We start from the raw sequence: 71466 nt of genomic DNA, 5'->3' as shown, positions 1-71466 counted from the left end.
ATTGAATTATGCATTTTAAATTATTTCCCTGTGGTCTACATAAATTGTAAATGCTGTGGGTCTGAATTCTTCATTAATTCAACTCCACAGGTCCATCTTCAACCCTATTTCTGAGTAATGACAGAGGAAAGGTCGTTTTGAGCGCTGGCCCTTTAAATGCACATGAGCCACTTCACGTCCCACCCCCTCCAGGTTGTTGGCTGTGCTGCTCTGTCCCGGTCACCCAACTAAAGAACATTTTAGGTAACTGGCTCAAAGTTTGGACATATTTTCATTACGGACTACAACCACTGCGGCTGACAAACAATTATGGCGTACTCAGAGAAATGTCCGTTGGAAGTCTTGACCTTATGTGTGCAAATGTTGTGACGTAACTAGGTATAAAACATAACAAATTAAGCAGGAATTGAAACAGGTTGTAGAAATCCACTCGACTTTTTCCAAAATGAATATAAAGATAGATTTACAGCACCTGGAGGGTTCAAATTCCAACTTTTTGAACAATTAGGGTCCAAATACACAAATAAATGTACCAAAGATGAATAAAAGTGGGTTTAGCAAAATATGACCCCTTTAACAGTTTAATCAATTTCAATTAAAATTAGCTTTATTGGCATGAATCAGAAAGAGTATTGCCAAAGCTATATTAGGTTTGCTCTTACCATCCCATCAGAGGAAAGATAAATGCTGATGACACTGGGGTCCAGCTAGCTGGCCCTGTGTGGTGAAATTGAAATCTGATTGGTTAAAGAAAACATCCCGATTCTATACAATTTAATTTACATGAGCCTTCACTCCTCCTTCTGAAGACCCAGGGCAGATTATATTAACCCTGGTGACACACAGAGACTGAAATCTGATTGGACAAAATATCTTACATCCACATATGCGTACTGGAGGCAGTGCAGCCAAGAGAAACACTAAGAAATACAGAGAATCGTCTATTGGGAATAAATCATTACAATTTCATGGAACAAATATTAGAATTTAGGTTGCAAATTCTTGGTCAGTCTTTCTGATGATGTTTACACCTGCAGAGAAGGCCTTGCTGGCCCTTGATGGCCCACCACTGTCTTGCCATGAAGAAAATTACTGTCAAAGTAATTTCTAGTTTCACTAGAAATGTGCTGGGAACAGATGAAGTCCTTTATCTACCAGTCAGCTGCATAAGTCCATTATTATGCAATGAAGACAAATGAACAGTGGGTCACCAAAAAGCCTCCAAATCTATACCTTGCTGACAAAGAAGATATCAATCAATCAAACTCACCTGGTCCAGGCAGTCTGTTTAAAAATATAAAAAAAGGTATTTTGTGTAATCTAAAGGGAAAGCACAGAGCAATCCAGAATAGGTGGTAGATCGACCCACTAGCAGAGATCAAGCTCCGTATTAACACCAAAATTTACAGAGGCTTCTAGAGTGCTCTGAAGACCATCTTTAGACCAACATTTCAGGTCTGGAGATCATGGTCTCCATCTTGAGCTGATCTACATACTTCCAGAACCTCTTCAGGACCAGTAGATAAAACTGCTCAATACACTCCTCATTCCTGATACAGTCTTAAATGGATAAGACCCCAGACAACTGCAGCAATTACCCTGGACAATCAAACAACTGAAAATGCAGAGAAGGCCCACAACTGCACAATAAATTACACAAACTGCCCTGCTGATTCCTCAAGGTCTGAGAAAAATTCATACCCCATACTGCTTCACCATCTTCCATACTATAGAATAGGCTGCAAATACAGACACTAACATCAGTATGCATAAAGCTGCTGCTCCTACTACACTCATGTCATAGGTCAAGTACCACGACTCATGGACCACTTAACACTCTTGCGCTGCCTCCATTTTATCTTCTCTTTGGCTGAAGCAATGTCATCACCAACACTGAGGTCCTAGTGCAAGCAAATATCACTAGCATCAAGACCAAGCTGTTAAAGGCCTGATAACATTGGACAGGATATGTGTCTAGTAGGGATGGGAAGATTATCCGATACACATCGATATGCCAACACGCGCGTGCACGATCCGAGTGCACCGGTAGAGAAGCTGGAATGATATCGCGATGCATTGGTTATTGAATGTTTGTATTGATAAAATTCAATCCGTTCAAAGAATATATTTTACTTGCATTTAAAAGTGTTACTATTGGGTAAAGTTTTTCTTTCCTTCAGACCCACGTTAACGTGCACTGTGGATTTGCGGATGTGTACACTGCACACTCACAGTCTGAGCTCTGTGGATGAACTGTGGCACAAGCGCCACAGATGAATACTGTGATGACTGTATCTGATTCTAACAGACTTAGAAGGAAGGTGACAACATTTGGTTTTCTAACATGTACTTCTCACTATATCAGCTGTACCGAATACTGCCGTACATACTGGAAATACATCCTTAAACAGTGACGTATGGGTCTGTCCGTGCTATCTGCATTACATTTTGGTCTCCCCGTTACGCGGTAACATGTATTTTGTCACATGTTACCGCGTAACGGGGACACCAAAATGTAATGCAGATAGACCCATACATACCCAACAGTGCATCCCAGAATACCTTGCACAGGTGTCTCTTAAAGTGACAGAACCTTTTTCTGTTTTACCTACATTACAAATACATTTCATTACAAATTGATTCAGTGAGGGAGCAAGAAGTTGAGTGTTAGACACAGAGAAACAGCTTTGGAAAGAAAGTCCTTACTTTTTCACCTGACTGAATGTGAGGCACGTGTTCGGAAATTGAACTAAAGCCACTTTGTAAAAAGTCATGGCCTTATTTGATAAATATACAGGGTGGGGAAGCAAAATTTACAATGAACATTTAGTTGTTTTTTCTCAGCAGGCACTACGTCAATTGTTTTGAAACCAAACATATATTGATGTCATAATCATACCTAACACTATTATCCATACCTTTTCAGAAACTTTTGCCCATATGAGTAATCAGGAAAGCAAACGTCAAAGAGTGTGTGATTTGCTGAATGCACTCGTCACACCAAAGGAGATTTCAAAAATAGTTGGAGTGTCCATAAAGACTGTTTATAATGTAAAGAAGAGAAGGACTATGAGCAAAACTATTACGAGAAAGTCTGGAAGATACTATTAAAGAAGAATGGGAGAAGTTGTCACCCGAATGTTTGACGAACACTTGCACAAGTTTCAGGAAGCGTGTGAAGGCAGTTACTGAGAAAGAAGGAGGACACATAGAATAAAAACATTTTCTATTATGTAAATTTTCTTGTGGCAAATAAATTCTCATGACTTTCAATAAACTAATTGGTCATACACTGTCTTTCAATCCCTGCCTCAAAATATTGTAAATTTTGCTTCCCCACCCTGTATAATCAAGCTCACTGAATTGCACTGCATTTTTTTTTTTTTTACCAGGATGAATGTGTTCAATCAGAATGTGCTTAATTGCTCTGTATCGTGATTTGGGTGTGAATCGTATTGCATCGCATCGTGAAATGCCATACACGTATCATTAATATATTGGGTCAGAGATGCTGTATCGAGATGCGCATCGTATCGGCCTTACAACTAAGATTCCCAACCCTAGTGTCTAGGTTGGAAGATCACTGCCTGCTTAACAGAGTTGTGAATAGTGAATAGTGTCTAACAGGATTCTCAAAGACTACCTTAAGACCCTCACACAGCTAAACTCCAAGACATATTGCAAGCTGTAAAAAGTCCCACCATCTCAGATCAGATTTTCTTCTCCAGCTGCTATGGCCAGACGTATTGGTCCAATGTTGGACTTACTCTGCAGCCATTAGAGAGCATGCGGCAGACATATGCTGTGTTTCCACTATGTGGTACCGGCTCGACTTGACTCGACTCGGCCTTTTTGCGTTTCGATTATGTAGAAGTACCTGGAACTGGTAACTGGTACTATTGTTTTAGTATCTGCTCGGCTGAGGTTCCAAAACAAGTGAAGAGATACTAAAATGTGTCACGTAAACACTGCAGACCAGTGATTGGTCAGAGTTGTCACTGTGTCAATGCATCATCAATGCACGGGCCACCATTTTTAACAAACCAGATTTGGAAGTTGACAGTTAAAATACCGGTAGGCTAGATACATCCATGATGACAGCCTGGCAAAACAACACCATGGTCAGTTGAGGAGGTTCAGACATTTCTGTCCTTGGTGGCTGATGAAAAGATTCAGTGTGAGCTTGACAGAGCAACAAGCAAACAAGTGAGTTTATCAGCAACTCTCAGAGCAGATGACAGCACACGGTTACCAAAGGACCTTCATGCAATGCCGAGAGAAGCTGAAGAAATTAATCAACAATGTCACGAAAGTTACGTGCAGCGTCGCTATGACGACCTGGTACTCTGAAGGTGGTACTATCCTGTAATGGAAACGGCCTCCAGGAATAGTACCTGGTACCTGAGTCGAGTCGAGTCGAGCCGGTACCACGTAGTGGAAACGCTGCTATAGACAACCCCCTTTTCATTACTTCTTTCATTAGGCCAAGCCTATTGAGCAAGTGCTAAATGTTACTACAGAGGCAACATGGTAACTTGATGCAGTGTCACACAATATATAATATCATCACAAAAAATGTCAGGTGATAGTTCTAATACTACGCTTAAAAAAATAATAAATAATATACAACGCGATATCCATAATGATGTTCACAGGTGCTTAACACTAATATCTTATGTTACACAGCATGAGCAACAAACAGCTGCATCTATTGACAGTCACCATCTGAATCTCATTCAGGTAACAGTCGATGTAATCTCTTGGGTCTGAGGGATCCAAGTTCTGTTTATGGTCTTCAACTTTTGTATGTATGAAGTTCTTTGAATTTTTCCAGATGTTCAGGGCTGTCTGATGTGGTCCTGGCAAACATCTCATCAGTTTAGGGAATGAGTCATAAAGCTGCAAAAAGAAACAGGTTCAAATAACTTAATGTCACATTTAGGCCACAATTAATAAGTTTAACTTTGTAAAATGCATGAATCGTGAACTGATCTACCATTAGGGTTTTAAATTTTAATGTGTTTTTCTACAATAGGGTACAACATTATAATCACACAAATTAGTGTTTGAGTTCTTTTCAGTACCTGTGTCCAAATGGAACCTTCAAGTTGAAGTCCTTTTTCAAACAACTTTGTGATTTTCTTGAACTTCTCATCATCATACTCAAAACGATGACCGAAGACCAACAAGCAGATGATATTTGAGACAATATTGTTCAAGAAAATGTGAGGATTGAATGGTTTACCTGCACAATTAAACAGGTAAATAGATGAAAAATGTACTTGTTCAGCACAAATATAACTCTATACATCTCCTATTTACCTTTGTAGCCCCTAATGACTTTTGTGATATGTGTGAATTCCTCCAAAATTACAGGTTCCAGCGACCTCTTGCCAAATCCAAAATATTTGAGGGTAGAAAGTGTAAAACGTCTCTGCTGTTTCCATAAGTTCCCATTGCTGAAAGCTACACCTAATGGATGATATAAAGTGTTCAACGGTTAATGAATACTCTTTTTCATATAAAATTGTTCTAGTTTCCAACAAAATATCATGTGTTCTACATTTTAAAGGGAAATGTGTAGAATGCACATTGGAATGTGATTTTTTTTTTTTTTTTTAACCTTGCTTAGTGAGTATTTAGTTAGAGACAACAGTTAGTTTGACAACAACTAGTTTGATTTCCATAATTAAATATACAATGTTCAAAAAAGATTGTGTTAAATTTTATTAGCATTTAAAATCTCTGAGAAGTGAAAAATAGATCTTCTAAACTAAAAATAGAAGTAGTTTCACACAAATTGTACATTATTTGCACACATATTTTTGTCATGGTTTACATATCACGTTTTCTTTAAAAATTAAAGGTAATAATAATAATAATAATGGATTAGATTTATATAGCGCTTTTCTATGAACGCATACTCAAAGCGCACACAGAGGATCCCTTATTCATTCGCTCACACATTCTCACTCTGGTGGTGGTAAACTACATCTGTAGCCACAGCTGCCCTGGGGCAGACTGACGGAGGCATGGCTGCCAATCTGCGCCTACGGCCTCTCCGACCACCACCATACATTCATACACCAGTGTGAGTAGCAGCACTGGAGGCAAGGACACAACAGCACATGGACAGAGTGGGATTCGAACCGCCAACCCTTCGATTATTGGACGACCCGCTCTACCATCTGAGCTAGTGCTAGATGCTAGATCTTAGAAAAATGGTTTGAGCAAGCAACATTTTGAAAATACTCAATTCAAAAGTCCAACCCCTTTCTTCAGACATCCCTCTGAAGCCACACCTCCAGAGTGCTGCACGCGCAATGCTTGTTCCCGAGGGTTCACAAGCGCTGCACAGTAACATTTTGCCGGCTGAGGCTCTGTCCCTGGCTTCAGCCCCTTATGGCCACAGCTTCGGCTACAGCCCTGGCCCCAGCTCTGGCTCCTATCCCGGCTGAGGCTCCGTCCCCGGCTACGGCCACGGCCCTGGCTCCAGCTCCAACCCCGGCAGAGGCTCCGGCTTGCGGATCCATGCATACCTCATTCAGTCTCCTCCAACCCCCCTGCTCTTACAGAACAGCCCCAGTTCATACCTATCTGACTAACGTTACATTTCCTGGTGATTTATATTCGTGACAAAACAGTTCGCTGGTGAACTTTCTATCCTAATATAGCTAATATAGCCAGGCTCTGGCTCTGGCTTCACTTCCTGTACAAGCGCTTCAAGCCTCTGAGAATGCACGAATCATGCTCGAAGAGGGGTACGTGCAGAGTGGGGAGGGGGCGAGGGACAAATGGCAGTTGAATTTGATAGACATATCACCGTTCAATCATTTCGACTGGGCGCTCAAAATGATTGGATGGTGTTTTTTCAGTCCTGTCCATTCCACAGGTGACTAAATTTTTTTATTTTTGTGTTAGAGCATTTAATTAATTAGTTTTAATCGGGGTGTGAAGGGGATTTTAAGCAATATAGTAAAAAGTGCTCCAGGGAAACATCTTGGACCCCACCTTTAACACCATAAATGTTAAATAATTAGTGCACATAGGAACCATGATGTTAGCTATTGGTTTTTGATCTGTTATTTTGAAACCAGTAATTTGTGGTTTGGGTGTCACCATATTGGCCTTTGGGAGTGAGATTTGAATTTATTTGGACAAAAGGGGACGAACTATGGAAGTCTGAGGGGTCAGAGGTGAGTTAATGCTCAACATAAGTTTACTGACTTAGTAAAATGGTAGAATTCATCAAGCATTGTGTAATAAAGTCATTTTACAGTCTTCTTATTGGAACCTTGACCATAGCCTGTGTCAGGAAAAAAAACCTGCCTGTCAGTCAAAGCCCTCTGTTTACTTTCAGATCTAACAGAGAAAAACTTTAAAGATGGAGCACCAGAACAGAAAGACATATAAACTTATTAGAGGTTCCAAATAAAATGGACGAGACTGGAATGTGTCCTGTAAAGAAATGACTTTCCACTTTTAGAGAAAAGCCCCCCCCCCCCCCCCCCCCCCCCACCAATTTGCATTATAATATTAAGAGACTTCCATTTTAGATTCATTTTGGAACCAAGCTCCTTACCCTTGGTTAACACATCCACTACAACAGTGTTGAACTGACCCATGACCACATGATGGAGGCCTTTACCTCTGTATGTACATATGAGGTCCTCTCACCTAGCTGTTGGAACATGTCCACCTGCAGAGGAAGGTCTGGACGGTCCGCAAAACTGTCTCCCTGTGTTATTAGAGCTTCTTTCAGGACCTCAAATCCATTTATTACCACCATCCACCTCTGACCAATTCGCAGGCTGTATACATCTCCATACGTCTGTGCTAGCTGGAAAGGTGTTTAGGAGAGAATGAATCTATTACATATAAAGTTGACAGTAATGAGGGTGAGACATAATGGATACATACATACATACATACATACATACATACATACATACATACATACATACAGAAATGTGTTGGTAAAAATCTCAAAAAAGACAGTCTTATCAGTTGACATGCTGTATTTTTACCAGTGTACCTCAGTAATACTTTCATGCATTTTTTTGCGATCCACAGAAAATATGTTGCCCACAATCGGAAACATCCTGGGTCCTGGGGGAAAGTTGACCGGCCGCTTGTTCTTAACATAATCTGCAGTGAGAATAAAAACTACAAAAAAGACCAGTAAACTTTTGATGTCCCAGTAGACATAGGATCTAATCAATGAGAAGATCAAATCCATTCTCCAACAAAGATGTGTCCCCTCTGTGACAGTGACAACTGGTGTTTTATTTGAGGTTGGTGGTTTTGTACTCTTTCTGAGCTGTGAACTTTGTTGAAGTTGGCACAGACAACAGGACAAAGTTCCCCTGTTTTGTACCACAGATATAAAATGTTAATTTTTAAACAAAGTACATTGAAGATTGGACATGTATACAGATAAAAGTAGATTAAGCAATAAGCAATACTGTTCTCCACACTACATAGACATACCCATAAAGTCTAATCTTTTAGGAGAAAACATAACTCAGTAGTTGTGCATTTATGGGCACCATGAAGTTTTTGACTCCCCTCTCATGTATTCACTCGTTTTTTTCTTTTTTTTATTCCTGACATTTAAGCCACAAAACTTTAAGAAATATGCAATGCAAGCGGACACTACTCTGTGTTCACAGTGCTCTAAGGAAATATCAAGTAATTAATGTGTGGCTGTTTAACTACACAATCTTTATTACTCTTGTTACGCTCGGTCTAGGGGTTGCCGAGACGCAACATGAAGTGAGACTCCTCTCCCTCCATGTCCCTTAACAAACAGGGCAAAATATCAAAAATGACCAGCAACCGTGGAAATGCAGTATGAGTTATTTATTTACAAAAAAAGAAAAAGTAAATCAGGTAAGGGAATCATATTCTACAAACACAAAAATGAAGGAAACCCAAATACAACAATCTCACCCAAACAAAAATTAAAGAAAAGGATTCCCTCCTTGATCACAAGGTTTACAAAAGTTCTAACAAAAAATGTACAAAAGGCTGGTCTGCACACAGAATGGGAGATGGAATGAGAGGAGTCCGGGGAGGAATGAAGCTCTGTCCTTTAAATTTCCCGGCTCATCTCCTGAAGCACCAATCAGAAACAGCCAGCACACCAATACCACTCCTGCAGCTCATCCTCAATCAACTGCTATCTGTTGGAGGGAAAAACAGAACACACCCACACAAGGAAGAGAACAAAAAACTACAAAAATACAATAATCACAAATGGCACAGCCCATTACAGAATCAACAAAAAAACACTAAGCCTTAACACTCTTATACCACAAATTGTGCTCAGTACTGTCTATAACAGCTTTTTAAATGTAAGTTTGTCACTGGCATCAGTTTTTTCACTGCCAGTTATATGAATATGGTGTATATAAAGTGTTGAGTCTGAATAGTTTTAGTTCCTACGTTCCATGACGACAACATGAGTGTGGAAGGTCCTAGCCTTTTTGTTATGCTTTCACTCATGATTCCATGCCCCTCTAAGTTGAGGCCACAACCCCCACGCCACATCAGGGCCGGAAGTTTTTTTTTTTTAGTTAAAAAAAAAAAAGATTTGAAACTGAAAAAAAAAAGATCTGAAACTGTAAAAAAAAAAAAAAAGATCTGAATCTGAAAAAATAAAACATGCAACTGAAAAAAATAAAACTTCAAATATCAAAATATATCTGAAAGTGAAAAATAAAAATAATTTATTCAAAAGAATTACCAAAGTGAATCAAAATTATGTTTAACCTGAAAAAAAATTTCATACACTTATTTTTTAATTTGAATACATTGTTGTATTCTCCAAAAATCAAGATCAAAACTTGAAATTTCACTTTCAAATGTTATTTTGTCATGTACAAAACTTTTGGCCCCAGTATAGTTCCACATATAAAGCCTATGTGGTTTCTGGTCACTTCTGTCAGCAAAACATTTACTTAATTTAGTTTATTCTTACATGATTTGAGATAAAATCAGAGCAAACTGGTGATGTATTGTACCTTGTTCTTATATACAGGGTGGGGAAGCAAAATTTACAATATGTTGAGGCAGGGATTGAAAGACAGTGTATGACCAATTAGTTTATTAAAAGTCATGAGAATTTATTTGCCACAAGAAAATTTACATAATAGAAAAAGTTTTTATTCTATGTGTCCTCCTTCTTTCTCAATAACTGCCTTCACACGCTTCCTGAAACTTGTGCAAGTGTTCCTCAAATATTCGGGTGACAACTTCTCCCATTCTTCTTTAATAGTATCTTCCAGACTTTCTCGTAATAGTTTTGCTCATAGTCCTTCTCTTCTTGACATTATAAACAGTCTTTATGGATGCTCCAAATATTTTTGAAATCTCCTTTGGTGTGACGAGTGCATTCAGCAAATCACACAGTCTTTGACGTTTACTTTCCTGATTACTCATATGGGCAAAAGTTTCTGAAAAGGTATGGATAATAGTGTTAGGTATGATTATGACATCAATATATGTTTCATTTCAAAACAATTGACGTAGTGCCTGCTGAGAAAAAACAACTAAATGTTCATTGTAAATTTTGCTTCCCCACCCTGTATACAGTGAAGTTCTTCCATTGTTATGTTCACTTACAGTGTAAATATACAACATGCTGCTGGTGATATTAAGTGTGGTTAATGTGGAAATGTGAAACTGCCAGGTTCTACAACCACTGGGTCAGAGCAAGGTTTTTTTGGAGACTATAAAATTGTATGTCTCAGTGACCACCATATCATCCAAAACAAACAAACTATATTTATCATGTTGATATTTCTTAACAGTTTTATTCAATTAAAACTGTGCTTAAAACAAAAGAAACAGATAGGTGTGCATTATGCTTAAATGGTAAAAACCTTACTTTAATTATATGTCTACCAGGTTTTCCATTCGTAACAGTCACTAATTATGAAAAATGGTGTCAGTTTTTTTATCCAGAAATTCTGAGCATTGAATGAGATTGGACTCATTCCAAAATAAATGGAAAAACTACATAGTGTTTGAATGAATAAATTATTGAATGATAAAGCTGATGAACTTGCAAATTTCACTTTCAATGAAAATCTAAATACTGGTTTGTTTTCATGTCTGTAGAACAGGACATGATATTATGATAGAAGTCTTTGCTCCCAAAAATTATTTGTGGAGAATATAAGAAGTATCCTATTCCTTCTGTCTCGAATATGAATCAACAATTCCTTTTTTATGTCAGTCACTTTCCCCTAAGAAGTGTAATTATAGTTCCTGGGATGTGAAAGAACTAATTCAACAAAGGTCCAGCCAAGTTTCACAACTGCCACCTGATCACTGCAGTGAATGTGTGTCAAGTGATTGCAAAATGAACACACCTATGTCTGGATGGTCCAGTAACTTGTAATTCAGTATTCCTGGTAACAGTTACACCAAGAAGAAAGAATAATACTCCTGGCAACTCAGAGAAAAGTATAAGTCAGTCAGTCAGTCAGTCACTAAACTCCCCTGGAGTTGAGTTAAATCCATCAATAATAGATGGATGAAGTATGGAAATATGGCACTGTAGAGGACCAAACATAAGGACCAGGACAAAGGTGGTAAAATTAGGAAAAATGATTATTTAATAATAATAATAATAATAATAATAATAATAATAATAATAATAATAAGTTACTTTCAAAAAGTAACTTTTGCTCATTACTCATTACTTCTTTAAAAAAGTAATGCATTACTTTACTTAGTTTCCCTCTATGGAAAGTAACTTTTTATGTTACTTGTTACTTTTACATTAGTTTTCATGTTGCTCGACTTTGGGCAGAACCACATATCTGTTCCTAAATGTGTAGGGCTACATAAAGTACTACTATGGAGGACGTAACAGCTATTTCTTTTGTGCTCTTTGTTTTAAAAAAAATGCGACAAACAGAGCACTTGACAAGAAAACATTGGACTACTATAGGCTTCCACACCACCACAAAGCCCTAACAAACAATATGAAATAACATAGTTTTGATCCATCTTATGGGTATATAGGTGAACATAAAATACATGAGGGCTTATCATTATTTGGCCAATTCTTGTTTCGTTGCCTAATGAAATGAGATGAAATGAGAGCCTGTGACTATTGCACAGGTGCAGCTGTTTCACTACTGGATGTTTACATTGAAAATAATGAGTTTGTGCATGCCCGACGGTTTGGAGCATGAACATAATTCTTAGGGCGTAAAAAAATTTTGGGGAAAAAATTGTACGTGACACTTGTCAAATCATGTCCCTAAGCAAAGTAATGTTGTGCCAAACTGAAAAAGGAACTATGTTTCGTTACCAAATTTTCAGTAGTAATGCGTTACACTACTTTTTACTTGAAAAAAGTAGTTACGTAGCTGTAATGAATTACTTTGTAACTTGTTACTCACAACACTAGTATTGCGTTACATAACTCTATTTAAAGAAGTACAAATCCCACATTACTACATGCACAAAATAAGAGCACTGTTCAATTGGTAAAGGGATTATTATTTATTCATATTATTATACATATTGCAGTTGCAAACATTATATTATTTCCACAGATCCCTCCTGTAATATTTTGATATTCAATGGCTGTATTTAGGGTTAACTTTGCCAAGATTTCATTGTATTGGAATATCTTGAAAAGTCACATTTAACCTTTCTTTTCTTTGAGGTTAGAAGAAAGAAGATTACTTTTGCTACCTTCTTTTGACAATCATGATGTGAAAATCTGAGAGAGAAAAAAAAGCAAAGTTTTGAAATTCCCAGCATGCTTCAAGAAATGTAATGAATTACAGGCCAGTATCAGTTTACTTTATTGGCCTGACCCTTTAATAATGCTCAACAGCAATATCTGAAGTGTATAAATCTATTATGGAGGAATTTTCGGAACTACTTTTGACGTAGCGTTGCGCAGATTTCATAGTGTGCAGGTGTTAAAGTGAATCCAAAGCGGTAGTTCAACACTGGCTTTACCCCCGCAGGCATGGAGAAGGTGTAGCGCTGCATGAAGGAGGTGAAGAAGAGGAAAAGCTCCATTTTGGCTAGACTCTCACCAGGACACTGCCGCTTACCTAAGACAGAAAAACAATCTGTCACATAGATTACAGTTCTACTGGCAAGTAAGTCAAACTTACTGAGGAAAATACAATGTAATAATAAGACATTATTTAGTGGTATTTGAGGTACAAATGCTGGACAGTCAAAAACACACTATTATTATGAGGGACAGCTGCAATAGTGGGATTAAAAGAACACTTTCCATGCATTATCTTGTAGATCTTTTTCCTATTACACAGTAGACATAATTTTGAATCCAAATGTATACATTTCTGACAAGTTGTACCAGCTACACTCAGAACATTACACACACCTTCAGTTAGAAAAGCAGAAATTGCTGATACTTCAATACTTAACATTATTGAATCAGTAATGAGTATTGACTGTACAGCTAATTCCTTTCTTCAATGGCAAGCCTGATAAGAGCTGATAACCATACCAGCAGAGAAAGGGATGAAAGCAGCTGGCTTCACAAACTTGCCCTCCTCATTTAGAAAGTGTCCTGGGTTAAATGTGTGGGGTGTCTCCCACTCATTCTTGTCCAACAGCACAGCGGTCAAACTGGGTATCACTGTAACACCCTGATGATTGGAATCAGAATGGAAATTATTATAAATATGATAAGTGGCCATTTTAACTCCATTTGTCTGTCAGTGGATTAGAACTACATCAGACATTACCTTTGGGATTGTGTATCCTCCCAGCTGGACCTCCCTAGTGGTAGAATGGGGCAGGTTTAGTGGAACTATGTTCCCAATCCTCTGGATCTCATGGATGACAGCGTCAGTGTAGGGCATGTTTACTCGATCCTCCATAGATGGTTGTCTGAACTGACCAATCACAGTGTCTATCTCAGCCTGAACCTTTTCTGTGAGACAGGAGGCAGAAGTTAAAGCACATTTGCAACAGAATGCAGCACGGTCATCTTAGTAAACAGCTTTGTGACCCAACTACGTATAACATTGAAATATATATATATATATATATATATATATATATATATATATATATATATATATATATATATATATATATATATATGTGTGTGTGTGTGTGTGTGTGTGTGTGTGTGTGAAATGACAATAAAAAATCTTCGAATCTTACAAAACTGTTGTATTTCAGCAACCATATCCTGTAGTCATGGAAAAAACATAACGCTGTTTGAAATGGGTCAGTTTGTTAAAGGACAAAGTGTTACAGGTTAACTGACACTCAGTTAAATTCACTCAGTGTATTTTAGCCATCCTAATACACACAGTACTCAACATTAGCTTTAACACATAGCACACATTAAGAGCAATGAGCTTCTGTTGAAGATGCTCGGGGACCAACTCCAGATCACCATCAGCGCCGTGGTCAGGGGGACTGATGGGACAATTAATCTATATGTTAACCCTTTCATGCATAGTGGTCACTCCAGTGGACAGTTATTCTACAGCTCAGCATATACTCTTGTATATTCATGGGTTTAGTTGTTTTAGTTCCATATAGCCAACACAGTGGACACTTTTGCACCATCCCATAATAATACACTGACATTCATACCATTACTGTAACTTTGCTTTTCTTGATAAACCTGATCTGCACTAACATATTTGAGTGTAAATCAGTTGCTAATAATAACTGGGAATATGATAAAATGTGAGAAAACATCACATTAGCTGTAATAAAAATGTTTTGATTTTATAGTTTCCACACAGTATATCACTTTCTGATATTGCATTCTTTGCTTCAAAAATTAAACACACAGTGTCCAGCGGAATGGACATTTTTGGAACTCCATGAAAAATTATGAAGGTAGATTTGTTTCTTTATTGCTTTAACAAAAAAAAAAACAAAAAAAAAGGAAAAAAACAAAAAAAAAAAAACAAAAAAAGAAAAAAAAAACAAAAACAAACAAACAAAACAAAAACAAAACAAACAAACAAAAAAGATATATTTATATTTATTTATTTATTTATTTATTTATTTTTTCAATTAAAAAAAATTTCAATTTAAAAAAAAATCACTTCAAGAAAAAAAAAAACCTTACTCAATCAAAGAAAAAAAGTGTTCAAATGCAATTTTTTGGATCTTAAATATTTTTTGCATTCATCTTATTGTTACTTTTAATTATATTTCTGATTATTGTATTGAATATTTTACCAGTTAAGTCACCCAAACTTGTTTTGTTTGACTTTGTTTTCTAGTAGTGGAATGAATCACAGTACATTTACTATGCTACAAGTACAAACCAAAAACAAATATTTTCAATCAAAAAACAAAAAATTTACTTCACTCAAAAAAAACAAAACAAAAACTTGTCGATCAAAGAACACAGTGTTCAAATGCAATTTTTTTGGATCTTAAATATTTTTTTTTTCATGCAACACTTTTTTTTCTTTGCTTGAAAATATTTTTTTTATAGTTAGAGTAATTAAGAAACAAATCTACCTTCATAAAAAATAGGTTCAATAAAAAAATTCAATCACACTGTTTTTTCGTGCCTAAAGAGGAATAAAAACACTCTAGACTAGAAAAAATCTAGACTAAGGTTCTCATAATTTATGCATGAAAGGGTAAATATAGAAGTTTTAATGATACCTTTGTCCTGTGAGGTTCAGGTGCCAACCCCTACATCACCACACTGCCCATATTGGCCTGCGTTAAGTAAGGACAGCAACTAAGGACATCGCTGACACTACTAAAACTGGATTAAAAAGTATCTATTGCATTATTAAAATCTAGAAGGAAGGAACAATTATGGCTGGAAAACAAATTTTGATTAGAACTCATGGCTATGGCTATGTTTAATAGTGAAAGTAAGAGCATTTCCACACACATTATGCTAAAGGAACTCAAGGGATTGGGACTAAACAACTGTGGAGCCTTAAGACAACCTCTTTTCAGTGAGGCTAGACAGAAAAAAATCTGAAAAAGCAGACTGATGCGTCCAGATTGACTCTGTTCCAGAGTGATGAATGCACCAGGGGGAGAAGAGAAGCAGGTGACGAGATAACCCACTCTTTCATGTCCATAAAATGAGGTCAGCTGATGACCTGAATATGATGAGTGACCAGGTTTGAACATCGGTGGATTTGTTCTTTCCTGATAACAAGCATTTTACAGGAGGACGATGCCAGGATTCATTTGCTCAAATTGTGAAAGACTCTTACACATGGAATGGCCACCACAGAGCCCAGTGTGCTTCCACTACCAGTTGGCTTAGATGACATGAAACACCACCATTTGTTTATTGTATTGTTCCTGAGACTTAAAAGTGCCCTTACCCTGGATCTCGGGGTACTTTGCCATGTAGAGAAATCCCCATCGCAGGGTGGTTGATGTGGTCTCAGTCCCAGCCAGAAACAACTCCAAGATACACACAACCATGTTTTCTTCATCAAAAGTAGAATCAACCTGTCCCGTAGTCTGAGAACATGCAAATACATGTTGTGTTCAAAATAGCACTGACAGTTTAATATTTTTAATATAAAGAAGAGTCCCTAAAATCATGCATTATGGTGTTAAAAATAGTGGCACTGTGACATCACTTCAAGTGAAAGTGGAGTTTCATGTCATTACAATATTTTAATATAACAAAGTTCTGAGAAATTTATAGAAATATATACACATTTAACCAATGTACAACATGTGATAGAGTGTCTTTACATTCACAGAGACCAAACACTACAAACCTAAATAAGCAACAAAGCATGAGAAACAAACGACTACTTCACCGTCTGAATCTCATTCAGGTAACAGTCGATGTAGTCTCTCAGGTCTGAAGGATCCCAGTTCTGTTTATGGTCTTTAAGCTCTTCTCTTATGAATTTCTTTACATCTTTCCAGATGTTCTGGATTGTCTGGTGAGGCCCCGGCAAACGTCTCATAAGGTGAGGGAATGCGTTGTAAAGCTGCAGAAAAGAAGGTTCTTATGCAAACACTTCAGTTCAGGTGGGATCAAGGAGATTGAGTTTCACACTGTATGATGGTTGTTTTAGAAACAGTTCTGGTGCAGTACCTGTGCCCAAATACTGGTTAGAATCCAAAAAGCTTTTTCAAACATTTTTAGCAGTTTCTTGAAGTTCTCATCATCGTACTCAAAACGATGACCAAAAACCATTGAACAGATGATGTTAGAGACAGCGTTGTTGATGATGAGGTGAGGGTTAAACGGTTTACCTGCACAATTAAATAGGCAAGTTGATGGAAAGTATTTGCTGATTCTAAATGTGTCTCTGTGCATTTACTGTTTACCTTTGTATCCAGTGATTTCTTGTGCACAGTGTGCAAATTCATCTAAGATGACAGGTTCCAGTGACTTCTTTCCTAATCCAAAATTTCTGAGGGTAAAAAGTGCAAAACGTCGCTGCTGCTTCCATAAATCCCCACTGCTGAACAATATACCTGATGGACAATACACAGGGTGAAACAAAGTCAGAATAAAGACCATAAATGCCCTGCAAAAAATTAAACTTTCATATATTCATTCATTTTCTGAACCTGCTATTAAACTTCTCACAAATTTAATCATTCAGGATTCCTACAAGTTAAATTTAAGGCTTTTTAAGACCTTTTTAAGACTACTTACAACAGAATTTAATACCCATTTCACAGCCTATTTCATGAAAATCAGCTTCCTCAGGAGACGTGCATGTGACTAACAACCGCAAGTGTGCTGGGCTGAATGTTCTGCAAAGTTAGTGATAATTGGTTCCTAATTTCAATATAAATTGTCTTGAACGGGTGGAACTAAATAGACTAATATTACTTTCATTGCAGCTTGGACATTTCCCGGATACGTTGAAACACAATACAAGAACAAGTTTGTGTCAACATAACTTAAGACCTACCATATCAAATTTAATACCTTTTAAATACTTTTTTAAGGTGTTAAATGCAAATTTATAAATTCAAGACTTTTAAGCCTTTTTAAGATCCCATAGGGACCCTGACTGTGACAGTGTCATAAAAATACATTTATGGCTTTTACACAGTTAACTATGTGTTTAGCCATTTAGTTTTACTAACGGCATTGTACCCGTGGTGCCAAAACACCCTCCTGTGGTGTAACACTGGCAGTGTACCCAAACGCCTTCCCATGCTGCAACATCGATCACACATCGAGCGGACATTGGACGGACACAGAACACACATTATGTAGTAGGATATAGTAGTACTATATAGTACTGTATTTGCCTTTTGTCATGACACTTTGAATAAATTAAATGAATTGGAATAAAGAGGGCAGGGATAACGTAACATGATGCTGTCACATCAATACAAAAATAAAGGAGTGAGATAAAACAACATCATGTATGAGAATATAAACCAACAATCAAACAGGATAAGATTCAAACTTAAAAAATTTAAAATTAAAAATTAAAAGGGACAAACATCACATAAAAGCAAGTCTATAAAAATGTGTTTTAAGAAGTGATTTAAAAGATGTCACTGATTCTGCAAGCCTTATCTCCTCGGGCATATGATATAAATAAAAATATCTGTACTTTTCAGAAGTGATTTTTTTTCATGCAAAACAAAACATTACAAAATATGTGAAGTTAATGCTGTATTTTTCAGTTCCAGATACCTGTTTACAAATGTGTTGTATATTTGTAGATCCTCTGTGTTCTGTAAGTTATAATGTACATGTGTAAATGATAAACTAAGAGATAATATTATTAAAATTGCATGAGATTGTTCATGGATTTTCAGGTTATTCACATTTTTTGGGAAAGCATCGTTGAAAGTGAAAACATTTTTATTATGTAATTTAACTTTTTTTGCACTAAAGCAAAGATAAATATTTGGAGTTGTCATTATTTATAGGTTATTGTGTTAGTATTTTACAGGTCCGGCCTTCTTGAGTTAATATTGGTGTGTATGTGGAACCTGAACTAAAAGCTTGGGCTCTGTTTGTTTGGATAATAAGAATTAAAATAGTTCGTGTTACAGTCGGGACACTGAAAATAATGTGGCATCAAAAAAAACGATCTTAATGCCTGAGACCGGAAAATGTGTTTTGTTTTTTTTTACCTTTATTTCCTGTTGTTGCAAATATGCATCATACCCAAAACTCTATTTTTTTATGTGCTATAGTCAAATTAACAATCTCCACTTAATTTAGCATCTACTTGCAAGCAAAAAAACAATGTTTTAACATACTTGCATACTTTAATTTAAATGCAATATTCACCCGAAAATGTTTTCCTGTGTAAGTTATCACAGAAGAATCACAGTGTGAGTGGGCCTGTGAGCACAAAACCGAATGTCATGTTTTCTCACCTAGTGTACTGAACACGTCCAACTGTAGAGGCAGGAGTGGACGGTCTGCAAAGCTGTCTGCCTGTTTTACCAGAGCTTCTTTTACAACCTTAAACCCGTTTAACACCACCAAAAAATTTGGGCCCATTCGTAGGCTGTACACATCTCCATAGGTCCCTGCTAACTGTGGAGGAATTTAAGAAAAAAGGAATACTTTACTTCAGACAGTCTGTGTGTGTGTGTGAAAGGAAACCGTTGGGAACAGGTTGTAACATAAGGAGTACATACAGTACATATAAGCCAGACATGTTTAATAACAGATACATGAGTCCTGTTGTACCTCTTTCATACTCTCATGTGTCTTCGTGTGGTCCACAGTGAACAAATTGCCCACAATTGGAAACATCCTGGGTCCTGGGGGGAAGTTGGCCGGCCGCCTGTTCTTGAAATAATCTGCAGTGAGAATAAAAACTACAATGAACAGCAGCAGACTTTTGGTGTCCAGGCTGAGAAAGAATCCAATGACTGAAGAGACTGAATCCATTCTGTAATAAAAACAGATGCCTTTTCGGATGTAGTTGTCCCGTCTGAGATAGTGAATGTTGACGTTTCATTGAAAACAGTCGATTATATACACATTATTGTTTACTTTGTCATAGTTGACTCTGGAAGGCTGGTTCTCACCTGATCTGACCGTGGGACCTGCATGTTCTCCTGGTCATTAAGTTGTGACAAACTTGTGGTAAATTCACATCAAAAAAGCACAGTTTAAACCAGGTTCATAAATACACGATTCATGTCACAGTTCACTATATTCATGAATCTGATAGTAGCAAGAGTAAACTACACACCTGTCTACACTAAAAATACTGTATGTAAGACTTACAAAGCTGACTGTATTGAAAACAATCTGTGCTTTAATTCTAAATGACATTTTCCATTTGGATATTTTAGATCCAACACATCACACACTTGAGTTTTAGTCCCTTTTTATTGCCATTATTTCCATGTGTTATATACTCATTGTCATATTTATCCTACAACTTGCCAAAAACATCTTTCAGTCAAAGGGTTATTGTATAACTCTGACTCATACACTACAATAAAATTCCAACATTAAATTACATTCAAACCAATAAAAAGCTGTTTAAAAGCTTTTTTCAATTAAAAAGTTAACTAGTGACCTATTTGTGGTCAATACCCACCAGTTGGCCCCAGATAAAAGGACAAAGTTGTGCTTTTAAAGTTTATATAAGGTGTTAATTTTTAATCAGTCAAAAGAATTAAAGTGTGCACTTTGCGGTGACGTTGCTTACGTGACCCTTTTGCAGTTTGCTCACATTGGATAAAAAACATTGCCTGACATTCCCATAAAGTCTAATCTTACTCTGAAAAAAGTCAAAGTACTGGCCTTTAGATGAGTTCTTTAATGCATCATAAACTTTGTCATTTACTGATCTCTCTTTATGCCTGATTCATCTGTACCATCAAATAAAAGCCCCAAAATGCTCAGAAACACATTTAATAAAAAACAAATAAATGATACCTATGACAAATACAAGTAGATGCCAACATTTCAAATGCAGTGATCCACCAATAGTGGTGTCTCTTGTTTTTTTTGTTTTTTTTGTTTTTTTTTATGAAATACACTTTTGTTTTTAATACTATTTAATTATTTGTTGTATAGTCCTGTTGTGCAGACAGCATGCTACAAAGACAGAAATGCATAAGTCTGGTTGTGCATTTCAGAAAAACATCTGAATATTGTAGAAGCTATATGGGATCATCTGAACAGAGAAAAGGATGGAAGAACATGACAACCTCTGGGACATTCTGAACATGTGTAATATAACACAAGAGCATTTAAAGTGCATCCACAAAATATTCACAGCGTTACACTTTTGGGGTTATTTTTATTCTCTACCTTTTCTTGTATTACAGCCTTATTCCAAAAAAGATTATACTCATTTTTACCTCAAAATTCAACACACAATACCTCATATTGACAGAGTGAAAAAAGTTAGTTATTGTTTGTTTGTCTTGAAGTGGAATTATCTTTGTATAAAAGTTTTGGCTTTTTTCGCATTAAATAATTATTGTGATTGGAAGCAGCACAATGCAACAGTTTTTTCAGATGCATTTTATATTTATGTATTTTTTATGGAATGCCATTTGCAGTGGACTGCATGTTTGTTTGTTTGTTTGTTTTTTTTGTTTTTTTTTCAGGTAAAGCTGTGAAACTCTTATCCCATGTAGAGGACAAAAATGCATCACTGGGTGTCAAGAGGTTAAGATGTCACCATTATCAAAATGTCACCCTGTACACTAAATGTCACCCTGTGTGTAAACTGTTATTATTACCATGCGTCTAAAGCATGCTGTAAGCACCTGACATTGCAGCTTTTGGGTATAAAGGTGTCTTCCTTTTGGATGGTCAACAGAGGATGTCTCCTCACACCCCAGCTGTATTTGGTTGCTGTGCGAGCTCTTATTTGTGCACAAATAAGGCCTTGAAATAAAAGAATCCCACAGAAACTTTTGCAAATTTTCATTCATTCATTATCTTAACCCGCTTTATCCTCACTAGGGTCACTGTAGCCTATCCCAGCTACTTACGGGTGAAGGCGGCGTACACCCTGGACATGTCACCAGTTCAGGCTGACATATAGAGACAAACAGCCAATCACTTTCATATTGACACCAATGGGCAGTTTAGATTAACCAATGAACCGATCAGTGCATGTCTTTGGACGGTGGGAGGAAGCCAGAGTACCTGGAGAGAACCCATGCAAACACGGGAGAACTTTTGCAAATTTTATTTTAAAAAAAAATTTAAAAATGCTGTATAATATATACAATGGTATTCACAATGTTTGCTCAATACTTTGTTGATACACCTTTGGGAGCGATTACCGCCTCAAGTCTGTTTGAGCATGATTCTACAAGTTTCGCGCACCTATTTGTGGGTAGTTTCTTCAATTCTTCTTTTCAGAATGTCTCAACCTCCATCAGGTTGGATGAGGGGCATCAGTGCAGCCATTTCAGATCTCTCCAGAGATGTTCAAACAGGTTCAACCCAGGGCTCTGGCTGGGCCACACAAGGACATTCACAGAGTTGTCCTAAACTGACTGCTTTGTTATCTTGGCTGTGTGCTTAGGGTTGTTGTCCCGTGGAGAGATGAATCTTCACTCCAGAGCACTCTGGAGAAGGTTATCATCAAGGTTGTGTCTGTATATTGCTGCATTCATCTTTCCCTGGACCCTGACTCGTCTCCCAGTTCCTGCTGTTAAAAACATCCCCACAGTGTAATGCTGCCCCCACCATGCTTCACTGTAGGGGTGGTATTGGGCAGGTCATGAACAGTGGGTGGTTTCCTCCAGACATGGCGCTTGGCATTCAGGCCATAGAGTTCAATCTTTGTTTCATCAGACCAGAGATTTTAGTTTCTCATGGTCTGAGAGTCCTTCAGGTGCCTTTTGTCAAACTGCAGGTGAGCTTCATGTGCCTTTTACTGAGGAGTGACTTCCATCTGGACACTCTACTGGACAGGCCTGATTTGTGGAGTGCTGCAGAAATGATTGTCCTTCTGGTAGGTTTTCCTCTCTCCACCTTATTAACTGTTGATATTTATTGAAGTATTCTAGACATTTTTGTCCTTGACATTTTTTTTCAATTATTATGAGTAGGTCATAAACTTAATTTCCTTACGATAAGCTCAGAATATTCAAGAATTTCAAAGAACAGCTAAACATGGCTTTTCAAGATATTTTAATTCTTGGCAAATTTAACCCTAAATACAGAAACTGAATATCAAGTTCTTATAGAAGACATTTCAGAACCATAATACTTGCAACTGCATTATGTAAATGAATGATAAGCCCAATGTTCCTGTCACATTCAAAGTACTGTAGTCATATTTTATCAAGCGTTAAATATATTTTGTGTTGGAGTCAGTGCTTGCAATACTGTGGGGTTAATAGACCATTGTCACTGAACTCTATACTGCCCTTATATGTTGAAATATTAGAATATTAGACCATCTGGAAAACATTTGTTTCAAACCTGGCTCAGTGAATGGAACAAAAGAAAATACAACTAATTCTCTCAATAAAGAAAAGTACTTTAACTAAATACAATTCAAAATGCAGCGTGCAGACTGCAGACGTCAGTAAGATAATGCATGTTTGGGTGGGTGAAGTCAGTGTGTGCATGAATCAAACAAAACCAAGGAACAAACCAAATAATACCAATGCGCTGGCTGTGACATCAGCAGGCTTCTCAATCACAGAGCACACACCTGTTGAACTAATATAATCTTAAAACCACACCCATAAGAGGTGTGGCCAAATAACAGATGGCCCACGGTCATGCACACCAGGAACACTGGAGAGAAAACAGAACATTACACACATTAAAAAATTAAAGATACACATCGTGATAGAAGTACAAAGATCTCTAACTCTTAAACATTGTCTAACCAAGGTTCCCTTTTACCTCAGAATATGTTAAAGATTAATTCAGAAATACATTTTGACAGCTATTTTTTATGTTTAACCTTTTGATGGCATTTGGGATGTGAGAAATCTGTGCAGCCAGGATCCACATTTTCATGACAATCCTTGGCCAGATAGCCAGAGTTTTGCATTTAATGGTGATGAACATTCCTACATCAGGGTTCTGGAGTACACATACAGTGCTGTGCAAAAGTCTCAGGCAGCCTTTGCTCAGCTTTGTTGTTTTTGCAGCACTGCAATTGGTGAGGTTATCAGAGGAAAATTTTTAACAAGTTACAGGAAAATTTTTAACAAGATACAGGAAAAAATGCAGAGGACAAAAATTTACATGATACTTCAATACATTTCAGCCATGAACCCGAGCTATTAATAACAGGGTAGTGTCAGTTTAAGTTATTGATCCAGTCCTTAAATAATATTAAGTCTCATTAGCAGTATCTCAAGCATAAAAATGTCATATTTTATGTCTAACTAGTTTTAGCGTGACATTGCACAAAGCTCATAGTGTAGAGGGGCCCGAGTAGCTCCCAAGTGGTAGTCAAACACCGGCTTCACCCCCACAGGCATGGAGAAGGTGTAGCGCTGCATGAAGGAGGTGAAGAAGAGGAAAAGCTCCATTTTGGCTAGACTCTCACCAAGACACTGCCGCTTACCTAAGACAGAAAAATTACATGAATACTTCTGTGATATTGCCAACAATTTTAGGAGATAATACATTTTCTTGTGACATTTGATGTACAAATACTGGACAGTCAAAAATACTGTATTATTATGAGGCACAATCGTGCAATAGTGGGATTACAAGAACACTTTCCATGCATTATCTTTTTGATCTTTTTCCTATTACAAAGGAGAAATAATTTTGAATAGAAACATGTACATTTCTATCAAATTCACAACTGCATGAATAACATAACACACACCTTCAGTTAGAAAAGCAGAAATTGCTGATACTTCAGTACTTAACATTATTGCATCAGTAATGAGTATTGACTGTATAGTTAATTCCCTTCAGTCACAAGCCTGATAAGTGCTGATAACCATACCAGCAGAGAAAGGGATGAAAGCAGCTGGCTTCACAAACTTGCCCTCCTCATTTAGAAAGTGTCCTGGGTTAAATGTGTGGGGTGTCTCCCAGTCATTCTTGTTGAACAGTACAGAGGTCAAGTTGGGTACAACTGTAACACCCTGATGATTGGAATCAGAATTAAAGGCACAGTACACATGAAATATTTCAGTATTTAATTTCAGCTCCATTTGTCTGTCAGTGGATTAGAACTACATCAGACATTACCTTTGGGATTGTGTATCCTCCCAGCTGGACCTCCCTAGTGGTAGAATGGGGCAGGTTTAGTGGAACTATGTTCCCAATCCTCTGGATCTCATGGATGACAGCGTCAGTGTAGGGCAGATTTGCTCGATCCTCCATAGATGGTTGTCTGGACTGACCAATCACAGTGTCTATCTCAGCCTGAACCTTTTCTGTGAAATGGAAGGCAAACAAAGTTTAAATGGTTGTAAGAATGTTTGCAGCAGAATGCAACCCTTGCAGAGCAGTGAACTGATTTGTACTCCAGCAATACTGTTTTACTTGATGTGCAGATGTTGATGACCTCCCTAAGTCAACACTTGGAAGGGATTTATGTGTCCAAATAAGGAGGTATGTTGTCAGCAGAGGTACCCAAAAGTACATTTTTACCAAGTAGTATTGAAGTACATGCCCCGAAATAACCTCCAACAGTCAGAGAAAGAAATATTTATATATTTAAATTACTGGTTTCTGAGACTGGTCAGTGCCCTTACCCTGGATCTCGGGGTACTTTGCCATATAGAGAAATGCCCAGCGCAGGGTGGTCGATGTGGTTTCAGTTCCAGCGACAAACAAATCCAAGACACATGCAACCAGGTTTGCATCGTCAAATGTAGAGTCAGTCTGTCCTTTAGTCTGAGAACATGCAAACATATGTAATGTTCAAAATACAAGTGTGAAAAACTGAATGCACTGGTAGCCTAGTATAAAATTGTTTAATATTTTATGACCATAGCTTGCAAATACACGGTTTCACCTAGAATTAACAATCTTTTGAAAGTCATGGATAATGAGGCTTGGATTTGTTGGATTAAAAGTGGGTGTATGCTGCTACAGATGAGGATGTTAAAAACAGTGGCACTGTTGCACCACTTCAAGAGGAAGTGCAGTTTCATGTCATTACAATCCTTTAATAGAAGAAAGTTCTGACAGTTCTAAAAATATATGGACATTAAGCAAACTAGAGAAGCACTCAGAGAGCGCAAACCTCCACCAAGGCAGATCAGTGTCCCCCCCCCCCATCACCATCAAAATTTAATCATTTGTTCCTTGTGCCAGTATCAACATTTCCTGAAATTTTCCTCCAAATCCATCCATAACTTTTTGAGTTATCTTGCACTCAAACAGACAGACAGACAGACAGACAGACAGACAAACCAACGCCGGCAAAAACATAATCTCCTTGGCGGAGGTCATAAGCAACAAAGCATGAGAAACAAACTGCTACTTCACCATCTGAATCTCATTTAGGTAACAGTCGATGTAGTCTCTCTGGTCTGAAGGATCCCAGTTCTGTTTATGGTCTTGAAGCTCTTCTCTTATAAACTTTTTCACATCTTCCCAGATATTCTGGAGTGTCTTATGGGGCCCTGGCAAACGTCTCATTAGATGGGGGAATGAGTTGTAAAGCTGCAGAAGAAAAGGTTCAACTTAAACGTTACCGTTCAGTTTTTCTGAAACAAAGCATGAATCATGACTGTTCTACTGTTGGAAATAATGAAGAATGAGTTTCACACTGCATGGTGATCGTTTTAATAATAAAGTTCAAGTCCAGTACCCGTGTCCAAATGGAGGCTTGAAGTTGAATACCTTTTTCACACATTTCTATCATTCCTTTGAATTTCTCATCATCGTACTCAAAGCGATGACCGAAAACCAGTGAGCAGATGATGTTAGAGACAGCGTTGTTGATGATGAGGTGAGGGTAAAACGGTTTACCTGCACAAAAAAGGCAAGTTGATGGAAAGTATTTGCTGATTCTAAACGTTTCTCTGGGCCTTTACTGTTTACCTTTGTACCCAGTGATCTCTTGTGCACAATGTGTGAATTCATCTAAGATGACAGGTTCCAGTGACTTCTTCCCTAATCCAAAATTTCTGAGGGTAAAAAGTGCAAAACGTCTCTGCTCCCTCCATGTGTTCCCATTGGTGAACAGCAGACCTGATGGACAATACACAGGGTGAAACAAACATTGAAAATTAAGCATATGAATGTCTAGTAAAATATTTACCTATTGTTTCAAATTCTCAAATGTGCAGGAAGGTGAGAATGTAACATTAACCAGAGGTGATATGAGACTGTATTTTGGAAAAGTTAAAAGTTAAGACATATACTTTATATATTGGCCAAGATACACATTAAAGAAAAAAAGCATAAATATAAAATTCCAGTAAAGTCTGAGTAAAAAAAAAAACCCAACAAAACAACTCATCACACTGAAGAAAACAATGTCACGTTCACTAACGCATATAGAAAAATAGAAGAAAAGCAGTGGAACTGTAAATATAAAACTCACCTAATCCTTTGAACATGTCCAACTGCAGAGCCAGGACTGGACGCTCTGCAAAACTGTCTCCCTGTGTTATCAGAGCTTCTTTCACAGCATCAAACCCATTCACCACCACCACAAACCTCTGACCCATCCGTAGGCTGTACACATCTCCATAGGTCCTTGATAACTGTAGAGATGTTTAGGAGAGGATGACACCTTTATAAATACAGTCTGTGTGTGAATGGAAAACCAAACAATACTAAGTGGTAGTAGGATGTTATAATAATGGGAACACACAGATACAGAAATGTGTCAGTAATGATCTCAGACAAGATGTGTTTAAAAACAGAAACATGAGTCTTATCAGTTGACATGATTATTTTTGCCATTCTACCTCAATCAGTCAAATTTGATCTATATGGCATCACATCATAACAAACGTTATCTCATGACACTACATTTAGAACTGGTCTAAACCAGCCAATTTCACCTTAGTCATGCTCTCATGGAGCTTCTTGTGGTCAACAGAAAGCATGTTGCCCACTATTGGAAACATCCTTGGTCCAGGGGGGAAGCTGGCAGGTCTCCTGTTCTTGATCAAATCTGCAATGAGGATAAACACTGCAACAAAGATCAGTAAACTTTTCACATCCCAGCATACATAAGTACCGATCTGTGGAAAGACAGAATCCATTCTTCAACAGAGATGTGTTCCTCTAACTGCAGGATGTAAGTCCATTTGCTTTTCATGAGAATGAAGGCTAATGTTTTATTACAATCAGTTGACTGCTAACATTCTCTCTATCTCTTGTGATCTTTGTTGCACTTGGCTCTGGACAACTGGGCAAAGGTCATCTGGCTTCAACATGTTTGCACAGATTAACTTGAAAATGTAGGTCATCAGACCAAATCACAATTTATTAACTCTTTAGAAGGATGGTTTCTCCTTATCCTCATCTGCTACAGGTCCTTTCAAAACAAAAAGGCCATGATCTGCCAAAACTATATGATTTTATATTTTATATCTGACTCTTTTCTTAATTAGCATGTCATGAGCTTCACTTACTCCTTTTGGTTAGGTGACAGGATTTTCTCAATATTTTCAGTGGACTGTAACTTAAACAAAAATATCTCAAAAAGTCATTGAAGTATTTTTGTATGTATGTATGTTTTTAAAGCTATACTGTACGATCTGGCATTTTTACACTTTTCTTTTGCGATCTTAAAATGCTCCTAACAAGCATGTGGCGAACTAAAATGTAAAAGAAGGTTTTGAAGCTCAGAAATTATTAACTCTCATATATTTCTGATAAAAGTCTGACGAATCATTTTATTCAGACCAAATAAAATGATTGGCTGAGCTTCCTGTCTGTCCTCCGTTGCCATGTCCCACATCAGTTACCGGTGCCTCTGAATCAGAGACTTTGATATACACTATATTGCCAAAAGTATTTGTTCAACTGCCTTGACTCGCATATGAATTTCAGTGACATCCCATTCCTAGTCTATGGGGTTCAATATGACGTCGGTCCACCCTTTGCAGCTGTAACAGCTTCAACTCTTCTGGGAAGGCTGTCCACAAGGTTTAGGAGTGTGTTCATGGGAATTTTTGACCATTCTTCCAGAAGCGCATTTGTGAGGTCACACACTGATGTTGGACGAGAAGGTCTGGCTCTCAGTCTCCGCTCTAATTCATCCCGAAGGTGTTCTATGGGGTGGAGGTCAGGACTCTGTGCATTTTGCCATCAGGTGGCACTGCATGTTTCATAACAAAATCAGTTTCTGACAAATATCCATCTTTTCCTTGTACCCAAAGTTCATATCATGTCATATTTTGCCACCAGGTGGTACTTTTTCAGTTTCCCAGATGTTATTCAGAAAGTAATTGGCCGATCAAGATGAAATTTGGATACTCTGTCAAGGTATTTGAAAACGCCAAAAATACTTTTCAAATACTTTACAAATGCTTTCACAATATTGAACAAACGAAAGATTCAATAGATATTGCTTGCTAGTCACACTGACCAGATAATCAGAAATTAGGTAATTAGGCTCTTAATCCTTGTACATACTATTGTTCGTATTAAGGCTGAAGGGCAATGCGATACAAAACATGCTGGGGTGATGTGAATCATGAAATCATGATGTGGCTTCCTTTACCTGGCTGCTTCTACCAATTTGCTTGCAAAGATGCATTCCATGATAATGTGGATCATCTCATATTTGATAATGTTCTGAAAATATCAAATGAAGAGTAATGGATGTTTCTATGCAATGTCACATTTCATATTAAATCTATCCACAATCTGCTTTCTGAATAACAATTAAGTTGGTGTCTTTTGTACATTGTGTCGTTTATTTGCTTAATTGTATAGCAGAGGATCGGGGGGGATTTCGGGATACCCTTGCTGTCGGCCTTCGACAGCATATAGGCAACGTTCAAGGGGCAGTTCAACCAAAGTGACAGGGTGGACAGCAATTTCCAGGACACATGTAAAATGTTAAATATTATCATGAAAATAAAATATAAATTATCAAAATGACTTGTTTGACCAAAAAACTTGCCGAGTATAATGACATCGTCTTAAAAGTAATTACATTTTTTTTTCATTTAAACACTTATCAAACTCACTTACTTTAGAGGGGCGGTGTGCGGGACATACACAAGTCATATGCATCCCCTTAAAGAAAATTGCATAAAATGACAAAATCACATTTCAAGAGGTTGAAAATTATACTGATAAATGTATAAGTGTTTGCCCATTCATAATAAAACCCCAGGATTTCATTATTTTTCAGTGTGTTCAAGGTGACAGTGACATTCTGCTGAGGGACACAGAAGACACCTTATAGTGATACTGACCCAGACATTCTTTAGAACTGGTTTTATGATATTGTGTGTCACTTAAAATTTAGACATTCAGTTACTGCAGTGACCTGTAATGAAGTGGAAATTGGGAGTTGATGTTTAATAACAGCAGACAGAGTAGACAGTAGAGTTCTGGGTCAAAAGAGTAACTTTGTACAGGGGTTGGACAAAATAATGGAAACACCTTAAAAAATCAACAAAATATAATTTAATATGGTGTAGGTCCGCCTTTTGCGGCAATTACAGCCTCAGTTCTCCGAGGTATTGATTCATACAACTTGTGAATTGTTTCCAAAGGAATTTTAAGCCATTCTTCAGTTAGAATACCCTCCAACTCTTTTAGAGACGATGGCGGTGGAAATCGACGTCTTACTTGAATCTCTAAAACTGACCATAAATGCCCAATAATGTTGAGGTCTGGGGACTGTGCCGGCCATACGAGATGCTCAACTTCATTAGAATGTTCCTCATGCCATTCTTTAACAATTCTAGCTGTATGGATTGGGGCATTATCATCTTGAGGTGAAGGTGTTTCCATTATTTTGTCCAACCCCTGTATATCATGTACCATATTGTCCGCATTATTCAGTGCTCCACTAAATGTAATACCATATAGTCAACACATGATGGCGGTAGAGACATAAATAACAGCGGTCGAAGGACGTACCTGCCCCACAGTTTAACATGTAGGCTCTGACTTCAAAATAAAAGAATTTGTCGCTGTATAAAAATAACTCCAACAGAAGTGTGGAGTAAGTTAAAAAAAATGGATTAGTAGTCTGTTTGTTCAAGTTAATTATTACAGACGTAAAGTGTGCAAACATACTTTATGTGTAGCTTTGGACGTTCAATAACCTAGATTTTAAGCAGCCCACTTCTCAAGACCTGTATCGCGAATAATTAACCCAGTGTAGTAGCCTGAAGTTGTTTTTTAAGTGTGACCTACAGTTTGTCTGTCTGTTGACTCAGGTATCTGATATCTGTCAACCACCAGTTTATTACTGACGCCTGTAACCGGAAGTTGTCAGACCCGCCGCACTGCTGTGACCTGCCGTGTCCTCCACCGACTGTGTTTTGATAGCCTACTGACGAAGGACAAGCGGACTAAAAAAAAATGGTTTTCGAGGAAAAAATGATCATGAACGGGGAGCCCGATGATGTGAGTAGCTTTTGTGGATTTGTGTTAAAGCTGCTGTTGCCATAACATTGGCTAATTGTGTTGGGCTAACTCACACTAGCTAGGTCTGAACCGTTAGCTTCTGTTAGCATTAGCCTCATCGGATGGGCACATATTCATTCATACTGATGCAGCCGACTTCTGATAAACCATTTATTATAATGTCATACCAGAGTCATAACCTACTTATGATGTTGACGCTTAATTGCTGGAGGTACATTTTACAGGACAATGATAACAAACACGATGATAGCTGGGGACGGATTGTGGATCTGAATTTGTTGTCATTCGTTTTACAGGAGGAAGAAGAGGAGGAGGAGGAGGAGGAGGAAGAATTGGTGGTATGTTCATTGATGAGATCGTTTTTCTTTTGTCACTGAACACATCAAGCACTAAACCAAACCATGGAGTTTCAAATGAAACATGTCATGAACAGATACTGACAACAGGTTGAACATTTCCTACATAATCATGAGTATATTTTGTATCTAAAAGTTTGTATTTACTTTTTTCCTCACAAAAAATCTACCTCAAATTTATTAATAGTTCAGTTAGATTAAAAGAGTTTTACTGGCACAAATCAAAAAGAATATGGCTAAAGCTATATCAAATGATAGTTTTGCTCTTACCATCCAATCAGAGGAATGATAAATGCTGATGACATTGTGGGCCAGATACCTGGCCCTGTGAGGTTAAATTGAAATCTGATTGGTTAAAGGAACAGTCCCGATGCTATACAGTTAAAATTACATGAGCCTTCACTACTCATTCTGAAGGTCCATGGCAGGTGAGATTAACCCTGGCAACACACAGAGACTGAAATCTGATTGGACAAAATATGTTACGTCCACATACACATACTGGAAGTAGTGCAGACAAGAGAAACACCAAGAAATGAAGAGAATAGTCTTTTGGAAATAAATTAATACAGTTTCATGGAGCAAATAGTGGAATTTAGGTTGTAAATGTAGGTCAGAGTTTCTGATGATGGTTAGGCCAGCAGAGAAGGCCTTACTGGCCCACCACTGATTATTAGGGTGATTGGGTGAAGATATCACTTTTAGGAAAATAGACAACATTTTTCAAGTTACAATAACAATCTGATTGTTACTAATGGTGGTGACATATCTGCATTGATCAGATCAAGGAAGGTTTCATGAATCCACATTTACCAGCTACATTTAGTCCAAACTTAAAATCTGCTACTCAAGAAGATAACTATACTAAGTATAAAGCTGTTACTTTGTAAGTACGTCACAGAGATCATACAAAATGTGTTGTTTTGTAATGCTGCTCAACCAAACAAACTTGCTTCATATCTTGTTTCAGGATCCTCTTGATGCAGTGCGACAGAAATGTATAGAGACAGAACACTGCGTCCACACTCAGGAGCGTCTGGAGGAGTGTGAGACCAGAGTAGGATCTCGGTCTGCAACGGAGGAGGACTGCACTGAGGAGCTCTTTGACTTCCTCCATGCTAGGGACCACTGTGTAAGTGTATGTTCTTTAGATCAAGCAGTAAGAGAAAGTAAAACGCCAAAGAGCCACTATTCATGAGCAGTTTCATTTGTTTGTTATGTAATTGCTTGGTTTGCCCAAGACCTTGGTTCATACAGGGATCTCACATTTAAAGAGCTGTTAGTGGTCACGCAGGTCACTTTTTTTACTACTGTGAATGGTAAATCATTTTGAAAAAAAAACTATTCTGAAAAATCTACACTGTAATAAATAAATAATTCTATCCAAACAAGGATTCACCCAATAGAACCCATTTGTAGATGAAAGGCTGTTATCTGGCTTCAGTGCTTTATCAAAATTCATCTGCCTTATGAGTTTAATGTTTTTGATGGTCAATAGGTACAGATAAGGACTGATTATTTAAATATTGCAAGATGGATGCATTAAAACTCTTAATTGAATAGTTAGCTAACATTAGTACAGTAAATAATAATTGTACATTGTGCATGTGAAAAGAATTTCTTCTTTTTTCTTTTTCCTTCTCTAGGTGGCACACAAATTATTCCATTCTGTCAAATGAAATCCCTCCTAGATGTTGAACCACTGGCTGACACCATCTTCAGATATTGTATTATGAAGACAGTGTGGTTTTAAATATGTCCTCATGTGGATCTGTTGTATGTTCTAACTTTAGGCGTGTACTATAATGTATCTACTCACTGGAAAAAGTATTTTACAATGTACTCAGTATGGGTCAATATATCATTAAAGTTGATGGGTTCAAATCCTTATCTTTGTCACAAGTTTGTTTTTCAACTGCAGTGCTATCACATTTGTAGATGATTCATTCAGCATCTAACAGCAATAAAATATATTGATGTGAGGACAATAGAAGTAAAAACAATTAAACTGATGTACGTGCCAGCAACTTAGATCCAGATAAGATTAATTCAGATGATTATTACATATTAATATACAGGCAAAGACCTGCATGATTTTTAAGTAGAAAAATGCATAATATCCTGCCTGCATTGTCTCTTGTTAAAAGAGTAATTTTGTAACATGTTTTACTATTTGTAAAGTTGCATACTACCTGATGATACAACTCACCATAGGTTGATTATTTACTTTCTACTGGGTAAGTTTTGCATTTTGACCTTAACATGAACCAAGAAAATGTATAGAGGTCAATATGACACAGCATGTCATGATTGTAAAGGTGTTTGAACACTGGGTCATTCTGTAGACTGTTGTGGTCTGATAGATTGCGTAAGGCCTAGGTTACCTGTAACTTTTAAGGGTTTTATTGATTTCTGCTTCAGAGTATCTTTTTGTCAGGTGAGTTTGAAGCCAAGGGGATTGTGGCTCTTGAGTGTGGATATATTTTGTACATGTGTTGGCCAATGGCTGTACTATTGTAAGAAAGATATAATCGAAAAAATTCACATATGGACATTTTTCTCATATCTGACTTTTGCAAATGGACGTACACCTTGGCAGAGACAGTGCATAGTGGAAAATACGCACATTTATGTCTGTTCCACCACATTGCCTCCCATGTGGGATCAAACAAACATATTAGATCAGGTGTGGACTATTAATTTTCCTCTGGGGACACATGACAAGCTTTGACAGGGCTGGATCAATTCACCTGCAGCTCTGCTCAATATACATTTCTATAAAAACAGTAAATGAAACTATACAATAATACAATGAAAATGTGGGGCACAGAATACAAGTATTTAATACATATCAACAAAAACATTTTCAAAAATCTGCAAAACCACCTCCATGTTGACTTCAGATGAAAGACCATAAATGCAGCTTTGTTTGCATATCTCAGTTCCTTTTCTGTCTTCAGTGAAGAAATACTGAGAAGTCCATGTCTTGTTAAAAATCTCTGGATTCTTAATCTTTCTTTTTTAGGTGTTAGCTGACATGTGAATGGGCTGAAACTGAGCAACAAACCAATCAGTGCATAAGCCTTATGCTAAGTACGGAAAGTGTGTGCGAAACCCCCCCCCACTAATTTAGCAGATCCTACAAAATAAAAGCTGTGCCGTTGTATTGGTTGCATCTATTACCATGATATATATTTGCTTTGACTTTTAATTTGCCAATGACCTCATGCAGGCCGGTCAGGGTCAGCATGTGGCCCGCGGGCCTTACTTTGCCCAGGTCTGTGTTAGACTCTCAAACTAAACATATTTGACTTTGTTTTTTTTAGAATGGAGGTCATGGTTGTAATCATTACCATCCATGGTAGAATATTAGAAACACTGTCAATGACTGCTGCACAAAATACACTGAGCAATCCTCAAAACACCATGTTCTGATAGACTACCAAACCTCATACTTCTGTGTTATGTCTTTGAAAGGCTCAGGAAAATCAGACAGTTGGCTGCAGAGTCTGGTAAGTACTGGCAAACTTTGTTCATATTATGTCACCTGTAATGAAGTCCTGATCCCTGCATTACCTGAGCCACATATAGTGATGAAATGCTCCTTGATTCCTTTTTTTCATTTAGTTTGTCCTAACTTGATCAATGATGTTTTCAATGTGGATGATTATAACAATGTTCAGAACTGTACACAAGTTGCTGTGTGGACTGTACAAATTATAAGTGATTGCATGCACTATATTCTGAATTTAGTTTTTCTTCTGTTATATAGGATGGGTTGATCCCTATGAAGAAACAGAGTCTGCGTCTTTATTATAGGAGGATGAAACATGTAAAGTAGACACTGATTATGATGGTGGTTAGGATGAAGACTACAGTATATGCTTTGTAATTGTGTGCGGTAGGTTCAATACCCTGTGGTTCCACTCACTCACACAGCAATTATTAGTGGTTTTTGTATGTTAATTCTATTTCTGTTACAACAGTGGTTCCCAGCCTTTTTTGGCTCCTGACCCCATTTTAACATCACACATTTCTGGCAACCCCAGACATTCAAAACGGAGACATTTTTTTGTTAAAATAAATCTGTTTTTGATCATGTAATAGTTTGCTATACTATGTTGCAAATAAACGTTAATTTTAGACGACATTTAGTCTATATAATGTATATTATTATGGACAGAGGCAGAAAAGCCAGGTGCAGATTACTGCACAAGGTGAGAATTTTATTTTCCTTGGTCAGGATATGTACAGTCAGTCCAGCTTGGATTTACAAGGCTGCAAATTAGTACTGAACAAACAAGAACTCAAACTGTGAATTAAGAGCTGCAGCATCTTAAACCGACCACAGTGAACATTTGAAAGATAAACAGTCCCACAGTGCTTCAGTTTCAGCTTCACAGTTTGTCATTTCTTTTATGTATTGTGAGTGTCTCTCTCAACTCACCATATATTTTTTATTGGTAAGGTTTTTTTGGGTTTTTTTTTTTTTTTTAATCAATTACTAGAAATTTCAGGCGACCTCATTTGAATTCCAGATGACCCCACGTGGGGTCTCGAACCCAAGACTGAAAAACACTGTATTACAACAATCAATCAGTGCAATAAAAACTCACGTTTGCTTAGAAGTGCCTTAGATTATTTGCATTGCTATTAGTCTGGAACTGTACGTTAACATATATTTTTAAAAATAGCAGTAAAATCTTGTTGATTTTTTAGAGGTGCAGTGACTTAATGAGTTTTTTTGTTTGTTTGTTTATTTTGGGGGTTTTTTGTTTCACAAACTTGATGTGTTGGAAAAAAAACTTTTAGCGCAATAGTGTACTGTTTCTGACATGCACTCATGTCAGCTGCAGAGTTGAGTCATTCCACAATCATATATTTACATATGAGAGCAGGAGTATGTTTTTTTTTTAGCTTGTTGAGGCACAAAAAATAAATTTGTAGGTTATGTTCTATACACTTTCCTCATGTCTGTGTGTTTGTAGATACTTGTCTCAACAAAGTCATGACATTACCATATTAAATGTTTGTCAAACTTAGTAAAAAACAAAAACAAAAAAAAAAAACTGCAGTTATAACTCACTGCAAGCATTTAAAAAGTAAGAGTCAAGTGTTGAACAAGCGTTGCACTACAAAAAGAGGGCGTGGTTATGAAGCGTAATTAAAGCTGTGACGTAATGCCGTTCAGGCGTCCTAGAGCACGTCATCCGGGTTCCTCAGCATGAGCCGTCACGAGGGGGACAATACAACATGAATATGTTTTCACTCATATAACCGCCCCCACTGGTTTTATTTAAAGTTGTAACAGATGAGTCCACATGCATCATAAGTTCATGTACTGTGAGTAGTGGTCTTTAATCTCTTGTGCTTGTTTGGAGAGGACTAACACGGGTCATGGAGCTAGATAAGCGGACAGCAGCACTGCTGACCGCGGCTGCCTGTGGTGTTGGAGCTGTGGTGGTCCTGGTCCAGAAGGTCAGCAGGCACCAAGAGGCGAAGAAAAGGATTCAGAAAGCCACAAACCTGAGGACTGAGAGTCTGCGGCGGGCAGAACAGGAGGTGCTCCGGTACAAGCAGTCGGTGAGAGCTGAATGGAACTGAGCCGTAACACACCCAAGCTCCATAACCGGTTTGAAAGTAGAAACACCCCACTCATTATTATTGGGGAGTGTACCTGGAAACAGGCAACGTAATTCAGTTATTTAGAATAAATAAATAATGAATAAATTTGCTGTCTGAGTAGGGAGGAAATTATATTTTGCACTCATGTCATTTTGAGTCGTTTGACTTTAATAAAAGACATCCAGCTGTTATGAAATGAACCTGATTATATTCCTCAGGCAAAATACAGTATTGTGCAAAAGTCCGAGACCAACATTAGGATTGTTGGTTTAATAAAGTTGTAATAATCACACACATGCATTTCTCAGTCCCTGAATTAATCTAGATTTGGGAAGTATGTATTGTGTTAAAAACAAAGGTTTCAGGGAAAAACAGCTTCCATAAACCACAGTGATAGTATTTAGTGTGACCTCCCTTTGCTCTTAAATTATCTCTAACCATTTTATTCAGACAATGTAAGATTTACTGCAAAACTTTTATTATGTTTTATACCAAGTTTTATTTCAACACGTTTCTAACTGCTTGTGCTTCTTCTTGTCATGGGGTCAGGGTTCACTCTAAATTGTGACTTTAACCTTTACATAACTTTTTAACTTACGGCCAACAGGCCATCAGCTGTTGGCATCATGCAGCATCCGTCGTCTGTCGTCCATTACAAACATTTCACTCGTCTTTTTCTCCGAAACTACAATTCCGATTGACTTCAAACTTGGTATACGGCTTCTTAGTGATGATGTCAACAAAGTTAGCGAAACTGTTTGGATCCGGATCTGATTCTGGATTTGGTGCGACTTTGAAAAATTTCCCCATTGTAAGAGATAGAGGATCGATGCAATAACTCAGTAAAAATAAATGATATCAAGTTGAAATTTCTACAGTTCAGCCCTGATGGGGTGATGACCAAAACATAATGGCCACATGCTGATCAGGATCTTCTTCTTACGGAGTCCGGGAAGGGACATGCAAAAAATAAAAAGTATTGCGTTATAACGCAAAAACTATTGCGTTATGACGCAATCATATCTGCTCTCTCTTGCTTGAGGTCCGTACATAATACGTTGTGGTCCAGTTCAGGTCTGACCGTGCCAGGTCTGACACGCCCCCCCTGTCCTGTGTAGTATGACCGTAATTCTTTCATTATTTGTCCGATCAGAAAAATTCCAACGGTTTCTGAATGAAATTCATATTTGCCCAGCTTCAGGGCTGTGTGCAGCTTCATGGATACAGGTGGATGTGCGCAGAGTGTGAATGGTCTGCGCATGAGACAGGAGGATGTGCGCATTGGATTCACATCCTTTATACTCCTAAGCCTAAAATGGTCCACCTGCACTTGTTTTCTTATTTTGAGCATAAAAAGGTCAGAAAATATGCTTTGAGTCCTTTTGTCAATTTTTGCAGAACACTTCGAACGTTCAATATAGCAGTCATTTATAATTCACTGCTTGTTTTAATGCTGTAATAACAGTTTAAAATGATGAAAAACACAAAAACGGAATTTGTTTTTTTTTTTAGTATTAGAGAAAAACACTAAAATTACACATGGATACAAGATTTGAATGTTAAATATGAACTTTGAAAGTATAAAAAGTATTTACAACAAACTGTGTGAGTATTTGCCTTTTATTGTGCAAAAACAGGGTAAAAATCCAAACTCTACAGGTGTTTTACCCCCACAAACAGGGCATTTGTCTGTTCTGTGGCTGCAGAGTGCCTTCATGTCCATGGTTCTGCAGAAACAGTTGTGTCAGTTCACAGGTCTGATCCACCCAGTGCTCCTATGGCAGAGTCTGCACATGGAAAATAGTCTGTTGACACCAAAAGTCAGTCATTCTGTGGATGTGTTGAATGTCTGTGTTATTTGGACTGATCATCATCAGGTCTGCCTCCGTCCTTCATCTGTGTGTGGACAGTCTTCAGTATCTGCTCGCATCATCAGAGCCTTGTGCATCACTGTGGCTTCTCCCTCTTCATCCTTGAATGTGACTTCCGGTGGACACATGGAAAAATAACACACACAGAACAATGTATTACACAGACAAGAGAAGGTAAGATTGCACTATTGAGGAAAAAAGTCACCGAACATCAGCGTATGTGCTCTTATTTTGTAGAGCGTCATGCGCACTTTTACGCACAGAAAGAACAACATACTACAAACTAACACATATTCTACATGGTTCGTACTTTATTCTATAAAACCACCATGCAGTATAAGCGTCAATTTACAAATACAATAAAGTAAAACAAGTAAAAACTACATAGAAAAAAGCAGAGAGTGCTTCAGTCATGTAGACAGTCCACTAGGAAATGGAACTGGGTGAACTTTACCTTTCTTCTTCAGATGTTGCTCCATCAGTTGCTCCTTCAGTCACAAATCCATCCATAAACCTCCAGGGTGGTCTTGGAACTTGGGATGACCGTCTTGCTTACATTGTCCGACACTTGATCGAATCCGTTATCCACTCCATTATGCGCTCCGGTTCTCCGCTCCGTGAATCCGCTCTGCTGTGTGTGTCCCCAGTCACCGAATGGCTTATTTTGCGGCTTCTAGGACAGGTGCCCGTGAAATTCTAGCATTGACCCGAGAATGTCCATAAAGCACAGTGTCTCAGGTTTCAGAAACTGTTGGGATTTTTCCGATCGGACAAATAATGAAAGAGTTATGGTCATCTGAACTACACATGCACAGGGCAGGGTGGTGTGTCAGACCTGACACAGTCAGATCCAGAATGCAGATCCCAATACAAAAATTATTGCGTTATAACACAATACTTTTGCATTTAAACGCAATACTTTTGCGTTATAACGCAAAAATTATTGCGTTATAACGAATAGTTTTGCGTTATAACGCAAAAACTATTGCATTATAAAGCAATACTTTTGAACTATTGCATTATAACGCAATAATTTTTTTTTTCTTCATGTCCCTTCCCGGGCTCTGTATCTTCTGGATCTGGGAACTTACGGAAAATTTAACATGGGCTCTTATGGGGAAAAAAAAGTCAATTGTCTTTTTCTCCGAAACAACAGTTCTGATTGACTTCAAACTTGGTATACAGCTTCTTTATGATGATGTCAACACAAGGTATTGAAATTATTTCGATCTAGATATGATTCTGGATTTGGTGTGACTTTGAAAAATTTTCCCATTATAAGAGATAGGAAGTTGATTGAATCAGTAAGTATCAATGATATCAAGTTGGAATTTTAATTTTTTACAGATCTGATTGGAATATGACCGGAACATGGGCTATTTCTGTAATATAATAAATACACATAACAGGGTGATAATAAATGGCATGTGGATAGATTTCCCAAAGCTTTTAATTTTGCCAGTAAGCTACAGGGCCATTGGTCCTATTTTTACAATTACAGTAAGTTTGATTCAGCACAAAGATCTGAGTGTTTGACAGCACCTGCACTTCCAGGTCTTAGTGGTTATTACAGTTTATGTATCAGGAAAATGTTTCAACTGTATCAGCAGCAACAACAACACTGTCTATGGTATAAACACAAAGTAATAATAGATGATGTACAAGCAACATCTGTCCAGGAGGTTGTAGTGAGTAGTCTGTCCTATACTGAGCTGTTTTTGAAAGTGTTTGTTTATTGTGGTTTTCCATAATAATTTTGTGTGACTGTCTTCGTAGCATCCTGCGACCTCCTCTGCAAACATCTTGATGCTGTCCTTGTCTGAACTGACTAAACAACTGAAGGACGGCTCCCTGAGCCCTGAAGATGTGTTTTACACCTATATGGAAAAGGTGCAGCATTCAGTACAACCTCAGTACAAGTATTTTAAAATTGTTTTTGTTGTTTGTATATAAATGTGCAAAAAGGTCAGAAGTCAATACACACAGAGACAAATGTGATGCACTGGTTGATAAGTGAATTCCAAAAACCTGCCTGTACCAACCTTCGTTTTTTCCCACAAGGCCATTGATGTGCACAAAAAGCTGAACTGCTGCACAGGGATTATACTGGAGAGTTTTGAGCAGCTGAAAACTATTCATTCCAGCAAGGAAGGCCTGTTGTATGGAGTTCCAGTCAGCATCAAAGAAAACTTCGATTGCCAGGTAATTTATGATTTATCATCTTTAGTTGTCTTTGTATGCATTAATGTGCATTTTGAAGCTTGTTCATGGAAAATGCATAATTCCAAGAATTACCTCTATTTTGCAAAACAGTTTTTATGTTGTTTTTTTTTTGCCTTTTTCACAATATAGTTAATGTTAACAGTTAAAGAACAGGACAAGCTGAATCACTATTGTATTTGGGAAATGAAAAGTTCCCCTTATTTCCCTTTGTTCAGTACAGCCAGACTTAATGTAGTTTACTGCACCACCCTCAGACACCACGATACAACTATGGAAACACATATTCACATTGTCTTTTGTTTTTCTCTATTTTATGACATAGCAGCTTGCAGGTTACCTTCAAATCCATCGGTACAGACAGATTTTACATTCATTGCTGTTCACATGTGTAACACTATGTTTCCTATTTTCATCTTCCAACATAAGAATCATTACACTTCATGTGGTGTAGTCATCAATCTAGACCAGCCCATCCAGGAAGACAGTGTGCTGGTTAAAGTTCTGAAATCCCAAGGAGCTATTCCCTTTGTGAAAACCAACTTACCACAGGCTCTGCTGAAGTAAATAATTCTTTAATCCTTGGCAAGTCCTAATATGATGGTTTTGACATTTATAAAGGACTGTGTTAATGGCTTAACTTTGTTTCATGTTTATTACTTCACCTCCAGTTACGATTGCAGCAACCCCATATATGGGCAGACTGTGAATCCCCACAACCTCCAAAAGACTTCAGGGGGCTCATCTGGTGGGGAGGGGGCTCTCCTTGGTGGGGGCGGCTCTGTGCTTGGGTTAGGCAGTGACATAGGTGGCAGTATCCGTTTTCCTGCTTCATTCTGTGGGGTATGTGGCCTCAAGCCAACAGCAGGGCGACTAAGGTATGTGTCCTAGTTTTATGGAGATTGTTTTATATTCAGTTGGCAGTACATCTTTATGTTCATCCATACTTAGTGTAGATTTATGTCTCTTTGTCTTGATCAGCTCAAAGGGCCTTAAAACCATTTTGCCAGGGCAGAAGTCAGGTAAGGAGAAATGAATTTGCGTCACATCCTGTAACTGCAGAAATGCATAAATGCTTTTGTCACCTGAAACATTTGATTGTCTTTTGTTTATTATTAACATACAGTGCTGTCATGTCCTGGACCAATGGCTAAGGATGTGGACAGTCTGGCTCTGTTCATGCAGGCCGTGCTGTGTGACCACATGTTTTCTCTGGATCCAACAATTCCACCAGTGCCTTTCAATGTGCAGGTTTGTCTTATAGCAGTTTTTATACCGCTGCATACAATCGTATTTTAACCTCGTTGAATCAGCCTCATATTACATTTATTAACCTTAACCTCCTAAGACCCAACAATAAGTTTTTTGTCTTGTGGACAAGAGTTTTAGTTTTATTTAAAAACAAAATATGCTGTCCACTGCAAAGGACATTCATTAAAATCAATTTCTGCGTCACTCTGTTTTCACTCTGGACAATTTTTTCATGCAAAAAAGCAGAAACTTGTACTGTCCTGCAACCAGTGGCGGAATGTAACAAAGTATTTGCACTTCATCATCGAACTTAAGTAAATTTTTACGGAACAGTATTTAAGTAAAAATAATAATACATGCTTTGATTTTACTCCATTACATTTTGTGTCAGTTATCTGTACTTTCTACTCCACTATATTTCTACAATTTATGCTGTTGGGTCTGTCCGTGCTATCTGCATTACATTTTGGTGTCCCTGTTACGCGGTAACATGTATTTTGTCACATGTTACCATGTAACAGGGACACCAAAATGTAATGCAGATAGCACGGACAGACCCTGTCACTCATTACATCTTTTGAACACAATTTCCTCAAAATCTTGCATGTAAAAATCATTATCCTACTGATTGTGTTGTGGTGTTTCCATTGCATCAGGTGGCTCTGTAAGCTCCAATGATGGCAGAGCGCATGTTTGGCTGAATCTCTTTCAATTTGTGTGGAAAGTACAGATGTCAAACTAATACTGTGAAGTCAATCGTGTTGAAAAGACAAGTAAAACTAAACTCATGAGATACAATAAAAACAAATTTTTTCAGCAATGGTGTCATTACGTTTAGTGCACGTCCGGAACAGGAAGAGATGGTAAAAACAGGCTTCTAAGGGAATTTTGGAAGCAGGAAGTGCCTGCATGGCAGACAACAAATCACACGTTTCTATACTGTGCCCTGCGTAATCTGGTTGCTGTGTGACCAGGAAATTTGAGGAAGTAACTGCAATGTAAGAGACAGCAATTAGCAAACTTTTCAGAGATTTGTGCCTATTTAGTGGTTTGTTTTTTTATAATTAGTGTGTAGTGCAGTGTGCATCTATCTGTAGTTGATTTTTGTTTTGTGCGTCTGAAAAGTGCTGCGCTTTAATGGCTCTTAACAGAACATGTTTTGAATAGTTTTGCATGAAATAAATAATTTATTGATACATCATCACTTAATTGGTTTAGCTTAATGGTAAATTAGTGGGTAATAGCTAGTTGATAACTTGTTGTCCACAGAATTCTAAGTTACAGTATGCACAGTATTGCAGAGAGCACACACAATAAGCACATCAACCTTTAAAGTACACATGTACTGTGTTGTTGGTTTTAATTAGTACAGCAGTGACAATGACAGAGGCATAAGTCAGTATATCTACATTCTATATCAAAATGTCAGAGCCCAGATACTGAGACAACCCATTGTGTTAGTACTTTTACTTAAAAAAATACTTTAAAGTAAATTTAAAAGTAAGTGTTTAGTACTTGTTCTTAAGTAAGATTGTTCATGTAGTACTTCTGCTTTTACTTAGGTATATATTTTGCGGGATGTTTGTAATTTTACTTAAGTACAAAGTTTCAGTACTTCCTCCACCACTGCCTGCAACTTATAAAGCAACTTAACCTCTTGAGTATCAGGAGGTTAAGTTGCTTTATTTTTTCAAGGGAGGTTTGTAATATTATATGATTTTGTGTTTATAAAATGATTTCATTACTGTAACCATGCTTAGTGTCTACAGTGTTGAACTTAAAGCTTTAGTAAACGCTCATTACTGCACTCACTCAAACAGTTGAGATTATGCATGTGATGGCAAACATTTGTCAAGGTAATAAAATGTCCCTAGAGGTGTATTGCCTGTACTGTGTGCCATAGATGTTTTCTTTAGCAGAATGCTCTAGGGGTGCGCCAGAGGGAATGTTGAGGTACATTAATATACAGGGTCGCATTCATGACAAGACATGGTTTTACCCAAATTTCAACACCACTTTTTAATAAAAAAAAAAAAAAAAACAATCCAAAGGCCCCAGCCTCCAGTTTTCAGATGTTCCATAATGAAGCTGTATTGTCCTCAGATGTACCAGAGCCGCAAGCCCCTGAGGATTGGTTACCTAGAAAACGACGGCTACACACAGCCGTCGCCAAGCATGCTTCGTGGCATCAGAGAAGTCAAAGCTTTGTTAGAGCGAGCAGGACACACTGTAAGACCACAACACATCCACATGAAATAACTGTAATGTTTTTAATGTAATCTCATCAAGTTTATTCAAGTCACATCGTCCCTGCTCCATTTGTGCCTATAGTTGGTGCCCTACAAGCCTCCAAGGATCAAATATGCTCTGCATGAGCTAATAGTAAGAGGTGTCCTTGCAGATGGAGGAGCTACAATGCTTCAGAAACTGTGAGTTCTCAGTTGTCTTTCATTTATTCAGTGCAGTCATCAGTCATCTACAACCCATTGCACAGTAACTCATTTGTTAATCCACTGACTGTAGAGGTCCCAGTGAGAGGATGAATCGTGTAAATCCCTCCATGCTTATGAACAGATTGTTCTATGGCACTGAATAGTTAAAGCAGCAGAAAGTGGAAATCATGAGAAAAACACCAGAATCTGAAAACACACCATCCTTCTTCAGCTCTCTCCTCTGTCCAAATTAAAAGTCAATTAATAAATATGGACATCAGTGATCTGATGCTATCATGCAGCTATGGAAAAACAAAGCCAAAATCTCACTGTTATTGGTGCTTGTGTCTGTGATGAATATGGGTGGAACCACATCTTAAATAATATTAACACCAATGGGTAAAGCTGTCTGTTACATATGTAATATCCATAATAACTGACAAAATACCTGTGTTTGTCTAAAATCATTGTCCATTCTGACAAAACATTCCAGTGTAGTGTTTCTACAGTCTGTGGTCAGAAATCTAGTCTCAGAAAATTCATTTACAACATGCTGTAAGGTCATTATGGAATTTCTATGTAATGATGATACAAACTATTGCTCAATAAACTTTAATGTTACTGTTATAGGAAGGGAAGCCCTGTGGATCCTGCTCTTATAGAACAGGTTAAGCCATACTATCTTCCTAAATGGATTAAGAAAACAATGTCCTTCCTCCTCTCGCCTGTGGTGAGTTCTCTCCTTCCATCCATGCATTTAAATATATGTAATTGTAGTCTGAAGAAAATGTAAATATTGTTCTTCCACACAGGACGAACTGAAACTTGTTACACTAAATATCAAAGTAGTTTCACACTAGGCAAGGAAGACACCCAGTCACAGGTGATGAAACAGTTTTTAATTTGCTAGAATTCCACTAAAACTGTGTGATATGTGCTTGTCTTATTGCAGAGTCCTCGTGTGCCTGCTGTGCTTAGTGCTATTTGTGGATTTCGGTAAGAAAATCATTGTTAAGTTGACAAATTATTCTTCATTATGGGTCATTATGAGGCGTCCTGCTAAGATTTGGGCATTTTTTAGGTCTATTCCAGAACTGTGGAAGCAGCATGCCGCTGTTGAGGTACTAACAAAACAACGCTAGAAACACACTTTAGTGTTCGTTTTTAAATGATGAAAGCTGTTAATATTTGAGCTCCATGTAAAGTCACGGTGAACAGTCTTGTGTTTTCTTTAGGACTACATTCATGAAACAATAGCAGAGTGGAGAAGACTGGACATTGATGTCCTGCTTTGCCCTATGCTCGGACCTGCCTTCAACTTCTTTTACTGCAGCAGACTTACATGTACGTGTAGTAGTTTACTGACAGCATGAGGCTGTGTTTGTGAAATGAGAGGTGATAAACAGATGAAATGCATTTGTGAATCCATAAGGTAATCAGCAATGTTTGTTTTCATCATATGGGTATCAGAATTCCTCTGCCATTTTTTCCAGTTTCCAGTTTCTTTGGGATACCTGAGCAGTAGTTGTAGTGTCATTCAGTCCATCCCATTCTGTCCAACCCCAGATGAAAACCATTACTTGCACTTTATCATGGCTTTGACCCAGTGCAGCGCTCACCATAAAATCAGTGTTTTTAGTTTAATTATGTCTGTATTTAATTAAAAAAGACAGGAGTACAAACCTGACAGATTAACATTTTCAAAAGAACAAAGCAGTTGACTTCAGAGTTAAAATGCAAAGGTTGGAATAAAAATCTCAGGGTAACATTACACTGATTTATTTTGGTATTGCTCAGGTTAATAGGATTATCTGTAACAGCTTGGCTTCAGTAAATTTGTTCATACTATGTCCACAGTCCTGTGGTGCCCAAAGTGTTGATAATAACTTTGATGGAAAGCCAGGCTAGTGCTAGTGCATAATTCATCGAAACACTCCATAGTTTGTTTGAGCAGTTATGACAAAATGTTCTTTTCTTTTGAGCAGGTGTAGTTAAGAGCTTCAGACTGAGGAAGACTCAAGATGTTTTACACAAGAAACATTTATTGACAATACAAGCTTGGACAATGGAGATTTCTCAACGTAACAGATAAATTCATGACTGAATACTTGATGTGCCAACTTAAATATGTCTAATACCATAAATCAGCCATTACAGTAAATATACAGTTAACCTAAGAACATGCCAGTGCTGTGGAAAAATAGTAGCAGAAGCACTTATGCATATTCCCAAAGGAGACAAAAGGAGGTAGGTTCAGTAATCTACCTGCCAACTTTGATCTGGATCCTTTGACTCCTTAGAAGTAAACTATGCTGGAAGTAGAACCTCCATAGGCCCAAAAAGCACTCATTCTGCCTGTGCAATGTCAGCATCTAAAGGGAACAATAGAAGTAGTGACATAAAAATGTGAGTATATTAAGTTTCTTTGTAAGTATTTCCAGGACTCCTACATTCTTTGCAGTTTTATTGTCAGTTTGGACCAAATAAGAAAAGATGCAATCAGCCCTAAATTAGACCTGTGATTGTTTGTGATTGTTGTGTGCTAAAGTTCCTCATGGATAACTGTAAAGAGAAAATGATCAACTTATGTACTCATGAAATTAAATGACTGACTGATAAAGTTATGCAATATTTTTGAGGTTTTGTATTTGAACTTTTGTTAGAGCCCGGTGTCATATCTGTAAAACATTGACTGCTGTAAAGTAGTCAATGATTTAACCAATCCAAAACCACTGATGTAATAAATCAGGTCACCATTTCTCAGTTTGTGCAGGAAATACTTAATTGTCATTGAACTTTTCAACAATAAGAGAATAAAGTATCAACTCTTTGACACACTAGGACTGCACTGTTTAAGTAATAAAACAAATATCCATCAGATCTTATCATGTAAATAACTATCACTATGATACATAAAACCATCTTGTCCTTGACCATATCTGTCGTAACATTCAAGACGATTCCAAAAGCCTTTTGACTCTTTGTTTATTTCCAGGTGCGGTCAGCTACACCATGATTTATAACCTGCTTAACTTTCCTGCTGGTTGTCTTCCTGTTTCCACGGTGACCGAACAGGATGAGGAGGAACTCAGGCACTATAAGGGCAACTATCAGGACATGTGGGATAGGCATTTCAAAAAGGTAAGAAAAACACTTGAGTGATCCCATGCACTGTTTAGTCCAGTCCAAGTCCTTTGGATTGCCTGTTGTGACTATAAAATAAACCAGAAAACAGAATACCTAAAAAAAAAAAAAAACAACTGAGCAATATTATATAGTGGGAGATATTGAGCCTGTTAATTGTCAAAATCAAATAAATCTGAGTGAAAGTAATGAATGAAGGTCGAATTGTTGGGGAGGTGTTCCGGGCATGTCCCACCAGGAGGAGACCTCAGGGAAGACCTAGGACACGTTGGAGAGACTATAGGCCCTTTCCCACCAAAAGGCCTTGGAACTTTATTACCAGGAACTTTTTGGGGTAAAAAAAGGTCCTGGTAACTGCCTTTCCACCGCACCCGAAAGTTCAGGGTAATTTATTCACATCAGGTTGATGATGTATGAGGGAGCAGTAACAGAAACTGTAGTCCGGTTCATGTACATTTACAAACTAACCTCTAGTTCAATAAAATGACACAGTACTTAAGTGGACAGTTTGGGTTTAACATTTTACTGGTTGTTGAATCACTTAATCCATTTGGAATACATTTTAAATTAAGTTAACCATAATTACAGATCCTTAATTTGTATTTAAAAATGGTAGAACATGTATTTTCAACTTCTCATTCCTTAAACTAAATCACATCTAACTTTAAGTGTGATGGATGGTTCTGTTTCATTTTGTTTTATAGATATAGTCCAGGTTCAACCCTAAAGTCACACACATTTACTCAAATGCCTGCATTTAATTCGACTGCATATTACTGATAAAAGTACTTATACTCATATTTTGATGCCTTGTAAATGAACAGACAGTATTAGGTTAGATTTTTTTTTCATTAAAAATTGAAACAAAACAAAGGTGCCTTGAGATTAAAAGGGAAATAAACATGTCTGAAAGGTTCAGGCTTTTGGACCAGGGTCTGGTCCAGCTGGTCCAGGACAGCCAGTCTGGAACTCCATGGTCCTGGTCCCTTTTTCGCTTTCCTACAGGAAAAGTAATAAAAATGCATAAATGAATCACAGAACACATGATGACAGACTCCTACCAGTGTGATGTGACATGTTAAATCTCTTACCTGGGCTGTTGTAAACAGTAGTAGATGTTGGACCAGGACACAAACGAGCCACAGGTTCAGAAAAAGAGGAGAGTCCGTCCGGTCCGTTTCAGGTGAAAATCACAAACATACAGAATAAATCAGTGTTCCGCTCATGGCGACAACACAAATACATCCAGTTCTGTGATTTAGGTTTAGTGTCAGACTGTTGACCAGTTAGTACTGGGTTAACTGGACTTCACTTCTGACTAAACAGCTGATGCCGCTGACTACTGTTACAACATGGAACCAACTAAACAGTGCATATTTCTGTCATATACATACCATTGGTTTGTTCGACAGTCAGATCCACTGCGACTGTTGTGGTCCTTTAGTTTCTTTTAATCCTGCATACATTTCTTCGGCTTTTCTCGTATTTCTTTAGGCGTGTGTCTTATATTTGGCTCCGACAGCTTTTACTCGCTCGATTCATGTCAGCGATTCAAAGTCCGTCTGAATTTCCTCGTCGTCCGTCCACTTGTTGTAGCTTCTCTTTTGGTCCATTTTCCGAATTATCAAAATACTAAGCTTGTGGAAATTAAATGAGTTAAATATTGGCGGTGAACAGAATGCAGAAATGCTGCCAGTCTAGTCCACCACTCAGCCTTCTGCAGCACGCAGCCCCACCCCTTAAAGTTCCTGGTAATCTGGAAAGTACTACCTCTGTACCAGGAACTTCTTCAGGGTAAATTCGGGGCCGGGGGAGGGTCAGTTACCAGGGTAATTTTCAGTGGAAACGCACCAGAACTTTGAAAGTTCAGGGTAATACAGAAAGTTACTGCAAACGTTCCTGCGGTGGGAAAGGGCCTTATGTCTCTCGGCTGACCTGGGAACACCTCAGGGTCCCCCTGGAAGAGCTGGAGGAGGTGTCTGGGGAGAGGGAAGTCTGGGCATCCCTGCTTAGACTGTTGCCCCCGCGACCCGGCCCTGGATGAAGCAGAAGATAATGGATAGATGGAACTGTTGATAGTATGAAGTTGACATTGTTTAGTGTTTTTTTTTCCTTTGAAACTTATCTAATGTGGTTTTGTTAAAGGTGCATCAGCCAAAAATGCAGAGCAGAAAATGCCAGAATACGATAATTCACCCCATCCTTCAGCAGCTCTCTCCTCTCAGTCCAAATCAGAAGACTAGATATACTGAAGTAGTTTCACACTAATACTGAAAGCAAAAGTATTGTGGTTTTAGGACGTGCCATGTTACAGTAGAGTCAGAACCAACTGAACCTGAACAGTGATTAGTAGTTGAAGCTTTTAATGTCTTATTTTATTGACCTTCATCTATAAAAACATTCAAACAGTTCAAATCTTCTGTCACAGGGCAGACACTGTATTTGAAGAGATTTTTTGCAAAGGCCTCTATGCATAAAAACTGGATGAGAAAAGTAATTATGTACTTAGATTTAAAAAAGATGACATTTTCAGTGAATGGGCAGGAGGTTTAAACAGGTCAGAACTTAGATGGGTCCCACAGAGGTTCGAAAACTGGTTCAGGTGCTCTTCTACTTACTGTATATTAAGTTTACAACTTAATTTTTGAATTATTTCCTTACTTCTTCACTTTTTATTTACATTTCAGTCTTAATTATTGCTGTTGGATTGAGTGTTTTTCCATGCTGAGAAAATTATTTGTTCTCTAAACTGATTTCAGAAGATTACTGCTTACTTTAAAGCTACAGAGCTGTGCAGTATACTCCATATTGGTTCTAATGATGAATATCTATGAATCCTCTCAGACCACTTGAACTACAATATGTTCAATAGTAATTGTCAAATATTTTCCCACTGTGTCTAAAAAACTTTGCCCCACAAAAGCCTTTATTATATTGTGGTACTTCTTGTTGTCATTGATCTTTATTTACATCATCAGTCATATTGGAATTTAGTTTTTCATTCACTCTCTGATCTCTGATATTTGTTTAATTTGATATCCTCCTTCTATTCCTGTTATACATATTATCTATTATCTATTACACATAAGTTAAACTAATATCCAATTATTGGTTCATTTTGCCTTATATTCAGTATCAGGCTGTTCAAGTGGACAAACTGCAGTTCCTCAGTGGGCCAGTAGGTGGAGGCAGCAGACTGTGGTGTGTGTGTTGACTGACTGGATACTGTGTTTGTGTGCAGGCTGTGACTGGAAGTGTGGGTCTTCCCGTGGCAGTGCAGTGTGTCGCGCTGCCGTGGCACGATGAACTGTGTCTGCGCTTCATGAAGGAGGTGGAAGAACTGGTCAAAGAGAGCAGAAAGTAGAGCAGGAGGCACAGGTGGGCTCCTGAGTTTAGCACAAGCCCACCTTCAAACACACAAAAAAATGAGACACTCCAGGATCAAATCATGTCTAATTCAGGCTCGCTTTTAGGAAGTGTGTAATAACTAGAAAAAGCACATTTCTTACAAAACATACTAAATATTGATCTATAGATAATTTCTATACTGTAAACTATCAATATAAAACACACTGCAAAGATCTACAGGCTATAGCTTCATTTAAGACTAGTTTAGTGGACTCTCACAACACAAAAAAATTATTCAAGTAGTTTATGATCATTTTTTCACATTAACTCTGAACAGACCGTGATCTAGTCCAACAAAATCAGTGACTGAATTGTGAATCATGTCTGCTCTTGTTCTGTTTTGCCACCAATGGCATCGTTTAATCTAACACCTAATATACTGGGAATAGAACATTTGTGATTCATTTATTTAATTTCTTCTTACACAGATATACTGTAACAATGTGCTGAAATCCCATTTCCACAATGAATCTGAAAGATATTTTTGCATTTTCTCTGTGTTAACAGTGGTTTTTTCAGTTTTTTGTAATGACAAATAAAGTTACTGATTTCCTGTTGTGTTGTTCATTTCCATACATATTGTATTAGTTTAAGAGTTTGTCTTGGTACTTACTCTGCAGGTGGGATATGTTCAGGTTCCTTCCTCTGCCTATTTGTCATATTTCTCGTGATGTAATTCCTGATATGTCATTTTCATTATTTTTGGATATTTATGATGCACACAGCAGCTGTGAGGACACAACAACATGTCTTTCCCATTCTCCTTCACTTCTGCCTCTGGATCCCTTTAACACAGTCAAGAACAGATCATTTTCATTCATATTGTGAGTGAATGTTTTGTTGATGCAGTAACAGAAAACAGATAAAGGAGACTAATGACACATGGTGCTTCCATCTACAAGGCCAGCGCACCATGTCGTCATATTGTGATTACCCTCCGCTATTGTAAATATGTGTTTCTATTGGGTTTACATAAATTTACATATGTTTTAAAACTCTCTCGGGACGGGAAGCCATTAGGGACAATGTTAGCGTTTTCCATTACAATCGGCCACAATTTCCACTCCTGTCTCACTGAATGGAAATGGCTGTGTGCATGTGGCAGAGTAAGGCAGGGCACATTAGGCGAGGAGGAGAGCTGGAATTGAGAGGTTGTTCTTAGCATTATCTGTGGCACATAGAGAGAGTGTGTGTGGCTCTCGCTGTGCCACTCAGTCAGGGAGCATTAAGCTTTAAGAGGCAGTGAAGAGACTCAGGTCTTCAGAGGGAACTTGACATTGTTCATAAATCCCTCAGGATCTAAGACAGAAATGGTGACAAATGCACACACATGTAGAAACTCAGCCTTCAGCCTGGTTTATTAAATACATTTTACCAATTGAAATTTGGCAGTTGTGCATATTTTAATTTTTTATTACCAGACTTTTTTCCGAAGATTATAAATCTGAATATGGAGTCAAGTAACAATCTATATAACCAGTAGCTAGTAACAGTATAATGTTAATATTCAGTGTTTATATACTATGTTCAGGAAATTGTTAATCATGTTTATATGAGAAAAGTCTTAAATTTGAAAATGTTTTTCATTTACTGCTCAAAATTATTACCAACATTGTAACCTGTTACTTAAAGGTCTATTGTAGATGGTTTAGGAGGATCTAACTGCTGTAGTGGAGTAGAATATTTGTTTTAATTAGAGTATAACTACAGAAAATGTGAATGAGCCATTTATATAACAGAGGTCGTAGGGTCACTGTTCGGAGTCAGCCATATTTCAACACCATATTTCTATGAGTTTTTCCTTGATTTTTCATCATATTGCAGGTGGCATCCATGTTAAGGTACGTTACTGTTACATATAACGCCTGAAAGGGAACAAGAGTTAATGTCCCTTTAACTGAAAATCCCTGAATCAAGTCAAACAAATACTTGCTCTAATAAGGGATATTTTTTGCAGGTACCGTAATAGAAGGACAGGAGGGTGGCATTCAGTTGGTTGTAATCTGCAACTCCACCACTAGATGTCACTAACTATTACACTGAACCTTTAAGCAATAATCATCAAATGTTTCTTTAACCTTTTGATTTCTATGTTTCAAGTGATGATAAAATACAGGACGTTTGGTGACTAATTTTTATTTTAAGTACTATACTTCTTTTAAATATAAATTGCACCTATTTGAAAAGGTAATCCATATATCAAAATTCTTGGCTATTTTATAATAGGCCTGTAATGATACACATGCCGAACTGAACTGTTTCGTTACATACCTGTCCAGTTTGGTACACAGCTGTACCGAAACAGCACAGTATGTTGAGAAAAAGAAAAAGGAACAAAAGATGTTGTTCGATGCTAAATCTGCGCAAGTTCCACATGGACATATTGAAGGAGCGCACATTGACCCAAAATATGAAAAAGCAGCTGTTATAAGGTTAAAAAAAACAACAAATATGACGTCAACCTGGAAGGAAGAGATTGAAGACCCTCTGCCATCATTACAGTCCTGTTTGGGATCACATCAGGTCCCAGTGAAAGACAACAACGGGGAAAGAAACTGTGGTAAGACGAGCGTTGTTTGCCGCCTCTGAACTACGGTAGTTCTAAAACACTTACACTAGCTCTCTGTCTGTCTGGTTCTCTCTCTCTCTCTGTCACACACACACTCTGTACAATAGAGGAATATAACCTGGTAGTTGGACGTTGAAAGTATGAAAAGTTTCACTTTCGTTTCACACCAGCATGGAACACCAGAGTGCAAATGACTCAAAAAACCATGCATTTTCTGCTTATTTTCAGGAGACACTACTTCAAGACATGTTCCCACCATGTAACATGTACATAAAGCCAGCTGAAACCAAATGCTCAATCAATTATACCCAAAAAAAAAAAAAAACATTTTAAAACAGTTAATCTGTTTTTATTTCCTACTATCTTGTGGTGTAAGTGCTTTACAATTAATATTTATGTTAATATATGAAATGTTGTAAAGTCCACAACTATCATATGAAATGATAAATGAAATATTAGCCTATGGTGGACCATTGTAACACAGCTCAAAAAGATAGTACAAAGCCAAATAAAAATAAAATTAAGCGAGTAATCATCAATGTATGAATCCCTGGAGAGAGGTGCTGCATAGTTTGACCCAGTGATGATGGATCCTCTGTAACATTCAGGTGTGCATCGTAGTGATGTGAATCGTCCACTGCAGCTGCTTCTCTGTTTGGTTAGAATGTGGTGAAGAGGATGATCTGAATTGTCCAAGATGTCCTTCGCCTTTTTCAGTGTTATTCTCTCCAGTTTATGCTGCCTTCACGTGTTATCAGGAAGATGATCCTTTCCACTTGTCAATTCGAAATGACCAGTGCGTTGTGTTCAAGTACTTTTGTTGTCACAGCGGCCTGAAAAAAGGCTGACACACAATTTATTGTGACCAGCTACTTGAGTAAAACAGTTTTGCACGCACTTTTTTTTCATTCATTCATTCATTCATTCATTCATTCATCTTCTGAACTTTATCCTTGAGGGTCGCAGGGACATTTATACACTGACATATATAGAGATGAACCACCAGTCATTCTCACATTCACACCTATGGGCAATTTAGCAAAATCTTCAGTTAACGACAGCAGAACGGTAATAAAAGTTTATCATTTGCAATTAATCCCTTGTTGCTCTCCACCATGTTGAAAAGTTCAAAGGTTATTTTCAACTCTGCAACTCGTGTATCAAAATATTTTTGCAGTTCCCCAGTGGAAAATATGACATGAGGGGGCGTTTGTGTTCAATTTTCGAGTTTGTAATTAGTATTTACCATAATTCCCATTGCACATGAAGGCAGCACTGGTCCCCAGTGAGTCCATTTTCTCTCCAAACACTGAGCCACCTTTCTTTACCGTTTAGATCATGTCTATTAACATACTTTTTATGTGTTAGCATCTAGTTAAAGGATATTTGATAAGACAGATATTTACATCTGTTTAAAGGACCACATGACACCTGTAGGATGTGCATATACAATGGATTTACAAATAAAACGGAACGCCCTGGTACTCTGGTGTAAAAATGTCTCCCTTTTAACACCAGCAAGTGCAAAATAAAGTAAGGTCCAGAGTCAGTGACAGAGTTTGTGGAGTTCAGAGACTGTTGCAGAGGGCATCTGGTCTAGATTCAGCAGAACCATCTCTCAGTCCTGTCGGGCCAAGGAACTGGCCTCATGTAACGTCTCATTGGTAAGAGCAGCAAACACCTCATTTACAGGAACCTTAGGCTATAAGATCAGGTACTTTAAAAGCCATCCAAACACACTCCAACCCTGCCTGTGCGCCAACAAATAAAACACCTTGATATGGCCCCAACTAAACTAGGATGATTCTGTCTTAATGTCCCATTTCAGGGACCAAGGAGCTCATAGTCTTTATGGCTCTGTAGAATTGCAGGTAGTAATGTTTGACACAGCAGGACTCCTGCCTTTTCAGATGATCAAAGTAGCAAGTTCAGCCTTCAACCAGAGCCACTTACAGAAGACATCAAGAAGCAGCAAGATTGGCAGCTTTTAGGTCTTTGGTCCATTTCATCAGCCATTACTACCAGCAGAGGCGACATGCGGCGCAGGACTAGTGGGAGGAGGTGAAGGCAGATTAACAGACAGCTGATACAGGTGTATAGGCGGTATCAAACAGCAGCTCTGTCAATACAGCAGCCTCCGAGTTTCTTCAGAAGGAGCTAAGTATGCCCACCGATTTTACTATGACAGGATTAACTGGGAGCTCCGTATGATTTCCACAGATTCTGTGACTCAACAATTCAGTGATCCACGTTCTATCGGCTTTTAAGGCCCCTATCCCAAGTTTCAAAAGCTTACCCTTTGGACAAGGGACACTTTTTCTCCCATGCAGCTCTGCTTTTCCTTTTTTGCTGCTTTCAGTTGTTCATCAACCCCACGTCCTCGCCAGCTCTCCCATCCTCCCTTCTCTGCACATCTGCTAGGTTTGAGTTTTCCTTTCTTCCCTCCAGCTCCTTGCTTGGCCCAAGGCCCTTATAGCCAAATTGGTTTACATTGGAGAGATAAATGCTCTGCAAATGCGCTTAAACACGTACAGTAAAAAATGCAGACAGTGCGTGTCAGGATTATCACCCAAGTCAGGGGGAGAAAGGAGAGCGTCTCTGTAGCACAAAGCTGGGGAGCCAGAGTGAAGCCTGCAGATATAGTCCGTCTCATCCACTTCTCAGGAGAAAGAGAGAAGGATTTAGCATTTGCATGCTGGTCTGTAATTCCTGGCATTATATAACTTGTCGCCAACAATCAAACTCCTGTGGTATTGTGAAAGTATTGTTTCACATGGGTGAGCAAACTGTGGAGTTACACTCTCTGAGAAGGGGTTTTGGTGGTGCAAGGAGGCAGCTGGTCCAGGATGCATTGCAGAGACCACCCCTTAAGCCCAGTCAGGGGGGAAGGTACAGTCTTTGACACAACCTGAGACCAAGTAGAGAGGTGCACTTCAAAATCTGCTCCAAATATTCAGCTTAGGTTATGAATGACTCACATGAACTCAGTGAGACAGGTGGAAAAAGAGGCCAGTGGGAAATGTTTTACTTATGAGAAGTAGAAAACCTGAAATCTGCTTGAATCAGTACCACCATAAGTGTTAGTATTTATGTTCTAACATTAAAGAGTAAGTTTGCAAAATCAAGTTTTAATAAGTGAGAGATATTTGCACAAATTTAGTCTGCATACTAATATGGTATAATCTGGTATATGAACATACCATGTCAAATATTCCAACAACCTGGGCTTCAGATCAGTTGTGCAGATGGAAACTGGCAAAATCTGGAATGAAGTGGGTCTTCTGTTTGTTTAAAATGAAATTAAACTGATAAAATGTTTGGGAAAAATGTATGAAAAGACCAATTATCACCCTTGGTTGATTACTGTGTCTGATATTCAGCATTTTCAAAGTTACATAAATTGTTATTTTTCCTATATCCGACTGATATGTGATTAAAAAAATAAATAAATAAATAATCATCATTTTGTTTGAAACAGTGCCCCACCTACAGCACATCACATGTAATGGCCTATCAACACTGAAATGAGAAAAGACTTTTTTCATTTATTTGTGATTAATATTCATTTCATTGTAAAAACTGACAAATGCATTTATGTTGACTTTCATATATGTCCACGAGATTTGTCATTTTCACTGCAAATGTACAAAAATCCTGGATTGAAATATGAGTCTAATCAATTACAAATCATCAGCACTGGACCTGATACTTCACATCGGTGGACCCCCTGCCGTAACCATAGCAGAGGGTTAATGTCATAGGTGTACAGTACATGATACTCCTACATATTTAAGTGGATGAAAGAGTCCATTCTGTGTATTATCTTTATACAGTAGAGGTCTCACTCTACTTGATCAAAACAGGCAGGGTTTATTCAGACAAGGAAGCAGCATTCCTCCTCCCACCTGCTGCTGCTGTCGGCCCCCGGGGGACACCAAGCCGTTGTCCCTGTCCGCTCGCTTCACTATAAAATCCCTCCACATGCTCTGCCATGGGGATTTGGATGTAAAACTTCCAAGAAAGACCACAGTCAACCCCCCCCACCCCTAAAAAAAGTCCCCCTTTCTCATCCCCTTGACCTACTCCTCCTTCCAAATCTGCGCCATCCCCCTCAGACCTCCCAACACAAAGCCCTCAGAGCAAACCCAGCACAGAAATCATAGCGCACCATTCAATCATTGTTTTTTCCCCTCTCTCACCCCTTTTATGGTCCCACTAAAGGTTTTAGCCGGGCAGAGAAGGAGGGCTGTCACTGAGGAAACCTTAGCCCATTGATGAAGTGACAGGAGCTGCCAGAATATGATCCTAATCCTGTTTCCAGCATTCTTTTAGCCCGCTGGCATCGCAATTCCTCCACACATTCTCTGAGCTGTCAACTAGGAAAATCCCTCTAATAGTGCATTGCCCAGATACACATCAAAGAGCTCCTGGAAACCTTTAGCGGCTTAGCTGCCATAGACACACTCACACACACTCACATCCACAAACACAACATTCCCATTAACTTACACCCATACCGCCTTTAAAAAGTCACAAAGGCCAGACATACATGACAAATTGACCCCATTTTAAGTCTTAAAAATACTCATTTTATAGAACTGTCTTCACCGTCTCAACAGTTCTTTTTCCCTGCATCTTAAATCAACCGCCCTCTCATCTTCTTCCTTTTCTCCCACTAGAAAGTGTAAGTGATATAATCTTTATGGCCATGAGGCAAGAAAAGCGGGAAAGACCAGGAGGAAAACAGGTGTCTGAACTTTGCTGACTCCAGAAACCCTTTCAGTCCTATTTTATCTCATTCTATTCTTACTTAATCCATCGATATCCTAACCAAAGGTAATCTTCTTATGGCAAAGCATTCTGTTTCGGTGCAGCCAAACCTCGACTGACAGGGTGGGGGGAGAGGGGTGTGAGGGGTGGGTGGGTGTTGGATTGGAGACTCTTTAGAGCTTGACACTGTGCTTCAGTCATTTCATTTAGGATTAGTTATTCTGCAGCGGTTGAACAAGTGGCAGGTTCTCCCTTGTGCGGTGTGTAAACCTCAGTGTCGAGGACGGTAGACCTCCTGTGTCTAAATTATTTACGGATCATCAAGGTGTCCTCGAGTGTATGTTGAGCATATTAACCAAATTGTCACCACAAATGGAAGGAGTAGTGTGTTAAGGTTCAGTGGCATGTCATTCTCACTCTGTGCTGTCAAACATCCAAAGAAGAGCTGGATTCAGCACACCCCAACCTAATCCTGTCCTTGTTGCCAACTTCCTCTTACTTGAGAAATGATTGAAAAATGTTGTTGGATCCTTTATGAGACCTGAGTGACTACATGTTTGTGTGCATGTTTTCATGTTGGCAGGACGTCTAGATTTGCTTGTTGGATCCATGTCCAACTGACGAAGGTCCAAGAAACAGTAATGTATACTTTAGAACCAATCCATTAAACAAATCTGTTTAACAAATTTATCAAAATTTTGCCACTATATGGATGTTTCTTTTTTTTATTCTGCGTAATTGGCATATCTAACAAAAAGACCTATTTCCACATTTTATTTGTTTTTTTATTTTATTCCACTTAGTTCCTGTTTGATTTGGAAAATAGCAACAGAAAGCTTTGCAAGTATTTCCATCCACTGTTTCAGGTGATCATTGAAAACAGGACTCATTCTTATATGTGTGGTTTATTCCCTTGCATTAAACAGATAAATTACTCACATTTAAAACAATTTTGAAGTACATCTCTTGTTTCTACATTGATATAATACATAGAGGATTAGCCGGCGCATCCTTCCGCTGAAGCTGGCTCAGAAATAGAGGCGACTTTGTCGGGTTCAATCTGGATCGATGAAATTATTCAGCGGTTCTACGTTCCCACATACTGTCTCTGTGCTTCCTCTTCAGAGTCTCCTCTTTCATTTTGGATGTAGGTCCTTTGTGTAGCTTGAAATTGAAAAATAAATCAAACATTCCCTCTCGAATCCTTCACATAAAAGGAGACATGGACTTACTTTATAACCAAGCAGGTGGAGATGTACACTGAGGGATATTTACAACGCTTACATGCTTGAGTGATGTAACTTAAATAATTCATCTGCAAAAAATAAAAACCTTAGATAAAAAAAAGAACATAAAAAAACACTGGTGACTGGGGCATTATACTGACCGATCTGAGCTTAACTTCTAAGATCAGCTCTGATGTGATTTCATTCTACTGCCAATGCCATGACAACTGTTTTGCAGCTGTAAGCCATGCATGCATGCATAGTTCACACTGTGGGATTACTGGATATTTTAATATCTGTCCTAAAGTAAGAGGGACAGCTCTGTAGATGGACACTTTCAACCCTGACTTCCTGGAGGAGGCTTAAGTCCCAGTGTGCAGATTGTATCAGTAGAATTGTGTCTTGCTGTTGGACAGGAGTCAAACACAGGCAACGTCCACAGGCAAAAGGACGGCTCAGGGTTTATTTCCCCCATTTGCTATGTCCATTGAGTTTTCATTTTCTAATGAGCTGATCCAGCAGAGATGTTCTTCATGATCTGTTAATGTGATGACGATGAGATGGGGGTGTAAACTGAGAGAGAACTGACCTTTACATCTTTAATAGCCATCAAATGGACTTCAATGAGATATGTGTCTATATCACACTGCTCTGGTTTTGGTTGTGTTTATTTCAATATGTCGACATACTGAGGGCCTCAGCATCTTTTATGCTAAAATATATGAAACAAGTAAAAATCTGAGATTCTTCTAAACTTTTCTGAGCAGAGAAAATTTGGAAGGCGTCTAATTAGAAAATGCATGAATGTTTGACTTTGAGGTGGATACACATTATTTTAGGTCGTGAGAGGTCGAGAAGAAATTGGAGAGGCAGCCAGAGTTCACCTCCAGTGACCCATAATGCCTTGCTGTGGCCCTGAGCAGAGGGCAAACATCGAGGCCTGGATTCAGTTGGGGAGCGTGTCCAGTCCCAGTGACGCTGCGTGCTGCTTGGCCCTCAGACGTAGGTTCTCGATGCTCGTGGTCTTGCTGTTGAGGGTTCCCGGTAGGCCAGCTGGGGCAGCCTGCAGCAGCGGGCTGTTCCAGACCTGCTGGGCCTGGGACAAGGTCTGATAGTAAGACTGGCATGGCAGCGAGCCCAACGGGGACGGCATGTTGACGTTCATGCCCAAGTAGGGCAGAGATGACGGTGTGCTCATGTCGAAGGACGGGTAGTGCACCAGGTTGTTGGTGGCGGCCATGTGCTGCCGAAACTGCTCCTGTAGCCGGAAGAGGCTGAGGGGGGACGAAGCGTAGGAGTTACTCTGGACCAAACCGCTGGTAACACTACTGGAGGACGGCAGGGCGGGAGAACTCAGAGGAGAGTCTGATAGGAAGACAGGAAGAGCACTTTAGAATGTGTAGTCACAGATCAACACACACCTGAATACTTGGATGCTTAAAAAATCACTTCTGTTGGTCTGATGTCAATGTAATGACTCATGATCGATGTGGTGGATTTTAAAGGCTGATCCGAGCAGGAGCAGGAAAAAACTGATAGATGGTTAATTGGCTTATAACTGCAACTTATCACATCCAAGTCAAACTGATATAAATGGACAAGTATATGGGAATCACTGAACATTCAAGTGAGCATCAAACTGTAAAATATTCATTTCTTTACGGCATTATTTTTCCATCGGCCACTATTGGAGCCAAGTCCTGGAGAAACTGAGAGTTTATATAAAGTCATGTTTGCACTAATTTATCCGTCCTCTACATAAGAAAACTAGAAGCACTCAGACAGAGCAGACCTCCGCCAAGGCAGATCAGTGGGCCCCCCTGGCCCCCCCACCCCCGATCACCACCAAAATGTAATCATTTGTTCCTTGTGCCAGTATCAACATTTCCTGAAATTTTCATCCAAATCCATCCATAACTTTTTGAGTTATCTTGTACACAAACAGACAAATAGACAAACCAACGTCGACAAAAACATAACCTCCTTGGCGGAGGTAATAACATGCGACACTACATTCAACCTGACAACATTCTGTAGACATATACTGTAAATACACAGTTGCTATTACATAGCCTTAAAAGGGCCTTTTTTTCAGAACACTAACTCATCTCATTTATGTGAATGTACCCAAACCTTTAAAACTGTGAAACTGAAGCTCTACCCTTTCACTTGAATATTCAGGAATCTGCTGTCATTTGCACTTTGTTATACTTTTATTGTATATTTGTGTATCGGCTCTTATGATGATACTTAATAGTCAACTACCCAGAATGCATGCAGTCAGCTGTGAGGAGCTGCCCATTGTAGTGTTCGTACCTGATGTGGGGCTGAGGCGTTTGCAGGATGGGGAGCTGCTCCCCGGCTGAGCCCCCACCTCCCCCTGCGTCTCCTCCCTGATCTTCACCCTGGTCTCCTCTCTCATTTCGTCCTCGTCTCTGTCAGCATTATCTTCTGCTGCTGACTCGCTGTCCGACGGCTCAGGGGAGGTGACGTTCACTTCCACGCTCATCTCTCCGGGCTGAGGCTGTGCTGCCGCCGCCGCTGCCAGTCTCTCTGTCTCTGAATGACAGGATGAAGAGGAGGAGGACGGAGGAGGAGGAGTAGCAGTAGTGAGGGTCTCTGGGACCACAGTGGTGCCAGAGACATCTGTCTTGGAGTCCTCTGTGGAGCCTTCTGCGGCTCCTGAGACCTCCTTCTGCTTCTGGAGCTGCTCCTTCTGCAGGCTGCGCTGCTTCTTACGAAATTTGGCCCGGCGGTTCTTGAACCAGACCTGAAGATGAAACAGATCAAAGAGTAAAAACCGTGGAAACTGTTTGTGATTTTTGTTCATGATACAAGATTAAAGAGAATGAAGAGAATGATGTTTAATGGTAGATTTTTATTTTAATGTTAGATATTTATATTGTGGGTGACACGATAGTGCAGGTGCAGGTCCTGGGTTGGATGCCAACACCAGCTGAGGGGGGGCCTTTCTGTGTGGAGTTTGCATGTTCACCCCGTGTGTGTGTGGGTTCCCACCATCCAAACACATGCACTAATAGGTTGCCTGGTTAATCTAAATTGCCCATAGGTGTGAATGTGAGAGTGATTGTTCATCTCTATATGTCGGCCCTGTGATGAACTGGTGACATGTCCAGGGTGTACCCCACCTTCACCCATAGGTAGCTGGGATAGACTCCAGCACCTCCGTGACCCTCTCAAGGATAAAGGGGTTCAAAATATGAATGAATGTTTATACTGTTTTTTTTTTGTTTGTTTTTTAACTAATACTGCAGTGTGGGTCTCAGAAATAAATGCAACCTCAGTCCTCTGTATGTGGCGTGATTGACAGTAAAGCAGACTTTGACTTGACTCTGACTTAAATGAAGGGTTTTACCTGCACGCGGGCCTCAGGTAGATTTGTGCACATGGCCAGACGTTCACGCATCACCACATCAGGGTAGTGGGTCTTCTGGAAGGTTTTCTCCAGGGCCTCCAGCTGCTGGGCGGTGAAGGCTGTCCGACTCCGCCGTTGCTTTCGGTGCTGGGATCCATACCGGGCCTCAAGGATAATGTCTTGAAATGTGCAGCCGTTGAGAAACAACAAAGATGAGTTTAATTGAGGGTGGGGGGTCAAAGGTCAAGTGATCAATACGGGTCAAAGTTCAAACTCAAAAACATGCACGTAAAAAAAAACCTACAGGTGATCATTGTTTTTGGAAAAATAAGGAAGTGGACAAGAATTTGAGCTACTGATTCTTACCAGCCAGTCTCTCTGCAAGGGTGAGCGCGTGCACCGAGGGCCTGTAGTCAGGTGCATGCTGGGCCTGTTGCGCCGCCTGCTGGTGCAGGTTGTACATGGCGCTCAGTGAGTTCATGGCGTGGAGGGAGTATCCGTTCACCCCGTAGTGCTGCATGGTGGCGAATGACTGCAGAGGAAGGACGGAGACACTGTGAGGACCGGAACATTTCAGATGGACAGATGTGTTTTTTATTGTCGCACTATATGAGAAAATATAAGTTAAAATATAAGTTAAGCTAAAATAAAAATGATTCTGAATTTGCAGTTACTTTTACAGGATGAAAAATCGAAATGGCAACACGTATAAATGACAACATTCAATCTTTATTATTATTTTTCTTTTTATCCACGACAAAAAAAAGAAAGGATTGAACTTTTACAATATCAGAGGCATCAGTTCCGTTTAGAATATTTTGTTTATATTTTTATTGAAAAAACAAAACAAAACAAAACACAAAAACAACCCACAAAAAACAAACAAAAAAAAAAACTTTTATATCAATGTCCAATTAATGTCCAAAAATATTTTAATCAAATATTCTTTATTGTTTGAATGAAATTTCAGCCTCCATAATTTACCTCCAGTTGTTCGAATAAAATATGGGCCTATGTAATACATTTTTATGGAATCACCTTTTAATATCAAACTATTTACAACCTGGTTTAACCTTTCAGGCGCAGTGACCATGTAAAAGATGTGAAAATTAAAGTAAATCCCTAATTATATTTAACTACGTAAAACGATTCGCCTCAGTCAAATTACATTTAGACAATAAATATTTTAGTAAAATAATTTTAACGAAATTTGCATCATGACATAATTCGTTTTTTTCTTCCTCTTTATTATTTACACCCAAATATTATTGATTCCAGAGATACCGTTTATCATTATTATTATTATTATCATTATTATTATTATTATTATTATCATTATTATTATTATTATTATTATCATTATTATTATTATTATTATTGCTTTTTACAGGTAAAAGGTAAAGTGTAAAATAGGCCTAATGTTTTCTTTTCTTTTTTCTTTGTCTAAAGAGAAAAAATAATCAAATTATTTCCAAATTTCTGGCGACGGGTGTATAACAGGTCTTATAGGCCTAAAAAATAATACTGTCATCTATCATCCAACTAAATTGGTTGAGGATGCATTTTAACTTCCTCTTTTTTCTGTGTTTCCATTAATAACACCATGAACCTGATTTTGTGCGCTCTCTGTTGCGCATGAACCGCTGTCAAACCTCCGCAGGCTGCACTGACAGAAGGTATTCTTAGGGGGCAAAAAAATATTTATTTAGCTCCCAGAGAGTTTAATGTGAAATAGGGGGCCGTTTATTTGGATCGCGGTGCGGGTCCCAGGTCAGTTGGAGGCGCCTGCAGGCTCAGGGCGCACTGTGACAGGTCTTCAGTGAAATATGCATGAGATCCCCAGTTGGGCTCCTGTCTAATGTGGCTGCAAAATAGGTTTCAACTATGTACAAGGCTATTAATTTATCATCAGGCCTGACACGTGAAAGGTGGCCCAGTGTGTGTGAGTGTGTGTCTGTGTTAAAAACGTGTGACTAATGCAATAACATTTTTTTTCTTCATGTGACTTTTTCATTGCATTATTTTAAACGAGCCTCTGGCTGCATTCATGTAATCTGTTCTTTTTTTTTTTTTTTATCGAGGGCTTAAAAATGCAACATAATGCTCTTCTCTCAGGACAATGTCACGTAGCCGCCGGCTCTCAGTTAAGCCTAATTATGGTAATTGCCGTGGATTTATGAGTTATACAGCGTTTAGTGGGACCGCCTCGGGGCCGGAGCTCTGCGCGTCTGGCGGCTCCTCAGCAGCTTCCGCTCACTTTAACCAAACGGAGAAGGGATGGAAAAGAACAGAAAAGGAATGACAAATCGGGTCAAAGTGCTGTTAATTTTCGGGTGACGATTGTCAGACTGTTTAAATACCTATTTCGTGGATTAATCTCTGAAGTCACTGTGTTTTATCCAACAGTTCACGCGTCAAATTGAACAGATTTTTGTCCGAAACAGCACGAGTTTTTAAGACAAACGAGGTGATCCCATCAGAAATACACATCTTATGCAAATATTATAAAACCATTGCATATAAAACTATTTTTTGCAAACACGACGGCGCAACTTCGGCAAACTCCGCAAACTTCTTACCTGTGTTCTCCTCTCCGTGTTTCTGTCAGATGTGAAATATCTCCACAGGAAGCCGAGTATCGTCCGTGTGTTGTCGCCTTTTAAATCTTCTCTAAAATCCGCCTGTTCATTTTATTTCTTTTCTCATTCCCTGTGATATCCTCAAAGTATCCGTGCGTCTGTCCACTTCGTCCGTGTCTCTCTTCCACTCTCTCTCTCTCTCCCTCTCTCTCTCTCTCTCTCTCCGTGGATGTGGCTGTGGGTGGGAGGATGCTGAGCTGCCATCTATCGGCCTTTAAAGCTCTCCGGGAGGGGTCACGGCGATCTCACACGCTTCTTCCTCTGTACCAATCACGTCTCTTTCTTTTCCCCCCACTCCCACCCTCCACAGCTCCCACTACTCCTCACCTCAGATACGATCCATGCGTCTTTACGCGCGGCCGAGTTTTGTTGCTTCACTAGAAATGATGGCAATGGCAATTTTGTAACTTTATTTTTCATTTTAAGGCGTTTTATGCTATGGTTATTGTTACAATGAATTATGAAGCTTACTTATTGCGTTTTATCTTTTTTATTTCTGATAATTTTGATGAAATTAATGAATTCTATTAGCAGTTTGATTTGATTTCACCAAAATATAGCCTATTTTTATTTGATATTGTATTACTTTTTAAAATATACATATATGAAATAGAAAATACTTTTACTTTGTCTTATTTTATTAACTCTGAGTACAGTTGCCCTTGAACAACCACATATTTTTAACAATTAAAATCTACATCTGTTTTAACCCTGGTGTAAAATTGTGTGCGCATTGATAATATTTTGGGCTGCTATAGTAATATCATGGAGTCTGTTTCTGTGGTTTCAGGCACAACAAATCTTACTAAAAATAATTAAAATAAAAAAATAAAATAAAATAAAAATACAGTGACACTGATGTTTGGTTTTTATGAGCACACAGAGTGTTTTGCCCAATAAAGAGGCTGTAAAACGTCCACAATGAACCTCCTGGTACACTGACACAGAGTTGCAAACGGCAACTTTTCGGATAAATCCGTGTTTTAATTGTGTTTGTGTTGCGGCTCGGTGTGACTGTGTTGTGGTGGGAACGCAGCTGAGAGATGCGGAGGGAGATGCGTGAGGCTGGGGCTCCACACTGCCTCCAGCAGCTCCACGGCCCCGAGGGATTTAGGTTAGGATTGGGGTAGACAAGACGGCATTTCACCCTCCAAAAAAATGTCTTAAAATGACTGCTGGTAAGAGGATTAAAACAATAATGCCCCTCTCTTCTTCAAGGTTTTTAGAAAAGATTTCTTCTACCGGAGAAAAACCGTTTAGGCTGGAATTAAGGGCAGCGAAAAGTAGCCTTTTAATGTAAAGCTTGCATATTTTGTTGAATTTCCTCCGAAAGAGAGAGAAGAGAGAAGAGGGAGGGGAGGTGGTGGTGGTGGTGGTGATGGAGGTGGAGGTGGGGAGGGGGTAAATCCTAAACTCAATTTGATCTTTGGCCACATTCATTTGCAGAACTTTAGACGCCTGACAGCAGCCTGTGAGGAAACAATATGTGGCTACTTCTGGGTTACCTCAACACCTTGGACTAAAAGTTCATTTTACAGCCTGCAAATACCGGTCTTAATCTTTTCTCAGGGTTTTATTTTGTGTACGTGGGTCTCTTATACTGGGAAAATCCTTAATTTGAAAAGGAGGTAAATGAAATGAGTGGGTTTGACGCAACAAGTGGTTATCAATGTGTAAAAAGGAAAACAAAATAATGATGATGATGATGATAATAATAATAATAATAATAATAATAATAATAACAGTAATAATAATAATAATAATAATAATAATAATAATAATAATAACAGTAATAATAATAATAATAATAATAATAATAATAATAATAATAAGAAGAAGAAGAAGAAGAAGAAGAAAATAGTTATAATAATTAGTTTGAATTCGTCCCCCTGTTTTGGCCTTTCTTGTCGTGGCTGGCTGCAGAGCATTTGGGCCTGAAGGAGGAAAAAAATCGGATTAACTTGTGAACCGATGGAAATAAGAACTTAAACTGGAGGTAAATCTGGCCAGTGTCTCTTTGTGGGAACCGTTTCTAAAGCAATTAAGGCGAGAAGGAATTCCTCTCAGCTGCTCTTCCTCAAACCAGCTTTTTCTTCTTTTCTTTTTTTCTTAATGCGGGCTAATGTCCAGCGTGGCTGAGGGGTTTAATGCGCCAGTGTCAGAGGGCCTGCTATTAGACTGATATTAGGCCAGTGGAGCAGCCCCTCCTAACCATGACGCACGAACTGGACACCCCGAATTAAATCACCCTGAGAGAATTTAGCTGTGATAAATTCAGATTTGTATGGAAATATTATTTAGGAGCTGCTATAAAATGAGAAGTTACATTACTGTAGGGAGAACCATGGATAGGTGTAGCTTCCTCACACACTTTCTGCACATGCTCAGTTGAATTATCTTCACAAAAGGAGACATAGAGGTAACTCTGGGTGAAAACTGTCATTAAACTCACACTTTTCTCATGGGAACATTTTTTCTTTTCTATTAGATCTATGTTATGTACTAACAGTCAACATGACCAGTACCAGCTGACTCTGACTAACATCAGCCTGAAAGATGGGGTTGTTTCATAAAACATGTACTTTGTTCTCTTTTAATAATAGACTTTAAAACACTTCAATTATTTGTAATCTTTTAAACTTTATTTCCCTGGCACATACGAGAGAAAAATAAAGACAAAAACAACAAAATCAACCAAATTTCTATGTTAGACATCTATATCTGTACTGTTCCAGATATTTCAGTCCATCCCATCCTGTTTTTGAGATATCCGACTAAGATCAAATGTCTATAAATTCCAACCACAGTTTGGAAAATAAACCCATCATGTGTCAAGATATCCGATATAACAGGAAAACATGACTGGTGATACTGGGTTGTAACAACCATCCGTGCAGCATGTTCTTCATTCATATGTTAAACATGTAAAGGCCTCATTAATGCAAACATCTCACCCTCAGAAAAACAAGACTTTCCAGAAAAAAAAATACCCTGGGCTCCTTTGGATAGTTTGTCTTGTACTCTGTTATGTGGTGGATAAAGATGTGGTTTAGTACATTCATTTAAAATTTTTGTTCCATGTCCATTTAAAATGTTGCTTGTATCTCAGTTATAATGTTAGTTGACTATATCTAAAGTCACTGTTAAGTTCTGAGCATAAAACATGATCTTCAGTGTATTAAAAACTCTATCTATGCAGCTGTAGAAACCCTCTTCACAGTGGGATGCTGCAGTGTGACATGGCAAAATATGCAGCCTGTTAGTGGACAACATTTTCTTTACACTATTATAACAAATTTGAGAATCACATGACAAATGCATCTCCATAGTTGACTGTGTTTATTATTGGTCATAAAACTACCTGACATAACATCACGTTTTTCCCCCCACATTATTTATTTGCTGCTGTTTGAATAGTTGATATGCTGAACATTATACACTGCTGCACATGAAGTTGGAATAAAATAGTTTTTACCTCTTCTCCTGAATTTATTGTGGTAATGTGATTTACTATCAATAGGTAAAGTGTAACTGGGACACAGTATGTAATCACTGTACCTGATCAAAGGTGATTACTGATGTGTTTAAACAGGAATAAAAAGAGGAATGTGTCTGAAAACAAAATAATTCCAACATTATGGGCAACAGTGTATTATATTATTTAAAAATTAGATCAACTGTTAATGTTTTTGAATTTATTTAGAAAGGAAAGCATTTTGCAACAGTATGAAAATTCAGCTTTTTAAAAAATCTTCCTTATGATTAATTCATAAGAAGGGGATTTTGAGATTCTTTATTTTACAATGCTAATATTTTAGTTTAAATGTTGTTCTCTGTGTTGTAAGATTTCAACCTAGACATGAGACTAAACCAGAACAGGACCTTTCAGATGAACTCTCTCATGTGTTCGAGGCCTGAACTCATCATGAATATCCTGAACGTAGGCCACACTTCACCCAACTATTCATTCTTTATTCACACACTGCTTCTCATCCCGATCACCTTCAGGATATCTGCAGCCGCTCCAGGCTAACTTTCTAAACCCCAAATTCATCTCAGATTTGCCTGGATTTCATTGGAGCGCTCATTGTTCTCTGCACTCCGACTGCATTCAGGCTTTATCATGTCAAAGCCTCTCTCCAGATCTGAGTTATCGTCTTTGCTCTCAATCATCCCTCCCCGCCTGCTTTCTGAATATCAAACTTTATCCCTGTTTCAGGACTTTGGCTGCCTGAATCAACGCTCAGCTGTGGAAGCTGCAGCGATTTATAAATCATGTTCAGTTTTTAATCAGGTTTATAACGCTTGAATGTTTGTAATTTTACCCCTCCGATGGCTCTCTATATATTTACAAGTGGCATTTTACATCAACTCGAGTAGAAAGTTGATGCCTTCAGCCTTCAGAGCCCATTAACTTTTATCATTAGGTTTTCTTCAACTTCATGAATATATTAGATTTCAGTCCGGCCGCTCTGCTCTACACATGCTCTTAGTCAAGGTTAGCTTGTGCTCATTTGGGTGAAATTAATCATTTTGATGTATGGTTTAGAGTTGACTGCTTCCCTGGGACTTGTGTGACTGGAGTAACAAAGAAACTTGCCATTAGCGATCCTCCGGCAGTGTATAAGCTCACCAATCACCTTTAAGACTTTCCTCATATATGCTAGATATTTGAGTTAAACAGACAAATCTCCTGCTTCACAGGCTTTTGCAGATGCAGAACGAGATCAGACAGCCTGTTATAGACTTATCCAGGTGTACTGTCCTCTCACACTCTGATGTGTTTCTAAGTATGTTATAAATATTGTATTTTACAAAACATTACTCTTTCACCCTCAGGCTTATATTTTCTTCCCTTTGACTGTGCAACTTTTGACAGTCATATGATTCGACTGTTTAAAAGTATCAAGTACAAATAATCACCAAATTCTGTTACACGCTCACAGCCAACCCCATTTGTTGGGAATTTGTGATTAATTCACCATTTTCACATAAAATTACACCAATCATTTTTGAATAAAATAAGCTGTTGGGGTCTGTTGTCCAAAGGGTTTCTGCTGGTGTTTATTGTATTTAAAAACTAGTGGTATAATTTTAAGTAAATGGCATAA

At 38.4% G+C, this 71466-nt stretch overlaps 6 protein-coding genes across 6 annotated transcripts in view; 2 read left to right on the top strand and 4 right to left on the bottom strand.

The window, feature by feature from the left end:
* LOC115417594 (cytochrome P450 2J2-like) overlaps positions 1 to 8239 on the bottom strand; it is a 13504-nt gene extending 5265 nt beyond the window's left edge. Inside the window, exons 1-5 of the mRNA XM_030131612.1 lie at positions 8036 to 8239; positions 7678 to 7840; positions 5323 to 5472; positions 5085 to 5245; positions 4723 to 4899 (exon numbers count right to left, since the gene is read on the bottom strand). Of these exons, the coding sequence (XP_029987472.1) occupies positions 4723 to 4899; positions 5085 to 5245; positions 5323 to 5472; positions 7678 to 7840; positions 8036 to 8239 (855 nt within the window). The remainder of the gene's footprint in view (positions 1 to 4722; positions 4900 to 5084; positions 5246 to 5322; positions 5473 to 7677; positions 7841 to 8035) is intronic.
* A 4667-nt stretch (positions 8240 to 12906) lies between these two features.
* LOC115417593 (cytochrome P450 2J1-like) lies at positions 12907 to 19867 on the bottom strand. Its single transcript, XM_030131611.1, has 9 exons — positions 19664 to 19867; positions 19345 to 19507; positions 17314 to 17463; positions 17078 to 17238; positions 16794 to 16970; positions 16344 to 16485; positions 13755 to 13942; positions 13514 to 13655; positions 12907 to 13088 (listed from the first exon to the last, which is right to left on the bottom strand). Exons 1-9 carry the CDS (start codon positions 19865 to 19867, stop codon positions 12907 to 12909), a joined length of 1509 nt encoding a protein of 502 aa, XP_029987471.1.
* A 4276-nt stretch (positions 19868 to 24143) lies between these two features.
* LOC115417941 (cytochrome P450 2J2-like) lies at positions 24144 to 28214 on the bottom strand. Its single transcript, XM_030132166.1, has 9 exons — positions 27910 to 28214; positions 27444 to 27606; positions 26939 to 27088; positions 26706 to 26866; positions 26381 to 26557; positions 25642 to 25783; positions 25133 to 25320; positions 24885 to 25026; positions 24144 to 24491 (listed from the first exon to the last, which is right to left on the bottom strand). The coding sequence occupies exons 1-9, from the start codon at positions 28111 to 28113 to the stop codon at positions 24316 to 24318; spliced, it is 1503 nt and encodes a 500-aa protein (XP_029988026.1). The 5' UTR covers positions 28114 to 28214; the 3' UTR covers positions 24144 to 24315.
* Positions 28215 to 31292: 3078 nt separating this feature from the next.
* uqcrh (ubiquinol-cytochrome c reductase hinge protein) lies at positions 31293 to 33714 on the top strand. The gene is made up of 4 exons (XM_030132167.1): positions 31293 to 31447; positions 31765 to 31806; positions 32795 to 32956; positions 33471 to 33714. The coding sequence occupies exons 1-4, from the start codon at positions 31403 to 31405 to the stop codon at positions 33501 to 33503; spliced, it is 282 nt and encodes a 93-aa protein (XP_029988027.1). The 5' UTR covers positions 31293 to 31402; the 3' UTR covers positions 33504 to 33714.
* Positions 33715 to 37036: 3322 nt separating this feature from the next.
* faah (fatty acid amide hydrolase) lies at positions 37037 to 52331 on the top strand. The gene is made up of 16 exons (XM_030133019.1): positions 37037 to 37407; positions 41097 to 41210; positions 41382 to 41522; positions 41970 to 42103; positions 42212 to 42418; positions 42522 to 42562; positions 42667 to 42791; positions 44895 to 45020; positions 45123 to 45220; positions 45854 to 45953; positions 46176 to 46219; positions 46305 to 46344; positions 46459 to 46567; positions 48219 to 48364; positions 51609 to 51739; positions 51770 to 52331. Exons 1-15 carry the CDS (start codon positions 37222 to 37224, stop codon positions 51729 to 51731), a joined length of 1734 nt encoding a protein of 577 aa, XP_029988879.1. The 5' UTR covers positions 37037 to 37221; the 3' UTR covers positions 51732 to 51739; positions 51770 to 52331.
* Positions 52332 to 61286: 8955 nt separating this feature from the next.
* LOC115418449 (diencephalon/mesencephalon homeobox protein 1-A-like) lies at positions 61287 to 64236 on the bottom strand. Its single transcript, XM_030132935.1, has 4 exons — positions 64083 to 64236; positions 63717 to 63895; positions 62657 to 63110; positions 61287 to 61705 (listed from the first exon to the last, which is right to left on the bottom strand). The coding sequence occupies exons 1-4, from the start codon at positions 64234 to 64236 to the stop codon at positions 61287 to 61289; spliced, it is 1206 nt and encodes a 401-aa protein (XP_029988795.1).
* Between the last annotated feature and the right edge of the window lie 7230 nt (positions 64237 to 71466).

Source organism: Sphaeramia orbicularis, chromosome 4, assembly GCF_902148855.1.
Source record: "Sphaeramia orbicularis chromosome 4, fSphaOr1.1, whole genome shotgun sequence".
Taxonomy (NCBI): Eukaryota; Metazoa; Chordata; class Actinopteri; order Kurtiformes; family Apogonidae; genus Sphaeramia; species Sphaeramia orbicularis.
The sequence above is the reverse complement of the archived record's forward strand: the minus strand, read 5'-3'. Positions and strand labels throughout refer to the sequence as shown.

Coding starts and splice junctions, on each gene's coding strand:
- LOC115417593 (XM_030131611.1), bottom strand. CDS start 19,867: ATGGATTCAGTCTCTTCAGTCATTGGATTCTTTCTCAGCCTGGACACC. Junction 19,508..19,663: donor CACATGAGAGTATGAAAGAG/GTACAACAGGAC, acceptor ATTCCTCCACAG/TTAGCAGGGACCTATGGAGA. Junction 13,943..16,343: donor AAAGTACCCCGAGATCCAGG/GTAAGGGCACTT, acceptor CCTGTCTCACAG/AAAAGGTTCAGGCTGAGATA.
- LOC115417941 (XM_030132166.1), bottom strand. CDS start 28,113: ATGGATTCTGTCTTTCCACAGATCGGTACTTATGTATGCTGGGATGTG. Junction 27,607..27,909: donor TCCATGAGAGCATGACTAAG/GTGAAATTGGCT, acceptor ACATCTCTACAG/TTATCAAGGACCTATGGAGA. Junction 26,558..26,705: donor AAGCCTCCATTTGGACACGG/GTACTGGACTTG, acceptor TTTCTTCTGCAG/CTTTACAACTCATTCCCCCA.
- uqcrh (XM_030132167.1), top strand. CDS start 31,403: ATGGTTTTCGAGGAAAAAATGATCATGAACGGGGAGCCCGATGAT. Junction 31,448..31,764: donor TGAACGGGGAGCCCGATGAT/GTGAGTAGCTTT, acceptor TTCGTTTTACAG/GAGGAAGAAGAGGAGGAGGA. Junction 31,807..32,794: donor AGGAGGAGGAAGAATTGGTG/GTATGTTCATTG, acceptor ATCTTGTTTCAG/GATCCTCTTGATGCAGTGCG.
- faah (XM_030133019.1), top strand. CDS start 37,222: ATGGAGCTAGATAAGCGGACAGCAGCACTGCTGACCGCGGCTGCCTGT. Junction 42,104..42,211: donor TTACCACAGGCTCTGCTGAA/GTAAATAATTCT, acceptor CTTCACCTCCAG/TTACGATTGCAGCAACCCCA. Junction 46,220..46,304: donor AGTGCTATTTGTGGATTTCG/GTAAGAAAATCA, acceptor GGCATTTTTTAG/GTCTATTCCAGAACTGTGGA.
- LOC115418449 (XM_030132935.1), bottom strand. CDS start 64,236: ATGCAGCACTACGGGGTGAACGGATACTCCCTCCACGCCATGAACTCA. Junction 63,896..64,082: donor CCTTGCAGAGAGACTGGCTG/GTAAGAATCAGT, acceptor GCACATTTCAAG/ACATTATCCTTGAGGCCCGG. Junction 63,111..63,716: donor TACCTGAGGCCCGCGTGCAG/GTAAAACCCTTC, acceptor TTTCATCTTCAG/GTCTGGTTCAAGAACCGCCG.